Here is a 72,089-nt window from a genome sequence, read left to right as displayed (position 1 = left end):
TACTAGTAATTACTTAAGAAAACCGGATTTCCAACAATTAGCACAAGCACGCACTTGTCACCTCACATACAAGGCATTTCAATTACCAAATATACCAATACTAAGGGGAAGGTCCCCCACACAAGGTTAGACAAGCCACTTACCTCGAACCGGCTCAAAATCAACCCAACACCACATCTTCGCCACGAGTACACGACTCCAAATGGCCCAAATCTATTCAATTCAATTGCATAATATAAATAACACTTCAAGTAACATATTCTACAATTAAATTCTAAGCTAATACGTGAAATTATGTAAAATGACCAAACCGACCCTCGGGCCCACATCTCAGAATGGGTGAAATTTACATTTTTAGAAATCTCGTAATCTCATGAGTCTATACATAATAAGAACACTGAAATCGGCATCCAAATGGCCCCTCAAATCCTCATTTAAAAGCCTCTTAAACTCAAGCCCTAATTACCCATTTTTCCCAAATTTTTTACCACTAATTAGGTCTTTAATCGCAGAAAAACGAGTTATGAAGTCAAGGATGTTACCTCCAAGTGATTCCCCTTTGTTTTCCTCAAAATCTCTCTTAAAAGCTTCAAACCCGGATGAAAATTGTGAAAGGATCCCTCAAATTCGCGAAGGCAACTTTTATATGTTCTGCCCAACGATTTCACGTATTTGCGGCCCTGGAACCTTATATGTGGTCCTGCTTCTACGGAACAAGTGTCGCATCTGTGACTTTCACTTAAGGACCCAGCTTTTGCATCTACGGAACTCTAACCGCAGGAGCAGTTCCGCTTCTGCGGACATCTCACCGCATCTGCGGTTCCTGAGGGAAATCCCAATTTTACTTCTGTGGTCCTCTTCGCTGCTTCTGCGGCTCCGCTTCTGCGGTCCCCGAACCGCAGATGCGAAATACCAGAAGAACAGCTGTTGCAGTAACTTCAACTCCAAAATTTCCTCCGTTAACCATCCGAATTCATCCCGAGGCCCCCGAGACCTCAACCAAAGGCATCAACATATCCTAAAACCTTATTCAAACTTGTAAAAATCTTCAAAACACTTCAAACAACATCAAAACAACTAAAACACATCAAATTCAAGCCTAAGTTTCTAAAATCTTCCAAATTCCGCTTTAAATCAAAAACCCAACCAAAACACGTCTGAATGACCTGAAATTTTGCATGCACATACCAAATGGCATAACGGAACTACTGCAACTCTTGGAATTCCATTCCGACCCTCAGATCAAAATCTCACTATCGAACTAGAAACTTCCAAAATTCAACTTTCGGCATTTCAAGCCTAAATTAGTTACGAACCTCCAAAATACAATCCGAACACGCTCCTAACCCCAAAATCACCCAATGGAGCTAACAGAAACATAAGATTTCCATTTTGAGGCCGTCTTCATAATGTTCCAACTACGATCAACTTTCCAACACTTAAGCTCTCATTTAGGAACTAAGTGTCCCAAAACTCCCCGAAACTCAACACCGAACATCCCGGCAAATAACATTAGCAGAAATAAACTTGGAGAAAGCACTTAATAGGGAATCGGGGCATTAATTCTTAAGACGACCGGCCAGGTCGTCACATTCTCATACTCCATGTCACCACGCATTATCCCCACAAAGTGTGCATCATCATGTACAGGTAAAGGATTTTGCGTGATATTCTGGGTGTCACTGTCTTGGATCATAATCCGTTTTTCCTGGATCATCCTTTCTATTTCTCTTTTCAAGTCCCAACAAGTGTTAACATTGTGACCCTGGGCATTGGAATGATATTCACACCTTTTAGAAGGGTCAAAGCTTCTTGCACGTGGGTCCACATGATTTGGAGGAATGGGTGTAATCATGTCATAATACTTTAACTTCTCAAATAAACTTGCATAAGACTCTCCTATTGGTGTAAAATTATCTTTCATCCTTTGTTCCCTTCTATACCCCTGGCTTGGATGTGGGTTATAGGGCACTTGAAAATTTCATGGAGGATGGTGGAGATTTTGTGGTGCTGGTGTTCGCCTTCTCGGGTGATTTGGTGGCCGGGCAACATACTAAGGTGCCGCAACAAAGTATTGAGGGTTCTGAGGTGGATAATAGTGCTTAGGGAGTCATGGAAAATCTGAGGAGGCTGCTCATACATTCGAGATGTTCTCTTGGGACCTCTTCTCGACCCTGATGTCATCATGATTTCTTCAACCTTCTCATTCGTGTCACCAGATTCAATTTGGATAGCCTGAGTTGCAGCTTTGAAAGCTGCTTGACTTATAATTCTTCCTGTCTTAAGGCCATTCTCTACCATTTCTCCCATTTTGATTCCTTCCGAGAAGGATTTTCCAACTACGGACATCATGTTTTGAAAGTAATCTGGCTTTTGCACCTGAAGGAAGATAGTGATTAGCTCGTGGTCATCCATGGGTGGCTTAACTCTAGCTGCTTGCTCTATCCATTTAATGGCATATTCCCTGAAACTTTCGCTTGGTTTCTTCTTCAAGTTTGAAAGGGAATTGCGGTCTAGGGCAATGTCAATGTTGTATTGGAACTGTTTGACAAAGGCCTATGCCATGTCATCCCAGACGTACCAGCGAGATGTGTCTTGATCCATAAACCATTCGGATGCTACTCCCGTAAGGGTTTCCCCAAAATAAGCTATTAGCAATTCTTCATTTCTTCCCGCATCTCGTAGTTGATTGCAATACCTTTTCAGGTGCGCTATGGGGTCTCCGTGCCCATCATACTTTTCAAATTTGGGAATCTTGAAATCAGGCGGCAAGTGGACATCGGGGAACATACATAGATCCTTGAAGGCAATACTCTTCTGACCTGCCAACCCTTGCATGTTTTTCAACCGTCATTCTAAGCTTTTCACTCTTTGCGTCATTTCTTCCTCTGCCATCTTTTGGACAGGCTTCTCAATACTTACAGAAAGATCAAACAAGGACGAGTGGTACTCAGGAGAGTGGTACTACTCTTGCTGGGTAGCAAATTGTGACTCATGACAAGGCTATCCTTGGCCATTGGCCCATGCTTGACACATTTTGGTCATTTGCTGTTTCAGTATTCTATTTTCCTCAAACACAATAGACTCTTGTTGAACCCTCTGACCCTGAGTCTCTTGAGCACTTATAACAGCTTCGATGTTAGTTATCATTTTTCCTTGGATCTTGTGCTGTCCGCTTACCACAAACCGATCACCTCAAACTTTCTTCACAATTCAAAACAAAAGACACGTTAGAATGGACTCACTCAGTCCTTATTATTATTATCATCATTCTTTTCATTTTTTTATTGATCGAACCTGATGTGGGTTGCCTAAGTATCATGTGGGAACATGAATCGGATCTTGCGTAATTCGGGAAGATCGGAAATAAAGTTAATAAGCTAATTTCTTTTTTTGGATTTTGGATTTTCTTTTTGAATTTCTAGAAGAAAGAAAATATTTTTTGATTTCGATTTTTGTTTTTTGGGAATTTCAAAAGAAAAATTTCTAAAGAAGAAAACAAATATTTTTGAATTTTTGGACTTTTATGTTAAAATTATGAAAGAAAGCCTTCTAAAAAAAATATATTTGAATCTTGAATTTTATTTTCAATTTTCGAAAGAAGAATGAAAATATTTTTGAATTTTGAGAAGAAATTAAAAGAAAATATTTCTATATTTTATTTTATTTTTTAAAAAAATTTGGGTCTAAAGAAAAGACTTTTCCAAAGAAGGAAATAAAGAAAAATATTTTTGGATTTTTTGAAAGTTGTGGGCCGGAACCGATGAGGTTTGCCTACGTATCTCACATCCGGTGAGAATCAGACCCGCATAGTTCGTCCGTTTTGAGATAATTGGAAAAACATGCTATTGACTCACTTTCATTTTTTTTTTTGAAATACACTTTCTTTTCCTCTTTTTTTTTCCAGAAATTTTAGCAGAGTTTCGAGGCATTTTCAAATACCGGGGTTTTTAGAATCGGGTGAATTCTCTATCCTACCTCACTCTTGATTTTTCTGTTGTTTTTCTTTCCTTAGCCGATCAACATACAAGCCGAATCAAATAAATGTACACATAGCACGTAAGATGCATCAGGATGGTCTTTCATTTCGGGTACACTTGTCCTAGACTGACCCAACCCCTGTGTTGAGTGCCCTAAGTCAAATGCACGTGATGCAAACTAACGTTTCTTGTAAGGATCCGGCATGAGGTCATGTTAATCTAGGTTAACACCTGCGGTTGTATTCTTGAACTGGCTTCCCCGAGCGGACAACTCGAGCCGAACAGGGGGCAACATACCGGGAGCACTGAAGTCTACCCGGCCTTGTTGTTGGCCTAGCCCCATTCTTATTTGGTATAACTTCTACGAAAAAGTGGGCCACGCGAACGTGTGCACCATTTTCAGAAAACTCAGAGGGGTGGCATAAGAAGACAGTTATATACAATAATATCAAAGCAGTAAATAAACAACAATTAGCACAATAGGTTCACAAAATACAGTGATATCAACAATAAATAAAGCCAAGTAAAAATCATATTAACAAGCTCAAATTCTTGAACCCTGAACCAGAAGTTCTGGGTTCTTGTCCCCGCCAGAGTCGCCAGAGCTGTCATACCTCCTTTTTTCTACCCTCTGGAAGGGTATAAGGGACTTTTTCTAATTTAAGTTACAATTGAAATAGGATTATTTATTTAAAAATCAGAGTCACTACTTGGGATAATTTATGGTGTCCCAAGTCACCAGTTAAAATCCTGAATCGAGGAAGCTGACTCTATTTACGGTCTGCGAACACAGAAATTCAGGTAAGGAATTCTGTTAACCCGGGAGAAGGTGTTAGGCATTCCCGGGTTCCGTGATTTCAGCACGGTCGCTTTGATCATACTTGGCTTGTTAAATTGTCTAATTAATCATTTTAGAACCTATGTGTATGTGCCTTTTTTAATTAAGAAACTATCCTAAAACAAGTCACGCGTACGTGTACTCATTTCATTTGGCGCGTCAAAAAATCATGTCACGCGAACGTATCCACAATCTATAACGCTTTATTATTATTAAGAACGTTTAGTCGAAGTTGCGCGAACGCATACCCCGATTTTGTTTTTAAGATCGTAATTATGTCACGCGAACGTGTACACAATCACAATTTATATTAAATCGCGCCTAAATTATGCCACGAATATTCATGGATTATTTATTCTAAAAACTAGTTTAAGATTATTATGAGGCCAATTTTATGAACAAGATATTATTGGGGCAAAAAGGCTAGCTAACATGATCTATTACTTGGCTAGATTCCTCATGGTCCGAAACCCACCTTATGGTCCATTCTTATTCCTTGCCAAGAAAGAAACAACTCCGATTTTTCCATTTATCCAATTAAAAGCATTTATTCAAGAAACAAGACTACATACATCACGATCGAAATAAAATTAATTAACACAATTTAAATGAAAATTAAAACATGCTACTCAAACAACGTAGAATCACAAATTAGCCAACACGCACACCGAGCTATCATAACACAATAAAAATGAGAATGAAAATTGATAAATGGACCATTTATTGATGAACAAAGCTGAAAATTGCAAATCAATCGGGCTATGTCGATAGCAAACTCGAACAACCACTTCAAAATATATGTTGGAACTTGGACCGGAAAAACCTCGACAGAGGATATGATGTTTGTTCCCCAAGAGATTGACACGCAAGTGAATGCTCAATGTTTCAAAAAGGAAATGTTCCTGGAAATCAGCATCCATATAACGTGATGGTAACGAGTAGCCACCATTATTTTCCAACGCCAAAGATTTTTGGCTGTACACCAACAGTAGACAAATGAGATTCAGGAAAAAGGAAGTTAGATTTTCCTTCCTAGAATTTTGCCCCTAACAATCAGGAAAAAAATACTTTCAAAATAGCATATATATGCATACATAAGCATACCCAAGTTTTTTAGTATTTTTCTGATCTTTTGAAAAGTTTTTAAAATCAATTTACTATCCATTTTAGCAGTACAAAATCCATAATTATTCCCAAAATCATCAATTTTGGTGAATAATTTATTTCATTTCCATAATTATACAAAAATATAGTTAGGATAATATTTGTACATTTTTACAAATTTATTTGGTATTTAAAAGACTAAATTGCATATAATTGCAATTCTAGCCTACTTTAAGATTAATAGCATTTTATAATTGTAAAATTAGTTTCAGTATTTTTAAATTGATATTTATATATTATTAATAGGCTAAGTACTTTTAATTTACTTTTAAAATCATTTTTGCTATTTTTTATAAAATAAAAGGAAAAACTGGCTATTTAATATTTAGCCTCATTTCATTTCCATTACAACCCCATTTCATTTCAATTTTAACCTCAATTTGACCCCAATCCTAACCCCAACCGGACAGGCCCAATTCCAATTTTTACCCAACCCACGACCCGATTTTAAATAACCCAACCCGTTCCCCACCTACCACTTAAATCTGAACCGTTGATCACTCAAGATCAACGGCCAAAAATAGCCCTTTCCTAATTAATCCTAAATGACTACCCTAATCTCCCTCGTTCTCACCTGACCCGCCGCGTTGAAACCCTTCGTCTCTCAAAACACTCTCAAGCTCTCCGAAACCCTAGCCATCTCCCACCTTATTCTACCATGTTTCTACTGGAATCCATGGCGTTTCAGGCCATGGATGGCCTGTATTCACCCTCTCTCACCAATAAACCTAAGTTGTTCGATGATTTGAAGCCCGACTCTGATGGTTCTCTTCAGATCCTTCTCAGATCTGTAAATCTATGGCTTTTCCGGCCATTACTTCGGCATATTCAGGCAATATGAGCCTTTCCAACTCCAAATCGGACCTTCTTCCAAGTCTTTCTCATTTCTAGGGTTTCTCCGAAACCCTAAGCTATTCGAGGTTCTTTCTCTGTTTGTTTGCTTAGATCTGTGTTGTATCTATGATTTACTTGACATTTAAAGTGTTTTCCCCAAATTTTCTTTTCAAAATCGTTTGTCTTCGATTTAGGGTTTCTGAAAGGTTTCTCAAAAAACATCTTTCTGATTATTCTTCTTCTTTTCTTTATGTGTGTTTGTATATATCATGCTCGTGTGACTTCTTTTTACTACGCATGTACTGTCCTTCTACTTTTCGTTTATACATGTTACTCTTGTGCTCACATGATTATCCTTGTTATGTTTTCATTACTCTTCTGCTATATGTGTTTACTGTTAAGTTCTTCAATTTTGTTTGTTTTACTGGACTCTGTTCGTGTTCTTGCTAAATGTGTTTCATCTACCGCTTCTTAAGTTTGTATCACTTTTTCTCCTGAACTTGCTTAAGTTCCGACTTTTCTTAAATGTGCTCTTTATGCTCTACTTTTTTTCACTCTGTTGTTTCAAACCTGCTATCATGTATGTTGGTTCTCATGAGTCTCTGAAAGAGACCTCTGAGTCTGTTTCAATGGCTTGCCTTCTCACCTCTGTGTCTGATTCAAGTGGAAGCCCTAGGATTTTGGGTTTTCTTTGGCAAGTTTGATTTTGTGTTCGGGTTAGGGTTCTACTTTGGGACCCTAGACTCTCAGACTCATTATGAGTCTACAAACTAGACTTGTATCCTTTTGCTTATGATTCTGAACCTTTCTATGTTAGACTCTTTTCTAATTAGCATGACAGTTCTTTCTTGTTTGACATGTCTGTATGCTTTATATATGGGGAATTCTTCCTTCAAAAGAGCTTTTGACAATTTGTGATTGATTCAGAATTCCTTTTAATAAGGTTCGATTGATTGTTATTGATTTTCTTTAATTAAACCTTTCTTCACCTTTTCTGGTTGGATTCATTCATACCAAAACTCAATTTCTGATTTTTAGTGGCTGATGATTGATTACCTTTCCTTATTTGCACAAACCGTGTTGCTATCAAACTCTTTCCTTAAATAGTTTCTATGTATTTGCCCTTCTTGTACTACTTTGAAAAAGGTTTTAATCCAATTCTTTCCTTAATTGTCTTCTACCCGTTTGAAATCAGAATCCCTTAACTGAAGGGAGATTCTGTGTGATTGATTGCAAACTATTCCCTTACCTTTTCTCACTTGTTTTCTGCACTATAAAAGGGGCACGGCCCTTCTGCACTTAGACACCTTGAACCTTCAGTTCAACACTTCGAATTCAACACTTTACACACACCTCTCAATTACAATACTCTTTCAATACTCTACTCTCTTCTGAGATCTTTTGTACTGTTTGCTTTCAATTTGGTTTACAAGACTTCAGCTCTCACTATTTGTTTCCCTGAAACTGGTATGCCTTAATTTCGATTTTAGCACCATCCCTATATGTTTATTTTATAGTTGCTGCACTCCTGTCTACTTTGTTGTTCATGTTCTGTACTAAGAATGCTACTCTCTCTTTGCATCTGTTGTTTGTTATGAACTCCCTATAGCCCTACCCCCCTTCTATGTGTTTGAGTTAAGGTTCATGGCTTAACAACATCCAAATTGCTGCTTAGGTCTGAACTTGATCCTCAATGGATCCCAACTCTCAAAATATGGCTAATAGGCTAGTCAGGGGTGTGCCATCACTCCTGATTGTTGGGCATGACCACCAGCCTGCCATGGCTCTCCCTAATTCCCCATCTATGCACTTACACTTACTCTTAGATTCTAAGTTCTGCCCCCTCTTATGAGCCTTGCTTTGGGACCTTGAGTTCCCTCTGAACTTGGACATCTGAGGGCTGGCATTTTCACACTGCACTATGCTCTTAATTCTGCAATATATTTGGGTTGTAAGCACTGCCCGGAGATCATTAGAGGCTCTTGAGGAACTTTGACACATCCCAAATAAGAGAAGGCTTTGGAAACCTGATCCTGGAAGTTGGTTCACCTCATATTGTTGGACCTTGAGTCTGAATTAGGCTCCTTGGTTGTAGCTTAATTTCTGATGTAATTTTACTTTTCGTAATTCATTCGGGTCTGTAACATGTTGTAATAACCTATGGGGTTCTAGTGAAAAAGGGAGGGTCACTCATATATGCAAAGGGTACACAACATGCTCACAGGTGTTACCATTTACAATTTCTGCACTTCCGCATTTCATTAGAAATCCTGCCTAGAAGTTTTCTGCACTTCCACATTTCATTAGAAATCCTGCCTATAAGTTTTCTGCACTCATGCACGTCATATAGAAATCCTGCCTATAGTTTCTGCATTTCTGCATTTTACATCTATCATTAGGCAAACAGTTATATGTTAAGTAATAATAAGTTTCATTCTAGATACCATGTTTATAGGACTCCTGCACTTTTATAATCGTCTTAAAATCAACAACGCCTAGAAGTCATGCCTATAGGAGTAACCAGTTGAATCTGATTCATTTATTTCATCTACAAGTCTAAAATCAGTAGTAATGTCGTTTAACATCTGCAGAACTTATGTGTTTTCTACAATCAGTAAGCATTCTTTAAAATCGGAGTAAGCACTGTTAGATATCATGCCTATAAGTTTCACCTAGGCAAGCCAGTAGATAATTGATTAACTGCATCAGTCTTTGATAAATTACAACCAGGGAAGGCTAATTCAGACTCCTCATCTGAGAAATATGTGATGAATCAGCCTATCCTAACGCTTTAAATTCAGTTCAGACCATAACCAGTACTTGTAAGTCATGCTAGCCAATTTGTCTCTTTAAATGAGGAGGCCTGTTTGAGCCCTTTAAACTGTTATGTGTTCTCCCCATACCTGCCTTATATGTTTTGATTGTCGCCCTAGAATTTTATCCTTTTAAAACTCTGAAAAACCAAATTTCCTTTCCTTTAGGACTAGTAGTCCCAAATGCCTCCGGGACTGATAGGATTGGGGCGGGTACTAGCATGCAATAAGTAACGACACCATTCTGCGCTTTACTACCTTAACAGGGTGGGAAGGGTAGATATGGATATGATGACCGGTGCGCTAATACCACGCACAACCCCTCTTTTGAGGAGCGATTGCCGGGTATTGCATTGATGTGATCCATATTGTTTGTAAACCTAGGACCCCCCTTTCTTTTAACTTGTTTTATTGTCCGAACTATTTTTGTTTTCCTTATTCTCTCCAAACTTTCAATTTGCTTGCAATAATATGTGAAAATTCCCTTCTATTTGAGGCCCTTAATTGCTTATTTGATTATGTGAAGTCATAATTGTAACATGGCCGGTAACCACACTAGTGGATCTTGAGGGGTTCCTAACACCTTCCCCTCGAGATAATTTCTAGCCCTTACCCAAACTCTGGTTCTTCAAACTCAAACCCTTCTTAGTGTCCTAATGCACTTAATCATTAGGTGGCGACTCTTCAAGTTCCAAAACCCAATTCCCAAGAGGGAACAAGTTGTCCTCCTAAATGTCACAAGCCCAATTTCGCGAGAAAAAAGGGGTGCGACAACACCAACAACAGACAAATGAGATTCAGGAAAAAGGAAGTTAGATTTTCGTTCCTAGATTTTCACCCTTAACAATCAGGAAAAAAGAAGTCAGATTGGGGTAGGGTAGCTGAAATCGGAAAATGAGCGGGAAGCCCGCCGTTCTTAGCTTAGAGTCTAGGTCTAGCAATTGAAAACTTGGGGCAGGGTTTTTATAATTGGGTATTTTATATGGAGGTGGGAAGGAATGATGACTATTAGATTAGAAGGAAATAGATGGCTAGGATTAAATCTTGCACTTAAATGAGCTACTGGGTTGGGAAGAATGAGCTAAGGGTAATTGGATTGGACCATGTCTTTTGGGTTTGAACTTAGGCTAAAAAGACCAAATAATACAATATATCTATAAAAATGAAAAAATCACTCTAAATTAAAATAAACTAATATAAAACTAAATACTACGAGTGAAACTAATTTTTTTGTATTTTCACATAATACTATAAATATAAATATATTAATTGACTTTAAGCTAAAGATGAAAATATTTATTTTATTTTTTTGTAATTTTTATTTTTTTGTGATAAAATAAAGTAAAAGAGTCAAAACTATTTAAAATAACAATATTAAACCTAAACTAAATATTTTATGCAAAAAATGTGTAAAATCTTGGGGAGGGTCAAAAATCACATATCTACAACTGCCCCTCTTTGACTGGAAACGCGAAGAGTTTTCAGACAAAGAACGACGAGACAGGTTTTTTGACCCGACCTTTATTTGGAGAGATAAAAAACTAAAAGAAAGGAGAATGTGACCGAGCCCTAGTATCTAAGCTGCCTACATATCCTTGGCTATAAAGGAATCATGCCACGTTTAGTTCAGAAGTGAATGAGGTGATAGAGTACCGAGGTAGAGAGCCGATTGGGAAGAATGGGCTAAGGGTAATTGGGCTGGACCATGTCTTTTGGGTTTGAACTTAGGCTAAAAAGACCAAATAATACAATATATCTATAAAAATATAAAAATCACTCTAAATTAAAATAAACTAATATAAAACTAAATACTACGAGTGAAACTAATTTTTTTTGTATTTTCAAAAGTCATAATACTATAAATATAAATATACTAATTGACTTTAACCTAAAGATGAAAATATTTATATTTATTTTTTTGTAAATTATTTTTTGTGATAAAATAAACTAAAAGAGTCAAAACTATATATTTAAAATAACGATATTAAACCTAAACTAAATATTATATGCTAAAAATGTGTAAAATCTTGGGGAGAGTCAAAAATCACATGTCTACAGTTGCCCCTCTTTGACTGGAAACGCGAAGAGTTTTCAGACAAAGAACGACGAGACAGGTTTTTTGACCCGACCTTTATTTGGAGAGACCAAAAACTAAAAGAAAGGAGAATGTGACGGAACCCTGGTATCTGAGCTGCCTACTTATCCTTGGCTATAAAGGATCAGGCCACATGTAGTTCAGAGTGAATGAGGTGATAGAGTACCGAGGTGGAGAGCCGATTGAGATGCCCTTCCGTCGAGGTTCCGGTCCACGGTCCTATTATTACATCAAAATCAAAAATGAAAAAGACTAACTAAGCCTATCAGCTATGAGTTACAAGATTCCTATCTATGAGTCTTCTGAAGCTTGATCTTGAGTCTTGGTTGGTTCTTCATGCGGAATCTGATCTGAATCCTGATGCTTGTTAGCTGCAGGTGTTAGGTCATTCTACCACGACTTCTTCGAATCAAGACCGGACATGCAGAGCTTGTGACTTCAGCCATGTCTTGAGCAGTTCACATCTTTCATCTGCTTCTGCATTTGGATTCACTTTGCTCTTTCTTTCTTTTTTTTCTTTTTTTTGAATTGAGACTACTTTTGTTGGTCATCTCGGATTGTTGACTCGCATTCTTGCAGCGAGCTTCTGCTACTTCTAACTTGGATTGAATTTTGCAATAACTTCCCTTGTTCTCCAGGTGGGCACCTGCTACTGACTTGAAATGACTCTGAAATGAATTTCCTTGTTCTCCAGGTGGGCGCCTGATGCTACAGTAAAACAGATAACGAAAGAAATATTTCCGCCCCAGTTTGCACTAGGAAGATTTGTGAATTGTTAGAAAAACTATAAATCACCTACGTTGCTGATGAAGAATGCAATGATGAGAGTAAAATTAATGACTCGACTAGGATGTGCATCTCCTAAACGAGATTGAACTTGCGGAAAACTATAAACTAAGCTTGACTAAAGTAAAGAATGACCTTATTCTCCAGGCAGGGCTCCTGATTTCAAGAAAATAAACATTGATAACTTAAGAAAACTAAAAATTGACCCCTCTTTTTTTTTCAAATTCAGACTTCCCTTTTTAAAATTATTATCCTAGGAGAAAATTCATCGGACTAGGTTTTCTATCTTAGGAGAAAGATTCATCAGACTAAGATTTTGATCTTATAAGAAAGTTCTTCAGACTTGGTCTCTTTTCTACTTCTTTTTTGGTATCTTAGGAAAAAGATTCATCAGACTAGATCTTCTATCTTAGGAGAAAGATTTATCAGACTAAGATTGCGATCCTAGGAGAAGATTCGTCAGACTAGGTTCCTTTTTTTTGTTATCTTAGGATAAAGATTCATCAAACTAAGATTTTTATCCTAGGAGAAAATTTATCAGACTAGGTTTTCTATCTTAGGAGAAAGATTCATCAGACTAAGATTTTTATCCTAGGAGAAAGTTTATCAGACTAGGTTTTTTTATCTCAGGAGAAAGATTCATCAGACTAAGATTTTGATCCTAGGAGAAAATTCAGCAGACTAGGTCTTTTTTTGTTATCTTAGGAGAAAGGTTCATCAGACTAAGATTTGATCCTAGGAGAAAGTCCATCAGACTAGGTTTTCTTATCTCAGGAGAAAGATTCATGAGGCTAAGACATTGATCGTAGGAGAAAATTCATCAGATTAGGTCTTCTATCTCAGGAGAAAGATACATCAGACTAAGATTTTGATCCTATGAGAAAATTCATCAGACTATGTCCTTTTTTATTATCTTAAGAGAAAGATTCATCAGACTAAGATTTCTATCCTAGGAGAAAATTCATCAGACTAGGTTTTCTTGTCTTAGGAGAAAAATTCATCAGTCTAAGATTTTGATCCTAGGAGAAGGATTCATCAGACTAGGGTTTCTATCTTAGGAGAAAGATTTATCAGACTAAGATTTTGATTGGGAGAAAATCCATCAAACTAGGACTTTTTATCCTAGGAGGAAAAATGTTAAGATATTGAGGAAAGATTTTATGCACAATAGCAAGACAAATAAAGGCAAAGATTTGAGAAACTTCTTTTTGTCGGCTCTTCTTTTCTTTTCTTTTTCTTCTCTTTTTTCTTTTTTTCTATATTTTTTTAACCACTTTCCTTGCACTGCTTTGTTCCTATTTCAAACAAAGAAAACTTTGTCAGTTTTAAAAGGTGGTAATCGGTTTGTGGCCTTGAGTCTTGAGAAACTTGGCTTTTGCTCGATCAGCCTGAGTCGGTCTCAAGAGACTTTTGTTCTGTGCCAACTCTGATTGTTTCACACCTAGTACCATTTGTATTTGCATCTCAAACAGCCTTATCCCAACTGGAGATCTTTGCTTAGGTGACCTTTTTTGATATCTTGAATGACTTCCTGCTTTTTGAGCAATTTGTCTGTCAGAGAGAATCACCAGTTATCTTTCTTGTGCCAAGTAGGCTGACAAGAGTCTTTTTTGGGGAAGACTTTGCATGAATCCTCAAGGCATGTTGACAGTAACAACTGAGTGTGCTGGCCAAATTTATTTTATGCAACTGAAAAGCTGGTAGTAGATTTTGAAATCTTTTCTTGCTTGTTCTGAGAAGGACTGACTCAGGGTGAAGGACACAATCGCAAATAAACAATATTAATAAGAGATGTCCATGTCGGAAGGACAGAAGGAAGAATTCTTTTTTCATTTTTTCTCAATAACCAGCCTTAATGATCATGACATGCATCCTGGACTTAACAACCGATCTATCAAACTGACCAAACCTTCCCTTTTACCATTCTTATGACTTTGAAGTCGGACTTGTTCGTGCCAATTCTTTGCATCAGCTTCATGACTCACTTTCGACTAGTAGTGCCCCAAGGGGTTTTCACCAACAAGTCTCTCTCATTTATTCTTCTCTGCTTACCGTCGCCTTACAGTGCCCGTGAGGGTTTTCACTAGTAAGACTCTCTCATTTCTTTTATTTTTCTTTTTCTTTTGTTTTCTTGTGTGAGCAACTTGACAGTGCTCTATGCCGCGTGACAACCGTTGCTCATTGCATGCTTCTTTTGGCTTTTCTTGAAGGCGTATCAGGAGGTCTTTATTTGGAAGGATTTTGCATAGGGTTGGAAAGAAAGAACATCACGAAGGCTTAAAATAGACTCAAAGTAAAGGGGGTTGTGGACTTACAACCTTGGAATCGACTCTTTCAAAAGTGAAATAAAATCTCTGCCCCGATTTCAGCTATTGGGGATTTTTTTTTTGAATTCTTATTTGATTGGACCGAATCATGAGGCTACCTACGTATCCCTTTTTAAGGAATCAGGTCAAACGTAGTTCAAACATCTGACCTAATTATTTTTCATCTTTCTTTTTGTTTCTCTTTTTTCTTTTCTTTTTTTTAAACAAATTCCCTTGCTTCTATCTTCTAAAGGCATGGAATTTCGACAATTCTTTTCTTCTTCATTTTTTCATTTGAACTTTCTAAGAATTGCCCCAGTTTGTACTCATCGGACATGGACTTTTTTTCTCTTTTTCTGTTTCTTTTTTTTTATAATTTTTGTTTTATTTTTTGACTCTTGACTCTAAACTTGATTCCAAAAGAGGGTGGTCAAAGAAAATAACATAGGCTTAAAAGGGGTAACAAAGGATATAAAGTGTTTGGATAGCAGAAAAAGGGCCTCCCAGCCTCGAGAATGCTAATTATAGTATCCTTCTGTGATCACAACATTGATGAGCATGTTTATCTTCTTGGTGTATCGTGGTCGAAAGACACTTTCCATCCATTAATGTCAAACTTTCGACCAAGCTTCAATTGATTCAATATCCTCAAGCCCGATCTTCACAATGATTTGAAGGTGAATTTTCTCGACCTCCACGGGTATGACCATTCTAGTTCCACTTAAGTTTTTCTCGGGCTTAACTCCAAGGTTTTTCAACTCTTTTTCATCCTCAAAAGTGTTTTTTTCTCAGTTATCTAATTCAAGCTTAAATCAATTTTCTAAAATCTGGCCAAAAATTCCGCATGCATGTCATGTCACTAAAACTAGCAGGAAAAGAACTAAACATGGAATGACACAGAAGAACAAACTATATTTCATTGAGTAAAAAACAAGACAAACAACCCTAAAATCCAAGTTACAACTCTAAAATAACCCAGATAATGAAAATAGCAACAAAATAGATAGACAAGACTCAAGCAAACAGAATACAAGGATAGAAGAGTTTGACTCAACAAAACAAATAAAACCTGGATCACAACCCGGAAATAACCCAGATAGTAGAAAAAACATCAAAATAAGCTACCAAGATTCCTTCCTAGTGATGAGGGAATGACTTTTCAATTGCTAAGCTTTACATTTAGCCACAAATTTGCCCATCACAATCACCATGGCCTTTTCCAATTTCAAACTCATTAACTTCAATCGACAAGTTCCGAGAGGATTCTCATACTCCACGTCACCACGCATCATTCCCACAAAGTTTGCATCATCATGTACAGGTAAAGGATTTTGCGTGATATTCTGGGTGTCACTGTCTTGGATCACAATCAGCTTTTTCCTGGATCATCCTTTCTATTTCTCTTTTAAAATCCCAACAACTTTTAACATTGTGACCTTGGGCATTGGAATGATATTCACACCTTTTAGAAGGGTCAAAGCTTCTTGCACGTGGGTCCACATGATTTGGAGGAATGGGTGCAATCATGTCATAATACTTTAACTTCTCAAATAAGCTTGCATAGGACTTTCCTATTGGTGTAAAATTATCTTTCAACCTTTGTTCTCTTCTATACCCCTGGCTTAGATGTGGGTTAAAAGGCACTTGAAAATTTCATGGAGGTGATGGAGATTTTGTTGTGCTGGTGTTCGCCTTCTTGGGTGATTTGGTGGCCGGGCAACATACTGAGGTGCCGCAACAGAGTATTGAGGGTTCTAAGGTGGATAATAGTGCTCAGGGGAGTCATGAAAAACCTAAGGAGGCTGCTCATACCTTCGAGATGTTCTCCTGGGACCTCTTCTCGACCTTGATGTCATCATGATTTCTTCAACCTTCTCATTCGTGTCACCAGATTCAATTTGGACAGCTTGGGTTGCAGCTTTGAGAGATGCTTGACTTATAATTATGCCTGTCTTAAGGCCATTCTCTACCATTTCTCCCATTTTGATTGCTTCCGAGAAAGATTTGCCAACTCCGCACATCATGTTTTCAAAGTAATCTGGCTCTTGCACCTGAAGGAAGACAGTGATTAGCTCGTGGTCATCCATGGGTGGCTTAACTCTAGATGCTTGCTCTATCCATTTAATGGCATATTCCCTGAAACTTTCGCTTGGTTTCTTCTTCAAGTTTGAAAGGGAACTGCGGTTTGGGGCAATATCAATGTTGTATTGGAACTGTTTGACAAAGTCCTGTGTCATGTCATCCCAGACGTACCAACGAGATATGTCTTGATTCATAAACCATTCGGATGCTACTCCCGTAAGGCTTTCCCCAAAATAAGCTATTAGCAATTCTTCATTTCTTCGCGCACCTCTTAGCTGGTTGCAATACCTTTTCAGGTGGGCTATAGGGTCTCCGTATCCATCATACTTTGCAAATTTTGGAGAACGGAGCAGTGGATGTGGCCTTGCCTTTACCGGTGTTGATACCCAATTTTTCCCTGTATATTTTTAATATGCAAAATACTTTCAAAATAGCATGTATATGCATATATAAGTATGTCCCAATGTTTCATTATTTTTTCTTAATTTTTTAAAGATTTTAAAATTAATTTATTGCCCTATTTTATCAAAAAGCACAATAATTATCCCCAAAATTATCATTTTGGGTGATTCATTTATTGGATTCTCATATTTATATTAAAATATAGCAAACATAATTTTTGCATATTTTTACAACTTTATTTAGTATTTTTAAAGCTAAATTGCATATAATTGCAATATTGGCCTCTTTCAAGATTTAATTGTAATTATATTTATAAAATCGTCTCCAATATTTTTAATTTGATAATTACGTATTATTAATCATTTTAGTACCTTTAATTTATTTCTAGAAATTATTTTACTATTCTTCATAAAACAAAAAAAGGAAAATGGCTATTTAAATGTTAGCCCATTTGCATTTCAATTTTAGCCAGATTTGACACCCAATTAAACTCAATTTCAAATCCAGTTACCCATCCCAAATCCTAAATCTACCCAACCCACAACCCTTTAAAATAACCTGCCCGGATTCCCCTTCAATCCAGACCGTTGATCAAAATGATCAACGGCCATCCTTAACCCCTTCCTTTTTTAACCCGACCTAACCCCTAAACCTAATCATTTTCCCTTCTATAGCCGCCCTTGAATCCCCCACCGCTTCTCCCAGTTCTCTCTCAAGCTCCCCTCAAACCCTAGCCGCCTCCCTCCGCTTCCACCCTAAAATCACCGGAATCCATGGCTTCCAAGGCCACTGAAGTCCTATACCGGGCCTCCTATAACTCCTAGACACCTGGTTACTATAGTTTCAAGGCTTGACCCTGAAGAAGCTCGACCCAGACTTTGTTCGATTCGAGTTCTATGGCCGTATCCGACCTTGCTCCGGCCAGCCATGGCTATTCGAGTCTGATCTCGACTTCTCCTGCTTAGATCAATGACTTTCCAATCCTTTTTCACCATCTGGGTTCTTCTGAAACCCTAACTTTTGAGGTTCTTCTGATTTCTTTAGATCTGTTCTAGATTTGTGTTTTCCCTAAACTTTCAAATGTTTTCTCAAGGTTTCTTTCAAAAGTCTGCTTTCAAAACTTTTATCTTTTCCGATTTAGGGTTTTGGTAAGATATTTAAAAATCATTCTGATCTTTATCATGTTCTACCATGTTTCTTATGTTGATTCTTCTACTGTGTTCTTTATGTTAAAGTCTTAAGTTCTTTCTTAAGGTTTCTGATTTTATTTTCTTTGTTGATATTTTTTCCTGATTCTCTTATCTTTCACCTCTACACTCGATTGATGGCAAAAACCCTAAGATTTGGGGTTCAATGGAGTTCTGATATTATTTGCTATGTGATTTATTTGTTCCTCATCTCCGAACTTGTTTGGTTTCAAAACCCTAATTTCTTTGGACCTATTTGAGTTTCTGAAGTTGTTTCATCTGTTGCTCGACTAAATTTCAAAATCTTTTGTTTCTTTATATGATTCTGAATCCCTGATATAATCTTCTAAGGTCTTTCTACTGGACCCTTTGCATGCTATTTGATACTCTCTCCCCTCTCTATTGCTGAGTTACTGAAACTAACCTATGTGACTACCATGTCCCTATAGTCCACTACTTACTGATTTTGCAATTGCATGACACTTTTCTTTATCCTAAATTCAGCCTCGCGTGCCTAATACTTGTGTGCTCTTTATATATGCTGAGCTTCTCCTCTAAAATGACTTTCAATTTTTGACTGATTTCAGACCTCCTTGTGTAAGTCTGATTGATTCTTTCCTTGTTTTACTAATTTTCCTATTTCTTGGTTTGATTTGAAAACTTTCCTTAGCCTTTCTGACTTGGTTTATTCATGAACCAGTAATTTCGAATCTCTAACTACTTGATTTACTATGTACTGATTGATTCTTACCTTATTTGTTCAACCGTGTATTTCAAAGATCCTTCCCTTAATTAAACTCCTATGTATTTTTCCCTAATTGTCTACTTTGCACAAGATGCTTATTTGAGCTCTTTCCTTAAATGATTTCTATTCATTACCGTTTAAGTTTGAACTCCTTAATTAAAGGAAGTTCTTCTACTAATTGATTTTAATTGGTACATAGTTATTCTCTTGCCTTATTCTCTGCCTGTTTTCAAACTATAAATACCATGCTCTTTCATTGACACAAAGACATACGAACACTCTTAGTTTTCTGAACTCACCCTCACATTCAAAAAGCACTCTCCCTCTTGTTACTTGTACTGTGGCCCATTTTCTTTCAAGTACTGCAACTGTTGTATTTTGCTTCTTTGAAACTGGTATGTCCTGATTAAGGTTTTCAGCAACTACAACAATGTGTTTATTTAATACCTTCACTTGCATGTCTGTCTATTTCTTGTGTTTAGTTCAGAATCTACTTTAGCATGCTGTAATTTTCTTCCTATTATTCATCCCAAACCCCTACCCTAATGTGTTTGATGCTAATGGTTTGTTTGAGGCCTGACAGTATTAAGTATTATTGCATATGGCTCAAACTTGATTCCCTGGAATCATAACCTCCATTTAACTATCATATGTTGTGTATTCGTGCTGATTTGTAAGCATAACAGGACTCCATATTGTTGTGAATGCCCAGAACTAGCTAAATGCCTAAGCAAAATGCCTCTTTGCAACTTCCCTATTCCCCTAAACCCCTTTTGTGTACTTGTTTGTAGATGTTTCCCTCTCATTTATCCCCTTAGAACTCTGTCCTTCACTTGCACTCTCTCTTAGACTTTAAGTTCTGCCCCCCTCTTGTGAGCCTTGCCTTGGGACCCCTTGATCTCCCTCTGAACTTGGACACTTGAGGGCTGGCACTTCTATATTGCACTTATCCCCATTCTGATTATGCAATTTGGGTGTGAGCATTGCCCGGAGTCCCATTAAGGCTCTTAGAGAACTTTGACACACTCAGATTAGAGAAAGGCTTTGGATCACTGGTCTTTGAGTTGGGTTTATCTTGTAACTCAGAGAGGAAGTCAGAATCAGGCTTCCACTAGTTGTACTTTTTTAGTTTTCCTGATATAATTTTATTTATTCCGGTTTGTAATAATTTGTAATAAACATTTGGGGCTGGTTAGTGAAAAACGGTGGGTAACTATGTATGCAAAGGGTAGAAATCATGTCTATTGGATTCTGCATATTTAACTTCACTTAGAAATCATGGCTATAGGATTTTGCATATTCAAACTTCACTTGGAAATCATGTCTATAGGATTCTGCATATTTAACTTCACTTAGAAATCATGGCTATATGATTTTGCATATTCAAATTACATCTAGAAATCATGTTTTATAGGATTCTGCATATTTAACTTCATATAGAAATCATGTCTATAGGATTATGCATATTCAAACTTCACCTAGAGACCATGCCTATAGAAACGTTTTAAAACAAACTATGCATCAAGATACCATGTCTATAATGTTTTAAAAAATAAACAACGTATCGAAAGGATGCCTATAGGAGTTTCTAATAAAATCTGATTCGCTTCACTCAGTGTTAGATATAAATTAGTAATAATGGCTACTATCAGCCGCATGACTTTCAATCAATTCGCTTAAATCCTGCCTCTCTTTTAATAATCTGATTCTATCACTTAGCAAGTTCAACGAGTGTGCATTCAAACAGTTCATTTCGAGCCTTACTATTTCATTGCTTTCTTAATCCAGTAGATATCATACTTATAGGATCCTTGTCCAACACTTAGGCAAGCCTTAGGATAATAAATATAAACTGAATCTGCTTCTATTAATAATTACAATCAGCAGGCAGGCCTGATTCGGACTTCTTATCTGAGTTATGTGATAAGCTGAAACTGTCTCAACGATTTCCTCTCACTCGTCTTTAATACCTTTTAAATCAGACCTAAACAATATGTGTAAGTCATGCTAATTACGTGCTTCTTTGTTTAAGGAGGTATATCTGAGCCTCTGCTTGTTATATGCTTTCCCAAATTTGCAATACGTGTTTTGTATGTCGCCTTAAAGTTTTTTTGCTTTGAAGCTACATATAAGAATATCCCTCCCTTTTAGGATTAGTAGTCCTAAATGCCTCCGGGACTGATAGGATTGGGGCGGGTAATAGCATGCAATAAGAAAACGAGACCAATCCGCGCTTTAAATACCTTAACGGGGTGGGAAGGGTAGATATGGACATGATGACCACGCGATAATGTCACGTGTAGCCCCTATTTGAGGAGTGATTACCGGGCATTGTGTGGGGTGATCCATATTGTTAATAAACCTAGGACTCCCTTTCCTTTATTTCTTTTATCATTTCAACTCCTTCTTTAAAAAGTCAGCTTTCTTTGCTCTTCCAAACTTTGTTTGTGTGCAAACCATTATATGAAACCCCTTCTTATTTGAGCCTTATTTGTCTTATGTTAATTGCACCCCAAATTCATAATAATTGTCTTGCCGGAAACCACACTAGTGGATTCTGAGGGGTGCCTAACACCTTCCCCTTGGAATAATTTCAAGCCCTTACCCTAATCTCTGGTTATTCAAAATCAAACTCTTTTGGTGTCCTAATGCACCCTAATCATTAGATGACGACTCTTAAAACGCAAACCCAATTCCCAAAAGGAATGAGTTGTCCCTCCAAATGTCATAAACCCGATTTCGCTCTAGAAAAAGGGGGCGCGACAGCATGACAACTATGCTGGGTATTTTTAGGCTTTTACCATTTCAGACTATTATTGTGAATTTATGCTTCTTTATCCGCAATTATCTGTTTATTTCTTTCAAGCATTCAATTTTCTTTTCAATTGCAAAACTGACTTGTCTTTTTGTTTCTTTCCTTTACTGCTTTCTTTTACTACCGCTTTAAGTTATGAAAAACTGTTGTACTTACTACTTTCCTAACGTGCAAATATGTGACAACCTGCTTTAATTGTTGCATAATCATACTCAATATCATATTCCACTCGTGCCAAACAAAATACCATAGCAACGCTTATAATGAGTGGTTGCGCTCTTTCGATATTATCACTCCCTTAATCTGGAAAAGGCGTATTTGCGGTAAAACTAGTCAATCAACAGTGTAGTCGACGGTTCCGTGTCTTTCCCTCTTTGAGTTGTCCGCTCAAGGGTACCAGTCTAAAACCCCATAGAAACCTTACTCTGTTTAAACTGTGCATGCATCATGGTCAGCCTAGCCGAGTCAGTTATGTTGTTCGTATAATGACTCTTTAAGATAGCCTTGTCCAAAGTCCACTGGATTTTCCTAAAACCCAAATGAACATTATCATGTTCTGTGCATTTATTTGGAGAACTAATTGTTTTCATGCTAATTGTTGATATTAAATAGTCGAGTCCGGTGGGGGTATGGTCTTAACCCTTTTATTTTGCAAAAAATGAAGAACAAGGTCCCCAGCTTTGGTATGGTTAGCATACCCTTACTCTTGCTAGACTGGTGGAGGAGTCTTCTAGCAGATGACCAAATCAATGAGTGGAAAGAGATGGCCACCAGAGCTAGCGAAAAGTTGGAATATCTGGAATACAGTCTGCTGGAATTAGAAGGAAAAGTGAGGAAGAGAGTCACCGACTGCCAGAACACTGAGGGAAACGAAGGAGAACACCTGGCAAAGGCATTTTTACTGGTGAACCTACGCGAACTGGAGGAATTGATCAACGAGAGAATTCAACCTGAGGAAGGTCCTTCTGGGACCAAATAGATAGGAGTTTTTCTTTTGCTTTAAAAAATGTAATAAGGCCAATGGCTATTAGTGACTTTATTTCCTATTATTTAGTGTCGATTCGTCTATATTTAATCAATGAAATGAGGCATTTAGCATTCTAAGTTCTCCAAATCAACTTGTCTTTAGGCCTACCTCGGGCACAAAGAGGTTCCCAAATAGGACACGATTTACACTATGTGTTTAAATATCGCAACATCTTCTTATAATCATCACTAACTTGTTACCTTTTTGTTTATTTATTCCCCTTCCCCAAAGGTTAGTTCGTGCACTCTGGCAACATCATCTTATTCAACGAGATCCAGGGGCCCTCCACCCACTCCTCCTCTTAGTCCAGTCAAAAACAAGAATAAAGGAAAATGGAAGATTCGAACAACGGCAGAAAGGAGAACTCAACTGAACGGGTAGAGGTCACTCATGGTCATGGTACTCTGGTTCCTAAGGAAAGTGCATCCTAGCTTGAACAAAAGCTGCTGAAATTCCAAGAAGAACTTGATCAGGTTCGGAATATGGCAAATCTGTCATTTTCCCTCACCACTCCCGATGTCAATTTTCCAAATGCTCAGAACCCCACACCTCCACAAAATATCCCAAAGCCACAAAACCATCCTACTCTTCACCACCACTGCAATACCTGCCATACTTCCAACAATACTCCGCTGCTCGTCCCCGAACCCTTGAACTCCACAAATGACCACTTCCACACCCATCACAATACCCCCATCCATGTGGAGACCATGCCACACTCCACCCGACCCATCTCAAGCACACCTAAGTCTGATGATAAAGACTCGCTCATTAGGAACCTGGCTGAAGAACTTAAGAAACTGACTAGCCGAATTCAAGGTGTCGAAGGAAGCAAGGGAATTGTGGGTTTGAACTATGAAGATCTCTGCATACAACCAGATATTGAGCTGCCGGAGGGGTACAAACCTCCGAAGTTTGAGATGTTTGACGGTACAGGTGATCCGAGGATCCATTTAAGAACATACTGTGACAAACTGGTTGGAGTAGGGAAAGACGAGGGAATCTGCGTGAAGCTGTTCATGAGGAGTCTGAAAGGAGATGATCTATCCTGGTACATTATCCAAGATTCGAAGAAATGGTCAAACTAGGTAGGTATGGCGTCCGATTTTATGGACAGGTTCAGGTTCAACACAGAAAATGCGCCAGATGTGTTCTACATTCAGAATCTAAAGAAGAAACCTATAGAAACATTTCGCGAGTATGCTACTCGCTGAAGGCCCGAAGCTGCTAAGGTCTGACCTACCTTAGAGGAAGAATAGATGAACAAATTCTTTGTCTGGGCTCAGGACCCGCAGTATTACGAGCGGCTAATGTTGATTGAAAGCCATAAATTTTCTGACATCATCAAGTTGGGCGAGAGGATCGAAGAGGGCATCAAAAGCGGTATGGTCACGAACTTTGAGGCCTTACAAGATACAAACAATGCCTTACAGTATGGTGGTGCGTCCAAGAAAAGGGACGTAGGGGGCGTAATGATTGCACAGAGAATCAAATCTCCTATCAAATACCAAACCTATCCAATGTCTCCACTCACATATCATCCTACTCCGAACTACCAAGCACCCTCACCCTCTTACCAAACTCCACCACCTACTTATCAATCACCTCCACCTCCCACATATCAGCCTACTTCACCTAGATATTCCCAACCTGCACATATTTACCAAGCCTACAATGCTCAACCGTCCCACTATCAATCACCTCCTACACGCCAAAACTTTCCTAGACCTTGATCAATTTTGATCGCAGACCTCCTAAACAATATACAACCATTGCCGAACCCATTGACTAGTTATACGAGAGACTCAAAACCGCTGGTTATGTCACCGTTATCCCTGCCATAACCCCTGAGAACCCTTCTTAATGCGTCAATCCAAACAAATCCTGTGCATACCACTCCGGCATGAAGGGACACACCACCGACGAATGTCGTGCTCTGAAAGACAAGATCCAGGCTCTGATTGACAACAAAATTATTGTGGCAAAAGAACCTACTCCAAATGTCCGCAATAACCCTCTGCCAGACCATAAGGGTGGAGGCGTTCACATGATCGAAATAGAGGATGATAGGGATCCCGAGGGGTCGATTGGGTTGATCACAGAAGGTGATGATTCAAAGAAACCAATAGTTACTCTTAATCCAATCATAGTCCAAATTCAGCCATCTGGGGACGCTGAGGTAAACATGTCTATGCCACTTGAGTGCGAAGTAACTGCAAAGACACTAACACCAATTGAGGTCGAATTCATGACTCCAGCAAATACACCTCCACCATTTGAAGTTGCAGTTTTACCTCCCAAGGCACATGCTCCATTCAGAGTGAAGATAGCCGCACCGATTCCAGTGGTGATGTCAACCATGACACCCTTCCACAAAAGGCCATACCATAGGACTATACAGCCGAGGAAAGAAGAAAAGGCAAGGGTAGGTTCGAGAAAATTGTTGCCGCATAGGGTATGATGAGAACTGGTAGGGTTTATACCCCGGAACACCAAGTTGAGTCAAGCAAGCAGGCCTCCAATCGGCCGCCCATCATTGAAATGGGTCCAGATGATCTTTGGAGAAAGATACAGGCCAAGGAATACTCGGTCATCGACCAGTTGAACAAAACACCGGCGCAGATCTCTATACTTGCTTTGCTACAAAACTCAAAGGCACGCAAGAATGCTTTGTTGAGGGTGCTGAATGAAGCCTACGTACCTAGCAACATTACTAGCGGAGAAATGGATAGCATGGTCGGACAGGTAGTGGAGAGTCACAAAATTACTTTTTATGAGGATGAGCTACCGCCTGAAGGGTTGGGGCATAACAAAGCACTGCACATCACTGTGCAATGCAAGGATTACTTTATCACCAGGATCCTGATTGATGGGGGTTCCAGCCTCAACATTTGTCCGCTGGTAATGCTCAAGAAGCTGGGTAAGGGACTGCACGAGATAAAGGATGGAGCCATCGAAAGCCTTCGACGGTTCCCAAAGGTCCACTAATAGGGAAATTAGTCTGTGTTTGCAAATGGGGCCAACTTGGTTCGATGTCGATTTCCAAGTGATAGACGTGCCGGCATCTTATAATCTACTGTTGGAACGGCCATGGATCCATGACGCTGGGGCTGTAGCATCAACACTACATCAGGCAGTAAAGTTTGAATGGAACCACCAGGAAGTGATCATTCACGGCGACGATAGCAACCCCATATACAGTCACCAGACTATTCCGTCAATCGAAGGGAGAAAGAAGCTAGGTGGAGAGACTTACCATCACATTGAACGAGTGAATGTTGTTGACAAAGAAAAATGGTGGGACAACAAAATCGAGACTATACTAAATTGGTATGGGTACGAACCTAGCAAAGGGCTCGGCAAGAATCTCCAAGGAATCGCTAAGCCTATAAAACTCAAGAAGCATGGCACTACTTTCGGTCTAAGATATGAGTATACCTGGGAGGAGTTCAACAGCTGGTCGCCATCATGGCGTGGTCCTTACTTTCCGCTGGAGCAGCCTATACCACACTTGGAGCGGACTTTCCAACCAGCCGATATTATTTATGGGTCAGAAGAAGAGGAAGCATTGGCAGAGGTGAAGAATTTGTTCTTAGAAGATAGTGATATGGATTGTTGTGTCATTCTCAAGGAGGAGGGGGAGGAAGGCCCTTCAATACAAGCGGTAAGCAGAAAGGCCCGCCTCAATAACTGGACCATCAAGACAATCAGAGCCCGACGAGCCTCGGGGTAGCAAGGCTAAAACAAGCACTGTTTTGATTTACTGAAAGATTGTTATTTTTCTCTCGCATGTTTTCAATTCCTGCAATAATATCTTCAAATGTTCAAAACAATTATGCAATTTATCAAAGAATTCAGACTTTTCTTATGAATCAACACTTATTACTATTGTTTTCTCTCATTACTTTACTTATACATCATTACTATTACTTATCTTGATGAACCAATAACTGTGACATGCAACGAGACAACGCAACAAACGAACACAGATTCAGAGGAAGATGAAATACCAGAAGAGGTTGTTAAGGAAGTTGAGAATTTTGAGAACATACCTAAGTCCAACCTGGACGAGACCGATATTGTTAACCTGGGAGATGCAGAGAATGTCAAAGAAATGAGAATCAGTTTCCACTTATCGCCATTAGAAAAGAAGGAATACACAAAATTTCTAAGGGAATATAAAGACATATTCGCTTGGTCGTATGATGACATGACTGGTCTAAGTACATCTATTGTGGCTCATAAACTGCCAACCGATCCAATATGTCTGCCGGTAAAGCAAAAGCTCAGAAGGTTTAAGCATGACATGAGTCTACAAATCAAGGAAGAAATCACTAAGCAAGTCAAAGCCAAGGTTCTCAGGGTAGTAGAATACCCAACATGGTTAGCCAACATTGTGCCAGTACCAAAGAAGGATGGGAAGGTTAGAGTCTATGTCGACTACTGGGATCTCAACCGAGCCAGTTCGAAAGACGACTTCCCCTTGCCAAACATACACATCCTGATGATAATTGCACCAAGCATGAATTGCAGTCATTTGTGGATTGTTTCGCTGGATATCATCAGATCTAGATGGATGAAGAAGATGCTGAGAAAACAACTTTTATTACGCCGTGGGGAATGTACTGTTACAAGATGATGTCGTTCGGCCTGAAGAATGCAGGGGCCATCTACATGAGGGCCATGACTACCATTTTCCATGATATGATACACAAGGAGATAGAGGTGTACGTAGATGATGTTATTATCAAGTCCAAGAAAGCCACTGATCACATGGAAGATTTGAGGAAATTCTTCAATAGACTGCGAAGGTACAACCTGAAATTGAATCCCGCAAAGTGTGCATTTGGGGTTCCTGCTAGAAGGCTACTTGGATTTATTGTGAGTTGCCGAGGAATAGAACTAAATCCATCAAAGGTCAAAGCTATTCAAGAATTGCCACCACCAAAGAACAAGAAGGGCGTGATGAGTTTCTTGGGGAGACTTAGCTACATCAGCCGGCTCATAGCACAATCTACAGTTATCTGTGAGTCGATCTTTAAGATGTTGAAGAAGGACGCGCTACCAAATAGACTGATGATTGCTAAAAAGCTTTCGACAGAATCAAGGAATACCTGTCAACACCACCAGTATTAGTTCTGCCTGAGCCATGTAGACCCTTATTACTCTACCTTGCAGTATTGGATGGAGTATTCAGTTGTGTTCTGGGGCAGCATGATGAAACGGGGAGGAAGGAGCATGCCCTTTATTACCTTAGTAAGAAGTTCACCCCGTATGAGGCCCGGTATTCTCTATTAGAGCGCACCTGTTGTGCTTTGACTTGGGTAGCTCAAACGTTGAGGCACTACTTCTGTGCATGTACCACATATCTCATATCAAGTATGGATCCCTTGAAGTACATCTTTCAGAAGCCCACGCCCACTGGAAAGATAGCCAAGTGGCAAATCCTGTTGAGTGAGTTCGACATTGTCTACGTGACTCAGAAAGCAATCAAGAGTTAGGCATTGGCAGATCACCTTGCTGAAAACCCCGTAGATGGAGAATACGAACCCCTGAAAACGTATTTTCCTGATGAAGAGGTGTCATTTATAGGAGAAAACATTGCGGAATCCTATGATGGTTGGAGATTATTTTTTGATGGAGCAGCAAATTTTAAAGGAGTTGGCATAGGAGCAGTCCTGGTATCAGAAATAGGTCAGAATTATCCATTGTCCGCTAAACTCAAGTTCTCGTGCACCAACAATATGACCGAGTACGAAGCCTACATCTTAGGGCTCAAAATGGCTATTGACATGAACATTCAAGAGTTGCTAGTGATCAGAGATTCGGACCTACTTATACATCAGATCCGAGAAGAATGGGCAACCAAGAACTCCAAGATACTCACGTATTTGCATTATGTACAGGAATTGAGAAAGAGGTTCATAAAGACAGAATTCCAACATGTTCCCAGGGTCCAAAATGAATTCGCCGATGCATTGACTACCCTATCATCCATGATACAACATCCAGACAAGAACTTCATTGACCCCATTCGAGTAAAGATCCATGATCAGCCTGCTTATTATGCTCATGTTGAGGAAGAAGCAGACGGAAATCCTTGGTTTCATGATATCAAGGAATACTTGGCAAAAGGAGAATACCTAGAGCTCGCAAATCCTACTCAGAAGTGCACGCTTCGGAGGTTATCCAACAATTTCCTTCATAGCAGCGGAATCCTATATAGGAGGACTCCTGATTTGGGATTACTAAGGTCTGTCGACGCGAAGGAAGCATCTAAACTACAAGAAGAAATCCATGCTGGGACCTGCGGCCTACATATGTACAGTTTTGTCTTAGCAAAGAAGATACTCCGTGCTGGTTACTTTTGGATGACTATGGAGACGGACTGCATCCAGTATGTCCGAAAATGCCACCGCAGTCAGATACATGCAGACATGATAAAGGTACCTCCAAGCGAGCTTAATGCAACAAGCTCACCATGGTCGTTCGCCTCTTGGGGAATGGATGTTATTGGACTAATCGAGCCCGCTGCTTCCAACGGGCACAGGTTTATCTTGGTAGAAATTGACTATTTCACCAAATGGGTTGAAGCAACATCTTACAGAGTAGTAACCAAGAAGGTCGTGGTAGACTTTGTCCGCGACCGCATTGTTTGCCGATTCGGGATTCCAGAGTCAATCATTATCGATAATGGCTCCAACCTCAACAGTGACTTGATGAAAGCCATGTGTGAAACCTTCAAGATCAGACACAAGAATTCTACAGCCTACAGACCTTAGATGAACGGAGCAGTAGAAGCCGCCAATAAGAATATTAAGAAGATATTGAGGAAAATGATAGAGAAGCACAAACAGTGGCATGAGAAGTTATCGTTTGCTTTACTGGTATATCGCACCACAGTCCGCACATCAACTGGGACAACCCCCTATATGCTGGCGTATGGTACAGAGGCAGTCATTCCTGCCGAAGTGGAAATTTCCTCCCTAAGGATCATACAGGAAGCTGAACTCGACAATGCAGAGTGGGTGAAGAGTCGTTACGAGTAGCTGGCTCTTATCAATGGAAAGAGAATGAATGCAGTTTGCCATGGTCAACTTTATCAGAATAGAATGTCCAGAGCCTTCAACAATAGAGTCAAGCCGAGATAGTTCACACTGGGGCAGCTAGTGTTAAAGAAAATTTTTCCGCATCAAGGTGAAGCCAATGGGAAATTCTCTCCCAACTGGCAAGGTCCATACATGGTTCACCGGGTTCTGACAGGAGGAGCCCTCATACCTGCAGAAATGGACGGAGAAATCTGGTCGAAGCCGATCAATTCAGATGCAGTCAAACGTTACTATGTGTAATCTTTATGCTTTCCTCATATGATGCAATTTGAACTACGCCTGACCTGATTCCCATTTAAGAAGGGATACGTAGGCAGCACTACGGGTTCGGTCACAATTCAATAAAATTTTATTCCCCCCCCCCCCCCCGCAATTGGAAACCGGGGCAGAATTGTGAGGAGGACCCTCAAAATTCTGAAGTTAATTTCAGCCAATCATCGCTAGCAGCAGTCGAAAGCATCAATCCCTTAAACTGGAGCAGAATTTTGAGGAGGACCCTCAAAATTCCGTAACAAGAAGGGTTGCAATTTCTTGAACCACGTCGCAGTCGTTAGTTCATCTAAAGAAAACTATTCTTAATTATGTATTTATGTATGCCTTTACTAAATCATGCATGTTTATTGCCAAAATTGCCTTGTTTAGCAACACTACCCTAATGATACGTACAATATCACCAGATCAAATCCGAGCAGGTCAAGTAGAGCCAACCGGGATACGAACTAACCTTCCCCCTTTTACAAAACTCACGATTTTTCTTTAGATGCAGGCACTTGAGTTGAAAAATCATCAAATATACTATACACTCACGTGACTCACATCGCTCAGAAATACAACTCTCAGAACCGTTGTACTTACTCACAACTGCTATGCGCATGCAGGGTCCCCAACAGACACAGTATTCCCAAAGTCGCAATATCACAATCCGCTATCAGCTAAGAAAATTCTATTATTATTTGCCTTTTTACTTCATGCATAAGGCTACCATTCTGCCTTCCGAGGTTAAGCTCTACCTCTATCTGAATTCTTGCATTTCATAAGGCTACCATTCTGCCTTCCGAGACTAAGCTCTATCTCCATCTGCATTCTTGCATTGCATAAGGCTACCACTCTACCTTCCGAGACTAAGCTTTGTCTCCATCTGCATTCTTGCATTGCATAAGGCTACCATTCTACCTTTCGAGACTAAGCTCTGTCTCCATCTACATTTTTGCATTGCATAAGGCTACCATTCGGCCTTTCGAGGTTAAGCTCTACCTCCATCTGCATTTCTTGCATTACATAAGGCTACCATTCTGCCTTCTGAGGTTAAGCTCTACCTCCATTTGCATTGGCTGAAAGATCGCCACCTTATTTACATTCGCATCGGCTGAAAAATCGCCACCTTATTTACATTCGCATCGGCTGAAAAATCGCCACCTTATTTACATTCGCATCGGCTGAAAGATTTCCACCTTATTTACATTTGCATCGGCTGAAAGATCGCCACCTTATTTCCATTTGCATTGGCTGAAAGATCGCCACCTACTATATTGCATAGGCTGAAAGATCGCCAGACACTGCATCTCATGGGCTGAAAGATCGCCAAATTATCCGAAGGCGTCATTGTTCGGAGGCACCATTCTCATAGCCCGAGAACGCCATTTTTTGCATAATATTATTCAAAGGCATCATAGTTCGTAGGCATCATTGTCATATCCCGAGAGCATCATTTCATGGCCTGCGAATCTTTTATTATACGCTTCATGGCCCAGGGCGTCATGGTCTAAGGATGTCAACCTAACCGTCCAAAGACAACTTTTATGGTCCAATGGGAATTTGTATCATGTTTAAATTTACGCACAATATATGCTTGTATCGCTTACTTGCAGGTAAACCAGTGAGCAACGGCCATCTCATCAAGAGCGATCCCACTCCAGTTCCCATAGCCCTATCAGGTTTCAAACCATTTACCCCAACCTGAATATTGTGTCTGTTCTTGAAAAGTCTCCATCGGCATATTCCGCCGATGGATCCTAAACTACATACGACCTGATTCCTGTAAAACCAGGGATATGTAGGCAGATCAGAAACCAAATTACGGCCTAACTCTCCTCAAACCATTTCGTTCGGTCAAAATTGGCCATCATATCTTTACTGGACAACTCTTTCATCCTTCCCGGGTAAAGAGGGGTAGCTGTTGATTTAGAAGTCTCTCTGATCTTTAGCATGTTCTACTATGTTTCTTATGCTGATTCTTCTACTGTATTTCTTTATGTTAAAGTCTTAAGTTCTTTCTTATGTTTCTGATTTTATTTTCTTTGTTGATATCTTTGCCTGATTCTCTTGTCTTTCACCTCTACACTCGATTGATGGCAAAAACCCTAAGATTTGGGGTTCATTCGAGTTCTGATATTATTTGCCATGTGATTTGTTTGTTCCTCATCTCCGAACTTGTTTGGTTTCAAAACCCTAATTTCTTTGGACCTATTTGAGTTTCTGAAGTTGTTTCATCTGTTGATCGACTGAATTTCAAAATCTTTTGTTTCTTTATATGATTCTGAATCCCTGCTAAACTCTTCTAAGGTCATTCTACTGGACCCTTTGCATGCTATTTGATACTCCGTCCCTTCTCCATTGCTAAGTTACTGAAACTGACCTATGTGACTACCATGTCCTTATAGTCCACTACTTACTGATTTTGCAATTGCATGACACTTTTCTTTATCCTAAATTCAGCCTCACATAACTAATACGTGTGTGCTCTTTATATATGCTGAGCTTCTCCTCTAAAATGACTTTCGATTTTTGACTGATTTCAGACCTCCTTGTGTAAGTCTGATTGATTCTTTCTTTGTTTTACTAATTTCCCTGTTTCTTGGTTTGATTTGAAAACTTTTCTTAGCCTTTCTGACTTGGTTTATTCATGAACCAATAATTTCGAATCTCTGACTCCTTGATTTACTATGTACTGATTGATTCTTACCTTATTTGTTTAACCGTGTATTTCAAAGATCCTTCCCTTAATTAAACTCCTATGTATTTGCCCCTAATTGTCTACTTTGTACAAGATGCTTATTTGATCTCTTTCCTTAAATGATTTCTATTCATTACCGTTTAAGTTTGAACTCCTTAATTAAAGGAAGTTCTTCTACTGATTGATTTTAATTGGTACATGATTATTCTCTTGCCTTATTCTCTGCCTATTTTCAAACTATAAATACCATGCTCTTTTATTGACACAAAGACACACGAACACTCTTAGTTTTCTGAACTCACACTCACATTCAAAAAGCGCTCTCCCTCTTGTTAGTTGTACTGTAGCCTGTTTTCTTTCAAGTATTGCTACTGTTATATTTTGCTTCTTTGAAACTGATATGTCCTGATTAAGGTTTTCAGAAACCACAACAATGTATTTATTTAATACCTTCACTTGCATGTCTTCCTATTGCTTGTGTTTAGTTCAAAATCTACTTTAGCATGCTGTAATTTCCTTCCTATTTTTCTTCCCAAACCCCCTACCCTAATGTGTTTGATGCTAATGGTTTGTTTGAGGCATGGCAATATTAAGTATTATTGCCTATTGCTCAAACTTGATTCCCCTGGAATCATAACCTCCATGTCACTATCATATGTTGTGTATTCGTGTTGATTTGTAAACATAACAGCACTCCCTATTGTTGTGCATGCCCAGAACTAGCTAAATGCCTAAGCACATAGGCTCTTTGCAACTTCCCTATTCCCCTGAACCCCTTTTATGTACTTTTTTGTAGATGTTTCCCTCTCATTTATCCCCTTAGAACTCTGTCCTTCACTTGCACTCTCTCTTAGACTTTAAGTTCTACCCCCTTCTTGTGAGCCTTGCCTTGGGACCCCTTGAGCTCCCTCTAAACTTAGACACTTGAGGGCTGGCACTTCCACACTGCACTTATTCCTATTCTGATAATGCAATTTGGGTGTGAGCATTGCCCGGAGTCCCATTGAGGCTCTTAGGGAACTTTGACACACTTAGATTGGAGAAAGGCTTTGGATCAATGGTCTTTGAGTTGGGGTTATCTTGTAACTCAGAGAGGAAGTTAGAATCGGGCTTCCTCTAGTTATACTTTTTACTTTTCCTGATATAATTTTATTTATTCCGGTTTGTAATAATTTGTAATAAATATTTGGGGCTGGTTAGTGAAAAAGGGTGGGTAACTATGTATGCAAAGGGTAGAAATCATGTCTTTAGGATTCTGCATATTTAACTTCACTTAGAAATCATGGCTATAGGATTTTGCATATTCAAACTTCACTTAGAAATCATGTCTATATGATTTTGCATATTTAACTTCACTTAGAAATCATGGTTATAGGATTTTGCATATTCAAATTACATCTAGAAATCATGTTTTATAGGATTCTGTATATTTAACTTCATATAGAAATCATGTCTATAGGATTCTGCATATTCAAACTTCACATAGAGACCATGCCTATAGAAACATTTTAAAACAAATTCTGCATCAAGATACCATGTCTATAAGGTTTTTAAAAAATCAGCAACGTATAGAAAGCATGCCTATAGGAGTTTCTAATAAAATCTGATTCGCTTCACTCAGTGTTAGATATAAATCAGTAATAATGGCTACTATCAGTCGCAGGACTTTCAATCAATTCGCTTAAATCCTACCTCTCTTTTAATAATCTGATTCTATCACTTAGCAAGTTTAACGAGTGTGCATTCAAATAGTTCATTTCGAGCCTTACTGTTTCATTGCTTTCTGAATCCAGTAGATACCATGCTTATAGGATCGTTGTCCAACACTTAGGCAAGCCTTAGGGTAATAAATATAAACTGAATCTGTTTCTGTTAATAATTACAATCAGCAGGCAGGCTTGATTCGGACTTCTTATCTGAGTTATGTGATAAGCTAAAACTGTCTTAACGATTTCCTCTCACTTGTCTTTAATACCTTTTAAATCAGACCTAAATAGTATGTGTAAGTCATGCTAATTACGTGCTTCTTTGTTTAAGGAGGTATATCTGAGCCTTTGCTTGTTATATGCTTTCCCCAATTTGCAATACGTGTTTTGTATGTCGCCTTAGAGTTTTTTTGCTTTGAAGCTGCAAATAAGCCTAATATCCCTCCCTTTTAGGATTAGTAGTCCTAAATGCCTCCGGGACTGATAGTATCGGGGCGGGTAATAGCATGCAATAAGAAAACGAGACCAATCCGCGCTTTAAATACCTTAACGGGGTGGGAAGGGTAGATATGGACATGATGACCACGCGATAATGTCACGTGTAGCCCCTATTTGAGGAGTGATTACCGGGCATTGTGTGGGGTGATCCATATTGTTAATAAACCTAGGACCCCATTTCCCTTATTTCTTTTATCATTTCAACTCCTTCTTTAAAAAGTCAACCTTTTTTTGCTCTTCCAAACTTTGTTTGTTTGTAAACCATTATATGAAACCCCCTCTTATTTGAACCTTATTTGTCTACATGTTAATTGCACCCCAAATTCACAATAATTGTCTGGTCAGGAACCACACTAGTGGATTCTGAGGGGTGCCTAACACCTTCCCCTTGGAATAATTTCAAGCTCTTACCCTAATATCTGGTTATTCAAAATCAAACTATTTTGGTGTCCTAATGCACCCTAATTATTAGGTGGTGACTCTTCAAACGCAAACCCAATTCCCAAAAGGAATGAGTTGTCTCTCCAAATATCATAAACCCGATTTCGCTCTAGAAAAAGTGGGCACGACAATACATAGATCCTTGAAGGCAGTACTCTTCTGACCTGTCAACCCTTGCATGTTTTTCAACCGTCGTTCTAAGCTTTTCACTCTTTGGGTCATTTCTTCCTCTGCCATATTTCGGGCAGGCTTCTCAATGCTTGCAGGAATATCAAACAAGTACGAGTGGTACTTAGGAGAGTGGTATTGCTCTTGTTGGGTAGCAAATTGTAACTCATGACAAGGCTGTCATTGGCCATTGGCCCATGCTTGACACATTTTAGTCATTTGTTGTTTCAATATTCTATTTCCTCAAACACAGTAGACTCTTGTTGAACCCTCTAACCCTGAGTCTGTTGATCACAGCTTCGATGTCAGTTATCATTTTTCATTAGATCTTGTGTTGTCCGCTTACCACAAACCGACCATCTCAAACTTTCTTCACAATTCAAAACAAAAGACAAGTTAGAATGGACTCACTCAGTCCTTATTATTATCATCATTTTTTTCATTTTTTTTGTTGATCGAACTTGATGTGGGTTGCCTATGTATCATGTGGGAACATGAATCAAATCTTGCGTAGTTTGGGAAGATCGAAAATAAAGTGAATAAGCTAATTTCTTTTTTTGGATTTTGAATTTTCTTTTTGAATTTCTAGAAGAAAGACTTATAAAGAATAAAGAAAATATTTTTTGATTTCGATTTTTGTTTTTGGGGAATTTCAAAAGAAAAATTTCTAAAGAAGAAAGCAAATATTTTTGAATTTTTGGACTTCTATGTTAAAATTATGAAATAAAGCCTTCTAAGAAAATATATTTGAATCTTGAATTTTATTTTCAATTTTCGAAAGAAGAATGAAAATATTTTTGAATTTTGAGAAGAAATTAAAAGAAAATATTTCTATATTTTATTTTATTTTAAAAAAATTGGGTCTAAAGGAAAGACTTTTCCAAAGAAGGAAATAAAGAAAAATATCTTTGGATTTTTTGAAAATTATGGGCCGGAACCGATGAGGTTTGCCTACGTATCTCACATCCGGTGAGAATCAAACCCGCGTAGTTCGTCCATTTTGAGATAATTGGAAAAACATGCTATTGACTCACTTTCATATTTTTTTTTTTGAAATACACTTTCTTTTCCTAGACGAACCCAACCCCTGTGTTGAGTCCCCTAAGTCAAATGCACGTGATGCAAACTAACGTTCCTACTAGGGATCCGGTATGACGTAATGTTATTCTAGGTTTAAACCTGGGGTTGTGTTCTTGATCTAGCTTACCCGAGCGGACAACTCTAGCTGAAGAGGGAGCAACATACCGGGAGCACTAAAGTCTACCCAGCCTTGTTGCTGGCCCAACCCCGTTCTATTTGGTATAACTTCTATAGAAAAAGCGGGCCACGCGAACATGTGCACCATTTTCAGAAGACTCAGAGGGGTGGCGTAAGAAGACAGTTATATACAATAATATCAAAGCAGTAAATAAGCAACAATTAGCACAATAGGTTCAAAAAATACAGTAATATCAACAATAAATAAAGTCAAGGAAAAATCATATTAACAAGCTCGAATATTTGAACCCTGAACCAGAAGTTCTAGGTTCTTGTCCCCAATAGAGTCGCCAGAGCTGTCACACCTCTTTTTTTCTACCCTGGAAGGGTATAAGGGAGTTTTTCTATTCTAAGTGACAATCAAAATGAGATTATTTATTTAAAAATCAGAGTCGCCGCTTGGGATAATTTATGGTGTCCCAAGTCACCAGTTAAAATCCCGAATCTAGGAAATTGACTCTATTTACTGTCTGCGAACACATAAATCCGGGTAAGGAATTTTGTTAACCGGGGAGAAGGTGTTAGGCATTCCCGGATTCCGTAATTTTAGCACGGTCGCTTTGATCATACTTGGCTTGTTAAATTATCTAATTACTCATTTTAGTACCTATGTGTATGTGCCTTTTTTAATTAAGAAACTATCCTAAAACAAGTCACGCGCACGTGTACTCATTTCGTTTGGCGCGTCAAAAAATTATGTCACGCGAACGTGTCCACACTCGATAACGCTTTATTACTATTAAGAACGTTTAGTCGAAGTTGCGCGAACGCATACCCCGATTTTGTTTTAAGATCGTAATTATGTCACACGAACGTGTACACAATCACAATTTATATTAAATCGCGCCTAAAGCAAGCCACGAATATTCATGGATTATTTATTCTAAAAATTAGTTTAAGATTATTGTGACGCCAAATTTATGAACAAGATATTATTGGGGTAAAAAGGCTAGCTAACATGATCTATTACTTGGCTAGATTCCTCATGGTCCGAAACCCACCTTATGGTCCATTCTTATTCCTTGCCAAGAAAGAAACAACTCCGATTTTTCCATCTACCCAATTAAAAGTATTTATTCAAGAAACAAGACTACATATATCACGATCGAAATAAAATTAATTAAAACAATTTAAATAAAAATTAAAACATGCCACTCAAACAACGTAGAATCACAAATCAACCAACACGTGCACCGAGCTATCATAACATAATAAAAATGAGAATGAAAATTGAGAAATGGACCTTTTATTGATGAACAAAGCTGAAAATTGCAAATCAATCGGGCTATGTCGATAGCAAACTCGAACAACCACTTCAAAATATATGTTGGACCTTGGACAGGAAAAACCTCGACAGAGGATATGATGCTTGTTCCCCAAGAGATTGACGCGCAAGTTAATTCTCAATGCTTCAAAAAGGAAATGTTCCTAGAAATCATCATCCATATAACGTGATGGTAACAAGTAGCCACCATTATTTTCCAACGCCAAAGATTCTTGGCTGTACACCAACAGCAGACATATGAGATTCAGGAAAAAGGAAGTCAGATTTTCATTCCTAGATTTTCGCCCCTAACAATCAGGAAAAAGGAAGTCAGATTGGGGTAAGGTAGCTGAAATCGGAAAATGAGAGGGAAGCCCGCTGTTCTTAGTTTAGAGTCTAGGTCTAGCAATTGAAAATTTGGGGTAAGATTTCTATAATTGGGTATTTTATATGGAGGTGGGAAGGGATGATGGCCATTGGATTAGAAGGAAATAGATGGCTAGGATTAAATCTTGCACTTAAATGGGCTAATGGGTTGGGAAGAATGGGCTAAGGGTAATTGGGTTGGACCATGTCTTTTGGATTTGAACTTAGGCTAAAAAGACCAAATAATACAATGTCTCTATAAAAATGTAAAAATCACTCTAAATTAAAATAAACTAATATAAAACTAAATACTACGAGTGAAACTAATTTTTTTGTATTTTCAAAAGTCATAATACTATAAATATAAATATACTAATTGACTTTAACCTAAAGATGAAAATATTTATTTATTTTTTTGTAAATTTTATTTTTTGTGATAAGATAAAATAAAAGAGTCAAAACTATTTAAAATAACGATATTAAACCTAAACTAAATATTTTACGCTAAAAATGTGTAAAATCTTGGGGAGTGTCAAAATTACATGTCTACATTACTCAGAGTAGCTAGTTGTGTACATCTATGCTTGTTTTGTAATGATTTCACTGGTGATTAATATAATATTTTAATTACAAAAAAATAAATAAATATTGAAGTTAGAATTAGGGATAAAACTAATATTTTCATATAACCGAACAAGGCTAAAGCCGAGGGACGTATTAAACAAACAATTGCAGTCCTATATTCAACGATAATTCTGTTTTCTTCTGTTTGGTTTAACAATGGCAAAACCATTACATATTTCAAGTTGTGCTCTTTTAATTCTCCATCCCACTCATAGAGCTAGCTACAATGGCTTCCTTGTCAACTATACCAAAACCCATATCCGACACCTCTTTTTTATTACCAAAATTAAGGGATTCCGTTATTTTTCTGAGGAACATCTCAGTTTCAGGACCAAAGATCAGACCTTTGACCCGATCCAATGTTTTCAAGAATTCAAATCAAACCCTGTTTTCCTCTGGTAAATTTGAAATATTTTTTGCTTAATTCTTTTATTTTGGTAGGGCAGAATGAAAGGAAAAAAAAAACTACATATTTGTCAGAGAATATTTTCTAGACATTAGCACTTTGATTGTAGGTCCTATGCTTTTTAAGTGTGGTTTAGCTGGAGATTTATACATTTAGAAAATATACAGAACTAATTGTATTTACATCATATTGGCATGAAATGAGTTTAAATGGAGTAACGTATTTAGTGAGAGTTCATATAGCCGACCCCAACTTGTTTTGGACTGAGGTATAGTAGTTAATGTTGTGTTATTTTGGTAATTGGGGTTATGTATATTCCAATTATTTCTCAAAGTTGTTAAATAATTTGGCTTAAGCAACTCTCGTTAGTGTTCCGAGTTTTTGGTTTATTGATGGTTAGCAGTTATTGAAGGATAGCCTTGGAGCAACGATCAAATTGTCTCCATGTGACCTATAGGTCACGGTTTCCAGCCGTAGAATCATCCATTGATGCTTGCATCAGGGTAGGTTGCCTACATCACACCCCCTTGGGTGCGGCCCTTCTCCGAACCCTGCGTAAACCCGAGATGCTTTGTGCACCGGGCTGTCCTTCGATGGTTAGCTGTTATTAGAAGTTTAATATGAGCTAATACTAAAATGGTTGTTTGGTGTTGCAGAAGGACAGTGTAGTCCAACGTTTGATGTCCCACTTCTTTCTTCCTCAGAGGTCTGTCTTCTTTTTATGTTCTTATTGTTTATGTAAAGACATAGTAATTGTTTGTAAAGCTGCAGAAACAGAACTTGAATACTACCTGCCTCCGGAATTTACTACTCATCTGTTCCATTTCATGTGATTGTGTTTGAATGGACACGTAATTTAAGAAAGAAAAAAAGACTTTTGACTTTTGTTTTCCGTGTAAAGGTTATTGAGAGAATGAGAACAAGTCGAGAAAGTCAAGAAACCAAGCAGCTTTATTTGGCAATGTACTCTAGCGTCTTCGGTGGAATCACAACTGATACAGCTGCCATGGTGATCCCCATGGACGATCACATGGTTCATAGAGGACATGGAGTTTTTGATACCGCTGCCATTATGGATGGGTTAGTATTTCTAACTCTATGGGTTAAGCCATTTAATTTTGGTTCTTTATCTTTCTTCCATCAAGGTTGATTTATGATGTAGATTTTCGTTCCTTTATGTAACATCAATCAAGTCTTGGAAAGGCCTATTAGGATACCTAGAGATTTAGCTACACTTGGTTACAGTGGCAATAACAACAACAACAACAACATACCCAGTGTAGTCCCACAAGCGGAGTCTGGGGAGGGTAGAAGTACGCGGACCTTACCCCTGCCTTTAAACACTTGGTTACAGTGGCGAAGCTAGAATTTTCATTAGGGGAAGTCAAAATGTAAAGAAGTAAACCACCAAAGAAGCCAAGGGGAGTCAATATATAGATATACATAAAATTGAATTTTTACTTAGCTACACAATGTAATTTTTCGGCAAAGGGGTGTTGACACACCTTGTTTACATGTGGCTTGGCCACTGTTTGGTTATTTTAAGCACATATCCAAGTGGTCATGCTCATGCATCTCCTTGATGAAATTTGTCCTCCTACTGAATTCGATGACAAGTTCATTGTTTAATACTGTCAATTTACTATCTTGTAGTTTTCCGTTGAAATATTCTGTTTGGGTCTGTCTAATTTGTCGATAGTAAAGAGTTATTTTAAACCCTTTTATATTGCGTGTGTTTTCTACTTATAAGTTGAGATAATATGAGATCTGGTTTTTTGGCAAATAGAACATAACTTGGTTGTATGTCTAACTTGCCAAATTTCTTGTCCTTTACACGCAATTACCTCTTCTAGTTCTATGTTGGGAAAATGTCTGTTTATAGGATTAGATCACAACTCCAAACTGTGGAGCTAATTGTATTTCTCTTACGTTCGATGTTGGACAAATGCCTAGTTATAGGAACTTATATGAGCAACTTTAAAGTGTGGAACTAATTGTACTTTACATGACTGTGAACTGGTAAATCTGTAAATGTTTTTCTTGGTTAGTTGTCAGCGAACAAAAATGAGAAGCTACAGGTTAGATGAAATTCTTAGGCGTTGCTTTATTCTTCTTATATTTTATCTACCCTCAGATACCTTTATGAGTTGGACCAACACCTCGATCGCTTCCTGAGATCTGCAGCCATGGCCAAAATACAAATTCCTTTTGATAGGGAAATTATTAGAAGAATTCTCATTCGTACAGTAAGTGTTTCCCAGTGCAGAAAAGGCTCTCTAAGATACTGGCTGTCGGCGGGACCCGGTGATTTCCAACTATCTCCATCGGGCTGTCCTCGAGCAGTTCTTTATGCCATTGTAATACAAGATCAATCACCCCCCGATCACAGGGGAATCAGAGTTGTAACTTCATCCATCCCAATAAAACCCCCACAGTTTGCCGTCATGAAAAGCGTAAACTATCTGCCAAATGCACTTTCCAAAATGGAAGCAGAAGAAAATGATGCATATGCAGCAATTTGGTTGGATGGCGATGGCTTTGTCGCAGAGGGACCAAACATGAATGTGGCTTTTGTTACAAAGGAAAAGGAACTTCTGATGCCTAGTTTTGACAAAATTCTCAGTGGCTGTACGGCTAAAAGAGTTCTGGTTCTTGCAGCAAAGCTAGTAAAAGAAGGTAAACTTCGGGGCATTAGAGTAGATAACGTGTCGGTAGAGGATGGGAAAAGAGCAGAGGAGATGATGCTAATTGGCAGTGGTGTTCTTGTTCGCTCGGTGGTGCAGTGGGATGAAGAAATTATAGGTGATGGTAAGCCTTTCTATGCCGCCTTTCTCAGTTTCTTTGCTTCCATCGAAACAATGAGCTTTGCACTGTTACAATTGTCTTTTTATGGTCAGTAACTTAATTTTCTTATATCCTTACATCTGTTTAAAACTTTTTCATCCAAGCACATAGAAGCGTATTTCAACCGGTAATGAATAATGGATGCTCTCCTTGTCATGTTGGAAGCTCAAATGCTCAATTTTGAACTTGACTTCTAAATAATATTTGGACAACGATCACAAAGGATGAACATCCCATGCTATTCCCTTATCTCTTTGTCACGTTGGTAGCTCGAAAACAGAATTTTGAACTTGACTTCTTAATAATATTTGGACAACGATCACAAAGGACGAGCATCTCATACTATTCTTTCATGTTCAGCATATAAAGAATAATCTCCTTGCTGTGGAGTGTGCCATTATTATCCATAGTAACCGTTATGCCCATGATGCATTTTCAGACCTGAAGTGTAAACTTTAGCCAATTTGCTATGGTTTTGCTCCAAATATGATATTTCAAAATTCGAACAGGAAGAAACATTTCTTAATTTCGGGGTCCAAAGAAAGTAATGTTTGACAAACTGAGACTAGACAGATATTAGATACCAATATTTGTTCACTCATTGTCGCTCTTTCTAAATAGCAGTCCCATCTAAATCTTGTTTCAGAAGCATGCAAGAGTGACATATAAATGTACGATCGTTGAAGTAGTTGTAACATGAGTTTAGCTGTTTTACTTGATTGTATTCTCATTTACTTTCTGCTTCTTCCTCGTTACTGTAGGTAGAGAAGGTCCTGTGACACAAGCTTTGCTAAATCTTCTTTTGGAGGATATGAAGTCAGGGCCTGCATCAGTGCGAGTTCGCGTTCCCTATTAAAACGGATAGCATATCTTCACTTGCAATATGGTGGTTGGAAATTCAAGATTCAACAATCTCAACTCTTGATTAGGAATTGCTGCTGCTACTCTGAGCCGATGGTCTATCGGAAACAGCCTCTCTACCTCTCCAGGTAGGGGTAAAGTCTGCGTACACACTACCCTCCCCAGACCCCACTTGTGGGATTATACTGGGTATGTTGTTGTTGTTGCTGCTGCTACTACTGCTACTATAGAAATGTTTCTCAGATAGCTTTACTAGAATAAGCTTTGCTCTCTTATTTTCTTCATAATAGTTGTACTATGGCCAAAGATTATTTCTTCATAAAGTTCTTTCCGAGTGCCCCATTGGACTTTATATTTAAGGGTTCCAAGCAAAAAATATGACCATTTTCTATATATATACGTACACTTATATATTCAGAATTTTTGACGAAGTTAATAGGGTCCGGTGACCCCTCTCCTATAAGCGTAGGTCCACCTCTGGTTCGGGCCAATTATTATTTCCATTGGAAATGAGTCTAAGTTCTTTGCATTTTCATAGATGAATTTTTTTTGATTCACTGATGAATATTTGAGAAATGTCCAATATCGTTTCCAGTCCATCAAGAGAAAAAAGTATGAGAACCAACAATAAGGGAATCAAAACCAATAAAAAAGAAAATTTCCATATGGAGAGTCAAGAAATGTGAGAAAATCTATTCAAAATGGTCTAATTAAGAAGTTGAGGTAATAAAATTTCTGTTCAGACCAATTCTTACAAAAAATTATTTCAAGAATTGAAGGTGAGAAATTAGAATCTATCTGGAAGCGTTCATCTATATCTATCTATATTATTATAAAAGCATGAATACAATATCGGTTTACAAAAATGACCTTATAATATTAAGTATAATAACTCATGATAAAAGGACATAATCGGAATTCCAGATATTAGTCTTATAATCCTATTAATTTTAGGATATAATACTACATGTTAATATTCAGGACTATAAAATTAACAAAATTTTTGCTATTAAATCTTTCCTTATTGAACTAGGTAAGAGTTCTTAAATAAAACATTAAATTTAACCTTGTATTGGAAGAACTTAAAGAGTGAACGGTCTAACGATGTATGGAAAGGCTTTGAAAAAAATTGAATTTTAAAAAATAGAAAGATTATAAACTCAAGAGTCCACTTTGACTCAACGTTTTAAAAACTAATAATAGTATATATATATATATTTTACCTTCTTTATTTATATTAGAGATTGAAGGAATATTTTTTTGTACTTTGAACAAAATACCGTTCCTTCATAAAAGTTATAGTTGCATTTTATGTCGATTTTAATTAAAATTAATTTATTTTATTTGTTGTTGGATCTTCATGATTTTTTCTATCTTTAATTATTTAAATAGAATCAACATTTAACATTTATAGAAAATTTTATTTACTTTTCATCTCATAAATAAAACATGTTGTTTAATGTAAAATCTACGTGAGTTTTCAACATTGAATAGTTATTGATGGGGTACATACACAATGCACATACCGAGATTAATCTATCCTTACTTATTTTTATTTTCATGTATTTTGAAATATGGTAAGTAAATAAAAAATTCTTAAAAATTACATCGTGACTCAAAGCTAATGTCCTGTACTAATGATAAGTAACCTAACTTGTCGGTTTATAAAAATAACCTTATAATATCAAGTATAATAACTCATAATAAAAGGCCAAATCGGAATTCTAGATATTAGCCTTATAATCCTATTAGTTTTAGGACATAATACTACACGTTAGGAATCCGATTAGTATAGTTACTTTCGGACTACCTAATTCATATAAAATTGATCAAGTAAATATCTTTAGTTATGTAATTCTATTACTTTTAGGATATGCTTCTTATTATTACTAATTTAATTTGAAAACGTATTGTAATATCCTATTACTAATTTAATTTGAGAATAATTATATTGTCCAAATCTATTTAGAAAAAAGAGAGCCTATATTATTATAAAAGAATAAATACAATATTAATATACCAAAGTAGCCCTAAAATATTAAACGGAAGAACTCATAGGGAAAAGACATAACTGAAATAACTGACTACAATACCTTCTATGTTAATTTTTAATATTTAAGATTTATAAATTAAAAAAAAAATTGGACTATTGAATACTTACTAAACATATGTGGGAAGTTTTAATAAAATCAATTTCATAAGAATCCTCTATATTGACAATACATTATTACTCCATAATATTCAATACCAAAAAAATTAATATTAAATGGACCGCATAAAGAGTTGAAATTGAGGGGAAAAAATATCCCCACGATAATGTATTTTTATATTATATTTGAACTATTTTCCTACTCAAATAATATAGTTTTTATCAATTTTTCGTGTAATATTAAAAATAACCAATTATTAAACAACAACTAAGATTTTTTTTTTTGGTAATTGACTTTTTTCATTACCAGGGAAAATATTTACAAGTAAATCAAACTCTTACATATTATCCTACTTTCCTATACTTCACCCCTTCCCATTTTCCTATTATTTATACATTTCCTACCTATTACAATGGATACCAGTCTAGTCTATGTAGGATTTTCTATGTATGTCTACTACTTCGACAATGAAGCTCTTGTATAATCTTCTTACATATTACCTCCCACCCTTTTGTCTTAGGTTGAAAAGTTCGAGCATTCCTTTCTTGCCATACATAGTACACTGTTGCTGCTAGTGCCATTTTGTATAACTCAGTTGTTGTTGTTTTCCTCTTAGTCCACATCTCAGCCCATCGTAATTCCTCATCCCGGCCATTTACTAATCTTTTAATCCTTTGTCATGCTAACAATGTGCTCCATAATGTATGCATATGAGAATTCAAAGAACAAATGCTGTATGAATTCATTAGCTTGCTTGCATAGGACACATTCTTGATCCATTTGCACTCCCAAGCTCTGTATTCTATCTCTTGTGTATAATTTCCCATGTGCTGCCATAGTTAGTATAAAAATCCACCTGGGGCATCCTGTGTTGTGACAGACAACTCTTCTCCAACTGACTTTGTCAAATCTTCCTCGCAGTCTGTGATATATGTTTTTGATCGAACAGTTATTCATCTTTATGATATCATCATAGCTGAAGCCTGTTTCCATAAATGTCTTCTTTGCTTTCATGATCTTGCTCACCATCCAAGATGTTTGTTTCAGCTGAGTTTCCCATATGTGTCTGTCTTTGATATAGTAACTATGCATCCATTGTATCCATAACTTCTTCTTTTCTTTGCAAAGATTCCAGTATTGTTTACATATGGCAGCTTTGTTCCAGATGATTATGTTCATAATATTGAATCCCCCAGCAGACTTGGGTAGACAAACTTTCTCCCATGCTAATAGAGCCTTCTTTGAAACACTTCCTTCTCTTGTCCACAAAAAACTTCTACATATTGCTTCAATTAGCTTTGTGATCTTTTTAGGGAGCACAAAGATTTGTGCCCAGTAGGTCTGGATAGAGAACAAAATACTCTTTATCAGTTGAATCCTTCCAGCATAGGATAGAAATTTGGCAGTCCATGAAGTTATTCTGCCCACTATCTTATCAATTAGAGGATGGCATTGTACTATGAATATTCTTTTTGAACTTAATGGGCACCTAGATATCTTACTGGTAGTTCCCCTCTCTGAATTCCTAGAAATTCTAGGATTTCCTCTTGAGCAGCTTGTGAGACCCCTCCAAAGAATATAGAACTCTTGTTTTTATTGATCACCAGACCAGAAGCTTTTGAGAACTCCATAAAGCAATGGAACAATAGCTTAAATGATCCTCTATCACCCCTGCAAAACAATAAAAGATCATCAGCAAAACCAAGTTGCATGATTTGCATCTTTGCACACTTGGGATGATAGTTGAAGTCTAGGATATGATTCAGTGTCTTTAAGATCCCTGTTAAGTATTCCATTGCCAGCACAAACAAGAATGGAGACATTGGGTCTCCTTGCCTCAACCCCTTCTTAGCTTCAAAAGGCTTTGTCAGATTTCCATTAATCACAACTATATAAGTAACAATTTCCATACAAGCCATAATCCATCTCACAAATTGGTTTGGGAAGGCCAAAGCATTCAGCACTTGTTCCATGAATGGCCATTCAATTGAATCATAAGCTTTTTGCATATCCAATTTCATCATGCATCTAGGTGATACCCCTCTCCTTCCATATCCTTTCACTAGTTCATGACTCAGGACAATGCTATCAGTAATTACTCTACCAGGCACAAATGTAGACTGAGTGTTGTCAATTAGTGTATCCATAACTCCTTGCAACCTCATAGTTAATACCTTGGAGATCACTTTGTATAATACAGGGCAACATGAGATAGGTCTATATTTTTTAACACTAACAGGATTCCTGACCTTAGGGACTAAAGTGATTGCTGTGCAATTGACAGGTCTGTACATATAGGTTGTTTCAAAGAATACCAATACAGCCTGTGTTATATCCTCTCCTACAATTTGCCAGGCTTTCTTAAAGAACACAACATTAAACCCATCATAACTTGGAGCTTTTAGGTCACTGATGTCCTTCAGAGCCGCCCATACTTCTTCCTTGGTTACTAGCTTGATCAGCTGTATCTGTTGTTCCCTATTTAATTTTGCACCCATCTTCATAACATTTGGGTTGATAGCCGGGATACTTTCAGCTCTTGACCCCAGTAGCTTCTTGTAGTACCCTAATATTTCTGCTTCTATATCATCCTCCATTACAAGTTGAGCTCCCCCATCATTTGTTAGACTTTGGATTCCATTCAAGTGGTTCCTATTCTTCATTTGTGCAAATAAATAGGCTGAGTTTGAATCCCCCAGTTTCAACCATTGTACTCTGGATCTTTGTTTGTATATACTTTCTTCAATCTTTCCCCATTTTTCTAACTTACACTTCAATGCTTTCTCTTTCTCAACCAGCTCCTTATTCTGTAGTTTAAAGCTCATTTGCTCTTGCACCCCCTGCAGCTCCCTCCTAACCTCCTTTATCCTTTCATCTACCCCTTTATAGTGTTGTATGTTTATTATTTTGATTACCTCCTTTACACTTTTAAGATTATTCCATACTGCCTGCATTATCCATGTTGTGCTCCTTTCCTTCCAAGCTATCTCAATTTGTTGCATGAATTGTGGGTGATCAGTAATGCAATTAAAAAATCCGAATGGCCTATTCTTCTTTCCTTGTACCTGAGTAATCACTAGCTTCAGTGATGAATGGTTAGATACTAGTGGTTCTAGCACCTGCACTTTCACATTTGGCATTGTCATCATCCAGTTGACATTTATAAGTCCACTGTCTATCCTACTATAGGTATGGTTGTTAGTCCATGTGTAACTCCTTCCCACATATTGTAATTCATTCATCCCTGTGTCCCTCATATACTCTTTGAAGTCTTTTCTTTCCATCTCTTGTACCTCAGATCCATATTGTCTGTCTTGAGGATGTAAAGCAGCATTATAATCCCCCATAGCTAGCCAAGGACCCTGCTGGATGCTATGAATTTATCTCATCTTACTCCATAGCTTCAATCTGTCTTTAATAGTATGTAGGCCATATATTGCTGAAAATCCAAACATGACTGCTTTTGAGATAATTTTGATTTGACCATGTATCAATTGCTCATCTACTTCCACTGGTTCAAATGTATATATCCTAGGGTCCCAAATTACCCAGATTCTGCACTTGTGACTCGCACTAACATTGGATATCCATTTCCATCTTTGTGCTCTTTTACTCTGTGTTCTACTAATGCTATAATTGCTTTATCATTCCCTTTTATAAACTCCTTTATCTCCTTTTGCTTATATGTTTTATTCAACCCCCTAACATTCCATGTTATCACACTCATACAAGTATAAAATAGGGATGGTGATACAGTTCCTGCACCTCTGAGTTCCTCATCTGCATTTTGCTTATACCTGGTTCATCATGTGTTTGGTCCTTTGCCAAACTTTGGAATCCATTGCTTCCAGATAGTTCCTGCTCCTCAAGTTGTTTAGCCTTAGCTGCCCTAGCTGCTGATTTTCCTAGGACTGTTATCCACCCCTCATCCTTTTCTTGTGCATCTTTGTCTTTTGATTCTGGCTCTGATTGCTGAGTAGTCTCAGTTATTTTTTGTTGTTCATGCACCTTCTTCTCATTTCCACCATCTGTATCTGTTCTGAGCCAGACTTGCTTATTTTTGATCATTTTCCTCTGCTGAATCATCCTTTGTGGTCGTGCTGTTTTAATCTCAGCACAATCATGCCCTATTTTCAAACACTTTGTACAGTATTTTGGCTCCCAGTCATTAGTAACTTCCTACTGAATTAGCCTCCCCTTAGGGTCTTGTAGCTTCACAGACCCAGGTACAGCTTTAGTGATATCCATTTCAATTAGCATTCGTGCATAAGAAATCCTAATTGAGCCAGTGGTGCATTCATTAGCATATACCGGGTTCCCCAATATACTACCTATCTTGCTTAATGTTTTCATACTCCAACAATTGATAGGTAGATTAGAGAATTCCACCCATAAGGGAATAGTTTTCAGAACTTCATCTTGAACATTGAAATCTTCTAACCATGCTTTCATGATTATGGGCTTGTTGTTGACTGTGTGAGGTCTAGAGTATAGCACCTGGTCTCTTTCCTCCAAATTGCTAAATCTTATCACAAAATATCCTTCATTATGGTAGTAGATCTGCGGTTTCACTGAGAATTTACCCACTGAGCTCAGGAATCTATCCATTGCTCCAATAATAGGCGTTTACCCAATCACATATAGGACAATAGTAGATCTCCATTTCTCAGTTTCTAGTTCAACATCTTTAATTTCTAACTTCGCTGTTTTCTTGCCATTTTGGACTACCGTGGCTATGAACGGTAAATTCATACCTTTCATGGCCAATTTGTTACCTACCACCACATTTGCCCAGGATTAATTCCTCTGCTCATTCCTTGTCTCACCTTTTTCTCCACTTCCAACAGTACTTGAGATGCATGGTACTGTTCCATTATTGATTGGTTTTATAACTCGTGTTTGCGCTTTCTCGTTCCCAGATCCACCGCCTACAGCTTGTACAACTACAGGTGTAACAACAACTTCTTTCGATTTGCCTTTATCCAGTGATAGATTTGCTTCCTCCTTGCTTAGCTCGCTATGCATGCTCCTAGGAGTGCAATTTCCAGTTGGTTCTTCAATTCGTATCCCTTTTGGTGACACAAACAATTCTAATACAACATTCCTTGTTTCTGTAGATCGATGGCCGTTGATTGGAATCTTCGTCTGGTTTTTCTTAGGTCTGCCTCTCCCTTCCATGACTTCCAAGTGCATGTTAGCTAGGCCACGTTAACGTGCGCCGGGAGAGAATGTTTACGGAGATAGTTACACAACTAAGAAAATATTTAAGAATATAAATGTATGAGAAAAAGAAAAAAAATTGGTTGGTAAGAGTCAATATCACTAGTGATTCTATAGACATAAAGATCCAAAAGTGAAATGTCATATCAATATTTTACTTTTTAAAGATAAAATTTATCGTGGATAAAATTATAATTAAGATCAAGAGATGAACAAATATTAAGATCTGAATTAGCATAGAATAAATTATTTTTATGTTAAAATTAATAAATTAAATATTTTAATTAATTATTTCGCAAGAAAATCCAATTAAATTATTTTTTAAATTAATCATATGAGTAAAATTCTTATTCAAATTAAAAAAAAAATCTCAGGATAGATAAATTTATTCCATAAAAAGAGCGTTAGAACACAAAGTAAAAATGTTAGTATGTTATTAAGAATCAAAATGCTATACAAGTGTCTGAATAAGTACAATTAAAGCTAAATTCTAAAAATACATTTGCATAACTTTTGATGATATCCTTTTATATTATAAATTCATGTATTATGCTAATGTAATAATATTTTCGGCATTTAGATGATTGTTATATTATTATACATAAATTTTTTATAATTAATTAAATTTTATTGTTCCGTCATATAAATAAAAATTTAAATCACTAGTGTCATTATTAACGTGCAACGCACATTGATAATTATTAGTTTTGTAAATAGTAGCGAAGATGCTTCTCGAACATAGTTTTGAGGAAATTCTTCTCAACAATAAATTCATTTCATATCTTATAGATAAGACCATTTATATCTTAGACCAAACTTAAGAGAATGTTTATATTATGTCTATTGAATGGTAGGATACGCTACAAATTACTTCCTTCGGTCTACTTTAATTAATTTTTTGATTTTTTTCTGTGGTCCATAATATTTTATTATTTTTAGATATAAAAAAAGGAATAACTCCATTTTTCCAAATTGCCCTTATAGTAAACAACCTAAAAGTATTTGTTATATTTCCAATGAATAAAGTAAGGTTAATATGGTCAATTTTATTGTTAATTAATACTATAATGTAGATTTCTTAATATGTGTGAAAACAACCAAAAAATCCATTAAAGTGGACCAGAGAAAGTATTACATAATACTAATAAATAAGGACTAATTGGAAAAGAAAAAAAGGAATCCATAGTACTACAACTTACTTCGGTCCACATTAAGTACTTCATTCCATCCACAATAAGTATTCATTTTACCCTTTTATTTTGGTCTAAAATAAGTGTCCGTTTACATAATCAAGAAGAAATTAATTTTATTTTTTTAAAATTTGTCCTTATTTACCTATTCCAATGTGTCAATGCAACAATTAATTAAGGTTAATTTAGTGAATACATCTTTTTTCTCTAGGAGTTCGTATTTCCTTAATGGGTGTGCTAAATGTAAAATAATTAGTTATTGTGGACCGGAGGAAGTAATTTTTTTGGCCTTTGACATACCCCTTAAGAAAGTACTAACTCCTAAAAATAAAATAAGTCTTTTGACTAAATTACCTTTAATTAAAATTTGTATATTGTTAACTTGACACATTGAATATGTAAATAAGGGCAAATTTGAAAAACTAAAGTTAATTCATTCTTGAATATGTAAAAAGGACACTTATTTTGAACCAAAAATATAACAACAACAACAACCACTACCACACAGTGTAATCTCACAAGTGGGATCTGAGGAGGGTAGAATGTACGCAGCCTTACCCCTACCTTGAAGGGCAAAGAGACTGTTTCTAATAAACCATCGACATTTTGAACCATAAATAAAATGCCATATTATGGTCCGGAAGGAGTATAGGACAGCCCGATATACTAAGCTCTCGCAATGTGCAGTGTTTAGGGAAAGACCGAACCATAAGAGTCTATTACTACCGTAGGAATTTCATTTAAAGTTTAAAAGGTGCAAATTTTGAATTATCAAAATTAACTTCTACAAACCTTAGGGGCTAAAGTTTACCAACTTGAAATCTTGACATAGTTAGACTTATACGTGTTCTCTTCTCATTGGCTACTTCTACTTTCTTTTTAATTCTATTTTGTTCATTGGAAAATAAACTAATCATCATAACAGAATACAAGAGAGAGAGAGAGAGCTCATATGATTTGATTCGTAATTGGAATCTCGCCAGTTAATTATTTTAACGCCGGAGAATTCGCCGGCGGTCACATTTTTGTTTCAAGTGATCGGAGGCGGAAATTTTTCTATTTTATTTTTTGGCGGTAAATAAAATAATTATAGGATGGTGAATTTTTTGGTGGAACGAGCGACGAGCGATATGCTTATTGGTCCTGATTGGGCCATGAATGTCGAGATCTGCGATATATGCAATCGCGATCCCGGGTATGTAAAATTTGGAATTTTTTTCTTTTTCTTACATAATATATGACTCGGCTTTCTGTTTTATTGAATGCTCCATTTCTTACTGAAATAGTTGGTAGTAGTAATAGTTTCTGATTACTTGTATGTAAACCTTTAGTTTCAAAAAATAGTACTCCATCCTAATTTGTGTGATATATTTTCTTATTTCTGTTCCAAAATATGATACGTTTCTAGAATTAGAAATAATTTTACTTTAAATTTCTCATTTTACCTTTATTTTTAGCCGCGCAAGTATTTATGACTTATTTTAGACCACAAGTTGCATCGCACAATCAAACAAAGTCACATTATTGGGACTGAGGGAGTAATTTGTTTCTCTGCTTTTGCATGTAAATATTTTTTCTTTTACCTATTTTTTTTTAAAAAGTATGAGTCAGTTTTCTGTTTTGCTGAATATATGTAAGTGAAAAAAGTTGTAAGTTTTCTATAGTCGTAATCTCTGGTTGGAGACTTCTATGTCAGCGTAGCGACAAGTGTGAGATTTAAAGAACTTCTAGTTTTAGGGAACCTTTTTTTGTCATAAAAGACAAATTCTAACGCTTGATCTTAGACAAAAGGCCTAGAATGAGTTTGGAAGCTCAAAACAAGAGATTTCTCTATTATGAAAAAAAAGAGGCTTAGTTAGATTTAAAAAAAAAAGGCTTAGCCTAATGGTTGATAAGGTTGAAATTAAGACCATGGGAGACAGGGATTTGAATCCTAGTAGTGCTAGAAGGATCAAGTGATTTCTTCACATCTGTCTAAATCTTGGTGGACAAAGTTATTCAGTACCTATGAGAGGATGCAGGTTGGTGGATAATCGAGATACATGCAAATTGGCCTATACAACACCGTCAATTAAAAAGTGGCGATAAAGGCATGTCCAAGAAGACAAATTAGTTGCCAGTATTGAAGAAATGGTCTTGAATAGAGTGGAATGGGCACAAAGGGTTCATATAGTCGATCCCGACTAGTTTGAATTGAGGGTGAAATATAAAAACTAAAGGTTTTAGAGAATTATTTGCTAGTATTGGAATGAAGTGGCCTCGAGTTAACCGGAATGGATATAGAGGATTGACATAGTTTTCCCAAAGGTAATACAGAGGAGATATAGTTGACCCAACTCGTTATGGATTGAGGCATAGTTGATTGATTGATTTTAGTAGTATCTTGCTGTGATTGTGGGACTGTGCTGGACTGTATAGAGCGAGTTCAAAAACTAGGTTTGCATCTTTATATGGTGCTACATTTGAGGGTCATTGTTTTGCCATGTGTTACTGTAATCTCTGTTTTTGTGGGAAGCTGGAATGTAGGATTTTAAAGAGATCACAATTCATGTTGGTTGTCTGGTGCTTTAAAAGTAATTTTTCTTTAGATGAATTTTTGAAGAAGAAACTAAGATGGAAACAGTTGATCTATAATTGCAGCAGACCTTATTGATACCGATTTAACTGTAATGTTCCTTGAGCGTTCCTTGTTCAATCTTGCTAGATCCTTAGTTTAATAGAGGGTTCAAATGTGTTTCAGCAGCTGTGTATGCAGGATTTTTTGCAGGCAGTGTCGACATTTAAAAAGTAAACAAATGAACAAGTCACTCTAATTGACACAATATAAAAAAGACACAATTCAAATTTTATTACTAATTTTTAGTTAACTTGGATGATTCCGTTCCAAACTTTTTAAATTATTTATTATCAACACTGGTAATGAGTTACTTTCTAGATCCGGTTGTTAGTTTTGCACTTAAACAGTGAGTGGTCGGCCGGGTCAAGCATGACAACAAACTTTTCCTTTGAGATAAGGGGCAAAACTTTAAAATACGTGTAAAATTTTGAGCTAGAGAATCAAAACGTCAACCTCACTCTAATAAGTAAGGCGCTTCACCTTTGGACCAGAGCTTGTTGTGACAAGTGGTGTCAGTATTAACGATCAACAAAAAAAAGTTTTCCTATTTCCTTTTCTCCAAATTGTCCGTATAGGCGCTAGAGGGACTACGCTTATTCCTTTTTCTATTTATGTTGTTTTTTCTTTTATTTTTTGTTTTGTTTTGTATTTTTACTTTTTTATCTTCGGTCCTTCAGCCGCTATGGTATCTTACCTATCAGATACAATTTTGTTCTTATCGCAGTTTACTGGTTTGTGCTGAGATTATCTGGTAGCTAATTGCTACATCTTTTTATGTTTCCTAATTGGAGTGCCCTCACGTTTCTGGTGCTGCTGGTTATTATATGACATCTGACTATTTTTAATTACGCACTAAGCTATTATCAGAGGCTAGTATATTATAACACTCTCATGAGAGTCTTTCTTCCGGGATTAAAAGGGTTTTAGGGAAGACGAAGATATTTTTCTCTTCTCTTTTTTGGTGGTGAAAGTAGACAAATAAATACTGGATTTCCTGTATTTGTTTGATAGGTAGATTATCATATATGAGACTATAATCATCTTGAAGATGCAACCTCACATTTCCAGTGGAAGGAGCCAATCCCTGAGGGCATTTCATGCGTTAATTATTTTAGTTGAGATGACCAAAAGGAAAAATGGTGCAGGTCCAAGCAAACAGGGTATTAATCTAGTATTGACAGATTTTTATTGGTGAAGCATTTCGTTAATTATTTGCTAACCTAACAAATAAATTGCCATCAAGTCTCTTCAGCAAGTCCATTCTTTTTCGGACGACCTAAACTTCTAATTACACTTTTTTTTTAAAATTTAAATTTAGTAAAATTAAGATATGAGGTTCTTCTAGCCTCTTTACTGACCTATTTTAATGAAAATTGAGATAGTGTTTATTGGACTTACTAGTATTTTCATAATATAAACTCCAGTGGTGTCATGCTGCGGTGCTCAATGCAATTTCCCCTTTTTCTTTTGTTTTCTAATATCAAATGTTTGGTATAATCATTGAGGTGTTTGCTTTGTTTGGACCGGAGATTGGTTAAAGTAGTTCTTATTATTTGTTTTATTTTGGTTCACCAGGCAAGCCAAAGATATTGTGAAAGGAATAAAAAAGCGTCTTCGCAGTAAGAAACCAAAAGTCCAGCTACTCGCCCTGACAGTAAGCGTTTGAAACTATTTTATCCACAAATTGCTTAAACTATATGGATTGTCAAGTCCTTACCTTCCATCTTTTTTGTTAGTTTTCTTTTATTTATTTTAAATGAGAGAGCTAAGATTTCCATCTACATTCATTTGTCAATGTGCTATCTCTCCGCCTTCTTCTTTATATGTTCACTATTTCTCCTTTACTATTAGCAACAAGAAGATATGATGTAGATTTTGAGAAGAAGAAGGGCTTTTTATATTTCTGTTATGTTTACATCCCTTGAGCAAGGGAATTTATACAAAGCTCCTAATACTAATAAAGGAAATAAAATAAATCTATACAATCAATTCAGCTATAAAATAAAATAAAATAAAATCTTCTAAATATAGTCAAATCTTCTGAAATCATGCTAATCAACAATCTCCTAAATAAATCAAGTCTCCTTGAATCATGCTAATCAACACTCCCTCTCAAGTTGGTGCAAAGATGTCGCACATGCCTAACTTGCAACTCAAAATATGGAAAGTTCGGTTGTTGAGACCTTTGGTAAACACATCAGCTAGGTGTTTTTCCGATGGCACATGAAACAAACTCAAGACACCGGTTATAACTTTTTCTTTGATGAAGTGTCGATCAATTTCCACATGCTTTGTTCGGTCATGCTGGACTGGATTATGAGCTATATTTATTGTCACAGTGCAAGAAAAGTTTTCCTTTTTCAGACAGTCTTAATTTCTCTAATAGCTTTTGTAGCCAAAGCAGTTCGCAAACACCCTGGGCCATAACTCTGTTTCTGCCTTCACACTTGATCTAGTAACTACACTTTGTTTCTTGCTTTTATTAGTAATCAAGTTTCCTCCTACGAGCGTACAATAACCAATTGTAGATCTTCTGTCATATGGAGATCCAACCCAATCCGCGTCTATAAAGGCTTCTATGTTGAGGTGATCATGTTTGGAGAAAAATAGACATTTCCTCGGAGCAGACTTCAGATACTGCAAAATGTGAAAGACAACTTTCATATGGGGATTTCGGGGATCATGCATGAACTGACTCACCAGACTAACAAAATAGGCTATGTCTGGTCTAATGTGGGAGAGATAAATGAGTTTTCCAACCAGCCTCTGATATCTCTCCTTATCAACTGGCTCTCCAACTCCGCTTTGTAACTTGTGATTGCTTGATTCTACGGGTTTGCAACATGTTATACCAGTTTGTTTCAAGAGATCCAGAATATACTTCCTTTGAGAAATAAAGATTCCTCTTTTGGATCTAGCAACCTCAATTTCCAAGAAGTATTGCAACTTTTCTAGATCCTTGATCTCAAATTCTTGTGGCAACAACTTATTCAATCGGGCCATCTCCTCTTTGTCATCTCATGTCATTACTATATCATCAACATAAACTATGAGATGAGTGAGTTTACTCGTTTGATATCTTAGGAAGGGGGTGTGATGAACATTGCTTTGTTGGTAATTGAAGGAGATCATTGCTTTGTTGAGTCTGTCAATCCAAGGTCGGGGGATCCATACAAAACTTTCTTCAATCTGCATACCTTTTCTTGACTTTATGCAGTATTAAATCCAAGAGGAATCTCCATATACACCTCTTCTGCTAAGTCTCCGTGAAGAAATACATTCTTTATATCAAACTGTTGCAAGTCCCAATCAGGATTAGCTACACAAGACAAAAAATTCTAACAATGTTCATCTTAGCAACAAGGGCAAATATCTCTTGATAATCCACTCCATAAGTTTGAGTGAATCCCTTGGCCATCAATTTTGCTTTGAATCTTCAATTGAGCCATCAACTTTGTGCTTCACAGTGAAGAACCATTTGCAACCAACCAACTTCTTGTCTGGTGGTGAAATGACAAGTTACTAAGTTTTGTTTTTTTGACAAGGCCTTCATTTCTTCTTTCATTTAGGTTATGCAAAAGCTTTTCTCCAATTTTAGGGAATAGACACAAAAGAAATAAAGAAGGCAAATGCTCTATAGGAGGGAGACAAAGAATTATAGGAGACAAAATCAAATAAAGAGTATTTGCAGGTGCAAGATCTGACTCCTTTTTTGTGAGTAATAGGCACATCTAACTCATTAGAAAATGTAGATAACTCCCCAGTAGAAGATGGTTCAGCTTCGGTAGATTGCATGCTAGCTTCTTCTGCTCTACTTTTCCTTGAGTAAGTTTTCAAATCAGGCCTATCCAAATGCCCAATGGTCTCCCTCTGAATTCTTTCTCCAATTTCACTTTCCCCTCGACAATGTCATCAAGAGGCCCAGTAATAGAACTAGGTAGAATCACCTCTTCCTCATTACTGCTCTCCCCCTAAAGGGGTGATGAGATAATACTGAAATAGGGCTCTCATTCTCGAACATTAACATTCATGTTAACAAAAGATCTCCTAAAGGGAGGATGATAATATCTGTAACCTCTTTGTGTCGGAGAATACCCAATGAAAACCAGTGTTGTAAATAGCGAGCGCTATGTCGCTAATAGCGAATGGCGATGTGAAGCGAGGCTTTGCGTTTTAGAAAAGGTGCGCGCTTCTCTCTGAAAGGCGAGAAGCGCTGAGAGGCAAGAGGCGACCTATTGCGACGCTTTTTGAAAAAAAAGAAATTTAAAATGAGGCTCAATGACTTAAAAGCAAAAAATAGAGTTTCTTCTTCTATTTGCGCAACAAATGCAGGTTAGGGTTTGGTTTCTTCTTCTCCCACAAACACAACAAACTCCAGGTAGTGTTCTCCTTTCTTCTTCGACCAATTTTCTTCTTCTTTCTTCTTTCTTTTCTTTTCTTTTTCCAGCTGTCTCAATTTTCCGGCAGCATCTCCGGCAGCATCTCCGGCAGCAAACTGCTCTTTTCTTCTGTTTTTTATTTCTTGTTCTTCTTCTTCTTTCTTCTATTTTCTTCTTTTTCTTTCTTCTTCTTACTTCTTTCTTTCTTCTCTTTTTCCGGCAGCAGCTCATTTCCGGCTTTTTGCAACTGATTTTCGGTTGTTTCTGGAGTTTTTTGCTCAATTGATTTGCATCTTTTATTGCTCAGTATTTTTGTTTTACCTGCATTTTTCCAGTTCTAGTATACAATTAATTGCTTATTAACTTAATTATATGCAAATTCGAGTTTCTGGTTATTTATATATGCGAATTTTAAATTTTAATTTTTGTATTAATTGGCGCTTCACTTCAAAAAGGCGAGCGCTTCGCTTCTCGCCTCAATGAAGCGGGCGCTCGTCATTTTTTGTCGTCTCTCGTGATACAAAACACTGATGAAAACACACTTTATATCTCTAGGATCAAGTTTCCTAGAATTCTTAGAGTGGACAAAGCAAACACACCCAAACACCTTTGGAGGAACAATATATTTATCCTTACCCTTTAAAGCTTCCGGAGGACTTTGAAAATTGAGGGGTTTAAGTGGTATTGACATTCTGTTGATAAGATAGACAACCACTAGAATAGCATCCCCAGTAAGGTTTTGGTAGATGCATGGTGAACATTGCTACTTCTAACAAATGGCTATTTTTTCTTTCAGCGACCCTATTTGGTGCACTAGTGTAAGGACAACTAGTCTGATGGACTATCCAATTGGACTCCAAATAAGCACCACATCTTTTATCCATGTATTCGCTGCCATTTTCAATTCTCAAGATTTTTATTTTGGGATCAAACTGAGTACAAATCATCTTATTGAATGACTGAAAATAAGAGAAACTTCACTTTTGGCTTTTAACAAATATACCCCAAGTCATCCTAGTGCAACAATCAATGAAAGTAACAAACCATTGACTACCGGACAAAGAAACAGTTTGGTTAGGACCCCATACATAAGAATGAATAGTCAGAAACGGAGTTATGCTTCTATTATCACTCACAGGATAAGAGATTCTAGTATACTAGGCATATCGCACGCATCACAAAACAAAGATTCAAATTGAGTCCTTGAAAACAAATCGGGACGTAACTTCTTCAAAACAAAGAATGATGGATGTCCTAACTGTCTATGCCACTGTATTATTTCTTGGTTGACATCCTTACTTTCCCCAAAAAAGGCTTGACCAGAGTTTTAAATTCCAACTAATATACAAGTCATCACGCAATCTACCACTGCCAATCCTTTTCCCTATTTGAATATCCTGAAAAACACAATGATCAGGAAAGAACTCAATTTTACAGATTAGAGCTTTGGTGATGACACTAACAGATAAAAGATTGACAAAGAACTCAGGGACATGGAGCACAAATGATAGTTTAATATTAGGAGTACGGGCGATAGAACCTGTTCCAGAGATAGGTGTTATTTGCACCAGAATCAACAATCCAAGAATTAAAGTGAGTAGCAAAAACAGTACCTTATTGCACATGATTGGATGTTGCAACATTAGCGGAGTCAAGTTTGGCTAGGAGGCGATGGAGAAGTTGCATCCGAAGACAAGATTTCTCCAGAAACCGTCTCCTTAACTGTCTCCATATTTCTACCCAATCATAAGGAAATCCGAAGAAAATTGCTCAAAAATAATCTGCCTCGTTGGAAACCAAATTTGTTTCAATGGAACCTTAATTCCGATGAATGGAAAAATCAAAACTGGTAGGGATAGTCTTGGAGTGTTTCCGGTGACCTAATAGAAAAGAAAATGCCAAAAACAAAATTGATCAGAAGGAGTTCGTATTGCGGACAAGCACCAAGAGAGAGAAAACTTGACCTCTTTAATAAAAATAGAACCCTAGTGCTATGAGGGAGATAACTCACCTCAAAAAGACAACATTGACTTTGATACCATATAGATTTTGAGAAGAAGAAAAGATTTCTTGTATTTCTGTGTATGTTTACATCCCATGAGCAAGGGAATTTATACAAAGCTCCTAATGCTAATTAAGAAAATCAAATAAATCTATACAATGAATCTAGCTATCAAATAAAATCTATATAATCAAATCTTCTGAAATCATGCTAATCAACAATCTCCTAAATAAAATCAAATCTCCTTGAGTCATGCTAATCAACATATGATTATGTTGGAAGACTAATAAAGTGCTGATATAATGAAATACTTGAACCAATATGCTACTTTTACTACTAATAAAGCTCTAGCAACACAGAGTATTGGTTTCTCTTCATTGTGTAGTCGCCTAGTTGCCTCAATGTTCCTATTATTAACCTCAAGAATCCTACGGCTGGATTTGTAAATTGTCTTGGTCTCTCCGGTGTACTTGACTTTTTCTTACTTTTTATCTAATTATCTACAGTTTGACTTTTTCTTGGTCTCTCCAAGTGTTTTTTAACCATCTTGGTGTATTTATGTTGTAAAATATATTTGACTAATCATAAATAAATAGGTGGTTGGCTGCATTTGTTTATCACTTCAGTTTTATAGGGGTTTATGCTGTTACTTGAGAATTTTGTTATTCTCTTTGCTTGGCCTGCAAAGTAAAAAATTAGCTGGACTCACGGTTAACCTGAGATGTTACCATTTTTCAGCTATTGGAAGCAATTGTGAAGAATTGTGGGGACATTGTGCATATGCATGTTGCTGAGAAAGGTCTTCTTCACCAGATGGTGAAAATTGTAAAGAAGAAGGTGATTGCAGACTCTAAGCCTCCCTCATGTTATGTTACCCCCCACCCCCATAAATTTCTGGCATCAATCTTATACTGTTTTGCAAAAGCAGCCCGACTTTTACGTCAGGGAAAAGATATTAACTTTGGTAGACACTTGGCAAGAAGCTTTTGGAGGACCAAGGGCGAGATATCCACAATATTATGGATCCTACCAGGAGTTGTTGGTAAGATTGTTTTTAACTCTTCTATTAGGTGTACATTTGAAGTTAATTTTCATCACTATTAGGGGTTGACATTATTTGTATTTATGTGACGGAGCACCCCGACAAGTTCTGTATGGCTCCAGACATAAAAATTCAGTTTTCTAACTTATCACCTAAGCAGCAACTCTATAATCAATAGGGTTTACTTGGAGAGTAAAAGTTCTCTTTTCCTTGAGTAAGTCATTATGGGTCCGTCGTGTGGAGAGCCCATCACATGATCTGTGGGTGTAAGCACACGTCATGGGTTTGAACCCTTTTGCAGACAACAGTTTCTTGGTATTTAAGTGGAGAAGAGTAGAGGGATAGCCCATTATCCTCTGAGTTTTGAACCATGCACCATTGGCTCTCGGGGATTTATCGGTTATCAAAAGTTATTTTGACGCCTTCCAAACAATACTAATGGTTTGTACCAGTTGATAATTGATTGGTGTTGGTTGCTAAAATTCCAAAACAAAATGCTTGAACGTACTGACTGAACTTATACAATTAACTGGAGTTTGTCCATGCCCAGTTGCTATGATAATACTTTATTTATGCTTGGTTGACACCTCAATTCATAAAAAATGTTTTGCAAATGTAAAAGTTCTCTTGGAAAGTTAGTTAAGCAGTAATTAAATAGGGTTTCACTTGGAGGGTAAAAGTTCTTTTTTCCTTAAAGTTTTTATGGGGCCTTTTATGAATCATTTTGTGACCTCTGCAAACAATACTAATGGTTTATACCAGTTGGTAATTGGTTGGTGTTGGTTGCTAAAATTCCAAAACCAAATGCTTTTCTGTACTGACTGAACTTCCACTAATACTTGGAGTTTTGTCCATGCTGGTATTATGTACTTTCTATATGTTTGTTTGACACCTCACATGATGTTTTGCAAATGTATTGCTTGACTTTCAGCGCATTGGAGCCGTATTCCCTCAGAGATCTGAGAGATCAGCACCTGTGTTCACACCTCCTCAAACACATCCACTTGCATCTGATCCACAGAATCTTCAGAAGCCTGAATCTAGACAGGATACAGCAGAGTCTTCAGCAGATGCTGAATATCCCACCTTGAGGTGACTGTTTTTCTATTAATATAAAGAAGATGTTAAACTATGACCATTTTTGTTTACTGGGGAATTTCCAACATTCTTTCTGTTTCTTTAATTCTGTTGCCCAGCTCTCAGCAAACGTAGCTTAGGTTAGTTGGTGGGACAATATGAGAATGGAGGATCAGTGTAGGAAAATGCTCCCGTTATCCTTGCATTGCCTTGATAGATTAGTCGTTTATAGTGCATGGCTTGACACTTTCTCATGGACAAGCTCAACCTGAGAAATCTGAATTTTATTACTCTTTAGCGTCTGGACAGTTTGAGCTTACAAGAGGCTTAGGACTACACTAATTTCTTCAGTTAGTGCTAGTACCATCTTATCCCTCAAAGGTGTCTAAGAGGCAAAAAGCCTCTGAGTTCGATTTCTAGTAAATCTCTTGTCTTCCTAGCATGCAATGTCCGTTGAATGTAAACCTGCATTACCAGATCTTGATCCGAGTACTTTGAAGCTATATGAAAATCTTTAAGAAGCAGAAAGTGGTAGAAATGACTCCGACGGGTTTACAATGTACAATAACAACCTATTGATCGTACTGCTATTTCAAACTATACAGGGTTTTCTCTTAGGTTGCTTATTGACATTCTGTTCTGTTATAAATTGTGGGAACAGTTTATTCATAACAGGTATGAATAACAATATACCATAAGGATAACATATGTAGTTTTATTGCTTTAGTTTCCACTCACGAAAATGTGCTGCGTATGATACGTGTGGATTTAGCAAAATGGATTTATGGGGTATCTTTTTTGAGCTACGTTCCTCACATGTGGACTCAATTTTCAATATTAAGCTAATCTGAACTAACTTCTAGTTGTCATTTAAGTCTCCTTACATAGTAATTCTGTCTTATTTATCTTTTATATGATATTATGATCCTACATGCCGTTTTTGTAGTCAAACCTTAGATATTTCTAACTTATTCCATATTGTGTCCCAAGTCTTGAGAAAAAATTGTTGAGATGTCAATCTTGTTAGGCTAGAGGGGCACTTCTTGCTTTCTTTTTCTTTTTCTTTTTCCTTAAAAGGTTTACTTTCTTGTGAAACTTCTGTATCTGCACTGTTTCTTCCATTCTTCACGGGAGGGTAGGTTTTGTGACCAGTGCATAAAAAGGTGCGTCTCGGGGCGAGGCGGTCAGAAACTGCCCTAAGGCGGAGGTGGCGCAGATTCGGCGGCCCATTCACTAAGACGTACGGGCAGACGTGTATTACTCCTCACTGACAGGGTGCACGCAGAAGACTCAAGCAAATGTTGGGCAAAATCCTAAAGAAGAAGAAGAGAACATTAGGGTTTATTTATTTACCACAACTATTTCACCAACTTGGAAAGTATCCGTGGTTGTGTAAATAAAATAGTTTCGTATTGCTTCAATTTCATTTGCTGAGAACAATGGGCTCCGGGGATGGAAGAAGAAGATAGGTCCAATCCCTTCCAAATACACTACTACAACAACAACCCAGTATAATCCCACAAGTAGGGTCTGGGGAGGGTAGGATGTAGGCAGCCTTACCCCTACCCTGGAAGCGCAGGGAGACTGTTTCCGATAGACCCTCGGCTAAAAAAGGTGAAGGAAGCCCTGATATCAAGTAATAGCAAGACAAATAATTAGAAAACTAAATCGAAGATAGCAACAGAGAATATGAAAGGGGTACCGATAACAAGTAACAGCAAGATAGTATATTTAGAGAAATAAATCCAAGGCAACACACGAGAATATGAACGAAGTACTACTAGTAAACTACGGAATTACTGATGACAAGTAATAACGGAACAAGACATGCGGACTATGGAAGTAATAACGGAACAAGACATGCGAATATAGCAAAAAAAAAAAAGGGTACCATACTAGCCTATGTTGCACGGACTCTCCAAAATGCTGCCACACCCGTGTCGGATTCTCCAAAAATACACTGCTTTTGGAGAATCCGACACACACCCAGCGATATTTTCGGAGAGTCCGAACAACATAGATACTAGCACTAATACTATCGAACTAGAGAAGACAAAGGGAAACGCATGACTACCTACTAACCTTCTACCCTAATCTTCAACCTCCACACCCTTCTATCTAGGGTCATGTCCTCGGTCACCTCAAACTGCTTCATGTCTTGCCTGATCAACTCTCCCCAAGACTTCTTTGGCCTACCTCTACCCCCCCTCTCACCTCCCAAGGCCAACCTCTCACATCTCATGGCTGGGGCATCTGTGCTTCTCCTCTTAACATGCCCGAACCATCTCAACCTTGCCTCATGCATCTTTGCCTCCATAGGGCCACTCCCACCTTGTCCCGAATAGCTTCATTCCTAATTCTATCCAACCTAGTATGCCCACACATCCATCTCAACATTCTTATTTCCGCTACTTTCATCTGCTGGACATGGGACCCCTTCCAAATACACTATTGAAGAAAATTGTATTTGGGTTTCGAATGTCGGTAATTTGGGGAAGAAAATGAATTTTCAAAACCATGAGAAGGACACGGGGAGAAATTTTGAGGGAAATTGCAGGGGAGAGAATTTGCGAAAAAGATGACTCTGTGATTCAAAATCCATATGTTGACCTTTTTTTTCCTACTGTGAAAATGGGCTGACGGGGAAAGCAATGACACTCTCCCACTGCCCTAAAACATTGCATCATCTTGCAACTCACCTCCATATCTGCTTCACTAATTCAGCGGTAAGTTAGGAAATCTTACCCATAGTGGCATCTCAAATCAGAAGTTCTGAGCCAAAATCAAATTGTGGAGTCCATTGCTTCATAATCATGGGCCTATTATTAACTGTATATGGACCGGAACACATAATTTCTTTCATATCTGCCATGGATTGGAACTTGACAATGAAATGACCATCATCATGATAGTATAAATCCCGCATAGACACTGTATTCCACGTCTGATTTATGTATCTACGCATATAGTTATACCCTGGTTTTTCCCCAATTACAGAGATAATTAGGGCACACTTCCATTTCAGAGCTTCCTTCTCTAGTTCTGATTTCTCAAGCTTAGCTACTAGATTCCCTTCTACAAGCTTAGGGGTTATGCAGTTCAAGGCCATACCATTAGCTGATGATCTGTTACCGGTGAGTAATCCTGCCAAAGTAGACTCCTTAGGCTCCTCAAGCAATGTAACAGTAACTGGTGCTGGTGATGGTGCTTGAGTTGCAACCTCCTGCTCCTTACTACTCAATTAAACAGTCACTACTTGAGAAATCGGAGGTGTGACACTACCCCTTAGGTCAACATGCAGAGAAATAGGACTCTGATTTGCCTGCTTTTGCTGTTGACTAGCCAAAGCAGAAGCTCCAACATAAGGGATCTGAGTGAGGATGCCAGATCCTACCTGGGTCTTTGAGGCTCCAGAAATGGACTCCATAACAGCTGACGGGCTTCCTCCTGTGGTTGAGTTTTGGAATTTTGTCATCCACCTTGATTTGTTCCTTCTTAGGACTGCCACGAGACTTCTTTCCTGCCATTGACTTGATCGGCGCATGTTAGCTTAAACTACTGCGAGAGGACGGGAGAGAAGAAATTCTTTTAGTTATATTTGCAAAGAAAGTTTTCTTAGTAAAGTTCCTTTCTACTTTATTGACTGGAAATTCTTTTAGTTATATTTGCAAAGAAAGTTTTCTTAGTAAAGTTCCTTTCTACTTTATTGACTGGTCTATTAGAAGTTATAACCTCTACTTTATTGAGCATGTCTATGGATTATACTAAAATCTCCTGCCTTTTTGATAAATTTTGATTTCTAAAAAATATTGTATGTTTCTCGTATTTTAAAAATATTTATGTGCTATTGAATTATACAATAATAAGATCCACGGGGATTACGCCTCGCCCCGTACTTGATAAAATACTTCGCCTTGCGCCCTCTCCTTTTAAAACACTTGTTATCACCCTCCCCGTAGTCAGACACATCTTTTATTTGAAAAAGGAAAGAAAAGATGATTTTCACGTGCTGGTGAATGCCATCTGATAGCTGTATTACTTATCTTTCTTCTGTTAGGTTATCTTGCTATGATAATTAATGTTCTTTGGTTCTTTTCTGCATGTTTCTATTGCTAGCTTGACGGAGATCCAGAATGCACGTGGTATTATGGATGTCCTTACTGAAATGCTGAATGCATTAGGTCCTGAAAACAAAGAGGTAAAATCCATATGCATAGTATGTCTAAAGGGATATGCCCCCTTGCTAGTTTATTGAAGTTTTGAGACTAAAGATTTTGATTCAATAATTGAGATTTTCAAAGTTAGATGCGAATTAGAGCAGACAAAAACTGAAAGGAAGGGAATATTCACCTCTAAGATATTTTCATTCCTGTTCAGTTAATTTTTAATGAGTTCTGTCCTTTTTATATTTGATGCAACATATTTGCACTGTGGGGTTACAGGAACTCAGACAAGAGGTCATTGTTGATTTGGTGGAACAATGCCGTACCTACAAGCAGAGATTGGTACACCTTGTAAACTCGACTACGTAAGGCCTCGTTTTACTTGTCTGATTCTCGTGACTTTTTCTGGATATTGTGATATGCTTCTTTTTTCTTATATTAACCTTAACCCTTATAATTAGAGAATATTTCTCTCTCTAATGAAAGGGTCAGTGTAAATATTCATTTGAAGCTTCTGACACGTATAACCTGGGTTTGTTCTTGCTAGGAATAAAATTTGATGGCCGAACATTCATCTCCCATCTATTGTTTATATATGCATATTCATGTATACTATATTATGAGTACGAAGGCCAAAGTTTAAAGTTGAATTTCCAAATTATCCATCAAAAACCAAAAGACATTTTTATCTCTCTCTTAATTTCTTGTAATATTTTTGTATTACCAAATAGTAAATTCAACTACCAATAAAAGTAAAAGTACTTTCATTTCCCATTAATTATTGCAAAGGTACAATTTATATCTAATCATTGTCATTTAATTGTCAGTTTTTTTATTTTTTTGCAAGAAGTGTTTGTTTGAGATTTTTCAAAATGAAAAGTTAAGTGTGGTTGAAAAGTCGAAACAAATTGAGAGGAACATCTCTGTGGAAACAGAAATGCGGAAACATCATATCTCTAGACAAAAAACAGAAAAAAATTTGACCTAAAATTATTTTTTTCCTTTAAATTTACATCCAACATGCAATATTTGGACCTGGAAGATAAATTACTAAGCACTTATTATATGGGACTGGTTGCTTTTTATTCTTTAGGGGAACTCTAGTTAATTGTTTGTTTTTGCTTTGTTTTTTGATTCATCAATTATATGGATATTCTTTTGTAGTTAAATCCAGATGGTAAACTCTTACTAAAAGTTTTTAACCAATTTTTACTTTTTGCCTTTTATTACTGCCTTAATAAGAATATATATTATAATAGACTCGTGTATCATTTTCACATAGTTATTTTTTCTTTTTCCTATAAATCTGCGAGTCAATTTGATGGAAAGGTGGCGTTTATGTTATTTTAGTGAAATTTGGTGATATTTGGATAATTCAATAAGGCATTTCAGGACTTTTGTGTGGTACAGTTTCTTCCTTTATTGAATTAGTTAAATTGAATTCGACATCCATTTTTGAGAGTTGAATTTTTGTAACTCAAATACATGATTTTATGCTTCTTCTGTACCAATCTATGTGGTATTTTTTTTTAGTCTGTTTCAAAAAGAATGACATAATTCTTATATTTAGAAACAATTCAGCTTTAATGAGAATTTATAGACACAAATGTCTCTGGATTGTGTTATATCATAATTTTCAAATTTTTTTCTCTTGAATTTGTGTTCAGTCAAATAAAGCTACGTAAAATGAGACGAAAGTTGTAGTATTTAACTATTTATGTAATTCTTAAAAAAATTATACTTATTGATGGGGGTACACGTGCAACGTGCGTGCCCACGAACTAGTATATACTATAAAGTTCAAGTAATTTGAGTTAACTTTTTTTCAGAGATGGGTTTTTCATTAACTTCTTGGAACTTGCTGAAACTGGCCGTGTTTACAGTTACTATTGAACTTAAAACAATTTTGAACTTAAGATGGACATTTTGTCTGTCCTTTCTGTTCTCCCATCTTTTTTACGCGCCACAGGTGTTGTTCCTGTGAATCCTTACATTTACCTGATCCAGGGATGAGTCGCTGCTATGCCAAGGACTATCGCTGAATGATGACTTACAGCGTGTATTGGCCAAGCATGAAGCTATTGCATCAGGAACTTCTATTAAAGGCGAATCATCAAAACCTGAAGCTGCTCGATCCCTTGTAGATGTTGATGCTCCTCTTATTGATACTGGAACCAGCAACCAGTCAGACCAAGGGTAACTTAGTTTTGTTATTTTTTTGGCCAATCAATGTACTTTGTTAAGTGTTTCACTTCTTACTACAATTGACTTTTGAATTAGTGGTTTGGTTCTCAAGGACTGAGATATGGATATCAGTTTGTCATGCCTAAAATCATCAGACATGAATTGTATAGATAGTTATCAAATATTTGTCTAGAACAAATTTGACCTGCAAGTGTATTGTCAATTAAATTCAGATTTTAACAAAGTTATGTAGTTGAACATATTTGCTGTTGTAAGAAATATTAACTGAAACCACCCACCCTCACCCCTCACCCCACCAAACCCAAAGGAATAAGAACTGACGGGTATTGATTTAAGTTTCAGAGTGTTAACAGGTCAGGTTGGAAGAAATTTGTTTTTTATCTAAGGCATATATGTTGTGCTTTCCAGATCTACACCAATTGCTAGTTTAGGGACACAGTTGCTTCTTCCTGCTCCTACATCAGCAACTCCAGCAAAAGTTGACCCTAAGATGGATCTTCTGAGCGGAGACTTTGACTCACCGACAGCTGAGAATGCTCTTGCGCTTGTTCCTGTTGGAGAACCTCAACCAGCAAGTCCTTCGCAGCAGAATGCCCTTGCTATTCTCGACATGTTTTCGCAGCCAAGCACCACCCCCTCTACTTATTCAGTTGGTCAGGCAAATCCTTCATCCCCTCAATTTCAGCAACAACAGAATTTTCATTCTGTGCAACCATCTTTGTACCCAAATGGAAGTGTCCCTGGTATGACCTACGCCCAAGGCTCCAATCCTGACTGGAATGGGCAGATGTCACAGCAACAACAGCCAGCTTCTCCAGGTTATGGTGATTCCTTTGTTATCCTGCGTGCTTTCCACTTAAATACAGTATTGAGGACATGATAAAAATACAAAAGAAATATTATGGAGACATGCCCGTTTTGTACCTTGGCAACCTGTGCATGTTGTCTGGATAATCTACCTGATGGATTAGTCGAGGTGCATGCAAGCTGGAAAAGGCCTGGTGTGTTAAACCCTAGTTCGAATTTTGTCCTTTTGAGCTTTTGTGTGCCTATTGCCTAAAAAACGACCTATTAGATAGAAGTCATAGTAGGGAAGAGTTCAATATATATCCTTATCCGTTAATGCTTAAAGCCCCCTTTACCTATTGTTTAAGATCCTTTCCTTGTTCAAGTAATGTGAATTGCCATGTTTTAAGACTCTTACTCATTCAGTTTCTGAATAGCTATATCTTATTCAATTTCTCAATAGGAACTCAAAGCACTAATCCTTTTCCACTTCCTCCGTGGGAAGCTGAGGCAGAAGAAAGCCAAATAGCAGGTAGCCCTCATGCTCAATCGATGCTAAATAATCCCATGCCAGGTAGTTCACAAGCTTTAGCAATGCACAATAATCAGATGATGCCTGGCGGTTCACATGCTGTATCACCGCAAAATAATCAGCTGGTTGCAGCCAACGCACAGCAAACATACCTCCATGGTATGTATGCACATCCGGGCACAGCTGGACAGCCTGCTATAATGAGCAATCAGGCTATGCAAAGCAATCAGATGGAAGGCATGTATCCTCAACAATTCCAAGGTGGGCAACCAGGGGGTTTGTTTCCTCAACAAATGCCATCTGGGCACATGGCTTATATGTATTCCCAGCAAATGTATGCCAACCAAATGGCCAGTTATGGTTATGGTAACGCTCAACAACAAAATACTCAGTTCCTTAACCAAGGAATGTCTGGGCTCTCTGTGAGGGACAATGGTGTCCTCAACAATTCTTCCTATCCAGTTTCCGCTCCTTCATATGTGCCATCTGGAAAGCCCTCAAAGCCGCAAGACAAATTGTTCGGAGACCTAGTTGACCTTTCAAAATTCAAATCAACCAATGCCCCCGGCAGAGCTGGTAGCACATGACAGTAACTGGTTTTGCACCTTTTTTTCTTAATAATTAGCATTTCTATTTGGTTCTTAAGCTTATGTTGTCTCTTCTTCATTTTTTTATTTGCACATTCTCCTTCGAGTCCATATGCATTTGATGGTTCTTCACAAGATGATGAGAGTTGTGTACATTTCTTATAGAGTGAAGAAATATCTCTGGAAGAAAGAAAGTCAAGGAACCTCGCTCTAGCTTGAATATGTATAGGATGTATTCAATTATTCATTTTAATGCAGTTTCGGGTGATATAATTTTGTGCTGTTATATTTTTCTTTTTTTTCAAGTGTTCTGTTATATTTAGTTATCCTGTTGTATGTTTCTTTGGAGATTTTTGGTATGAGCTTGGCGAGACCGTGTAAACAGAAGAACTTCCATGTCTCAATAGTGAAATCTTGCTTGAATGTGGACTCGCCTTACATAATCGTACTTAGAGGTGTGCATATTAATTTTTTTTTAACTAAACCATCCACCCAGGTTTTCATCTCCTGTGGTGTTGGGGGGTTTGGCATAGACCCCTACCCTGTTTATTCATTAGCAAAATAGTAC

General features: G+C 37.4%; 3 protein-coding genes across 5 annotated transcripts; 2 read left to right on the top strand and 1 right to left on the bottom strand.

Moving 5' to 3' along the window:
* Positions 1-39,531: 39,531 nt before the first annotated feature.
* Positions 39,532-43,894, top strand: LOC107788726 (D-amino-acid transaminase, chloroplastic). The gene is made up of 5 exons (XM_016610428.2): positions 39,532-39,858; positions 40,523-40,572; positions 40,768-40,946; positions 42,001-42,674; positions 43,472-43,894. The coding sequence occupies exons 1-5, from the start codon at positions 39,687-39,689 to the stop codon at positions 43,564-43,566; spliced, it is 1,170 nt and encodes a 389-aa protein (XP_016465914.1). The 5' UTR covers positions 39,532-39,686; the 3' UTR covers positions 43,567-43,894.
* A 6,006-nt stretch (positions 43,895-49,900) lies between these two features.
* On the bottom strand, positions 49,901-50,329 carry LOC142176320 (uncharacterized). The gene has a single exon (XM_075243457.1). It carries the CDS (start codon positions 50,327-50,329, stop codon positions 49,901-49,903), a length of 429 nt encoding a protein of 142 aa, XP_075099558.1.
* A 2,708-nt stretch (positions 50,330-53,037) lies between these two features.
* LOC107788727 (TOM1-like protein 9) lies at positions 53,038-71,807 on the top strand. 3 transcript variants are annotated; one of them, XM_016610431.2, is made up of 10 exons: positions 53,038-53,326; positions 56,324-56,402; positions 61,868-61,966; positions 62,058-62,171; positions 63,103-63,263; positions 67,365-67,446; positions 67,691-67,776; positions 69,419-69,607; positions 70,025-70,434; positions 70,866-71,807. In XM_016610431.2, the coding sequence occupies exons 1-10, from the start codon at positions 53,226-53,228 to the stop codon at positions 71,519-71,521; spliced, it is 1,977 nt and encodes a 658-aa protein (XP_016465917.1). In that variant the 5' UTR covers positions 53,038-53,225; the 3' UTR covers positions 71,522-71,807. The 3 variants fall into 3 exon arrangements, with proteins under 3 accessions (XP_016465917.1, XP_016465916.1, XP_075099723.1); XM_016610430.2 differs by having other exon boundaries at positions 70,025-70,440; XM_075243622.1 differs by lacking the exon at positions 53,038-53,326 and adding an exon at positions 55,814-55,908 and having other exon boundaries at positions 70,025-70,440.
* The last annotated feature ends 282 nt before the right edge of the window (positions 71,808-72,089 follow it).

This window comes from Nicotiana tabacum, chromosome 22 (genome assembly GCF_000715075.1).
Source record: "Nicotiana tabacum cultivar K326 chromosome 22, ASM71507v2, whole genome shotgun sequence".
Taxonomy (NCBI): domain Eukaryota; kingdom Viridiplantae; phylum Streptophyta; class Magnoliopsida; order Solanales; family Solanaceae; genus Nicotiana; species Nicotiana tabacum.
The sequence above is the reverse complement of the archived record's forward strand: the minus strand, read 5'-3'. Positions and strand labels throughout refer to the sequence as shown.

Bases quoted from the DNA above. Each gene is read 5' to 3' on its own strand.
- LOC142176320 (XM_075243457.1), bottom strand. From the start codon at position 50,329: ATGGATAGATTCCTGAGCTCAGTGGGTAAATTCTCAGTGAAACCGCAG.
- LOC107788726 (XM_016610428.2), top strand. From the start codon at position 39,687: ATGGCTTCCTTGTCAACTATACCAAAACCCATATCCGACACCTCTTTT. The intron at 40,947-42,000 runs GTTAGTATTTCT...ATCTACCCTCAG, and splicing joins ACCGCTGCCATTATGGATGG to ATACCTTTATGAGTTGGACC. The intron at 42,675-43,471 runs GTAAGCCTTTCT...TCGTTACTGTAG, and splicing joins TGAAGAAATTATAGGTGATG to GTAGAGAAGGTCCTGTGACA.
- LOC107788727 (XM_016610430.2), top strand. From the start codon at position 53,226: ATGGTGAATTTTTTGGTGGAACGAGCGACGAGCGATATGCTTATTGGT. The intron at 56,403-61,867 runs GTAAGCGTTTGA...ACCATTTTTCAG, and splicing joins TCCAGCTACTCGCCCTGACA to CTATTGGAAGCAATTGTGAA. The intron at 63,264-67,364 runs GTGACTGTTTTT...TTCTATTGCTAG, and splicing joins GCTGAATATCCCACCTTGAG to CTTGACGGAGATCCAGAATG.